The 72,089-nt window shown below is 44.8% G+C and overlaps 2 protein-coding genes and 1 long non-coding RNA gene across 4 annotated transcripts; 2 read left to right on the forward strand and 1 right to left on the reverse strand.

Moving 5' to 3' along the window:
• The first annotated feature begins 11,360 nt into the window (after positions 1-11,360).
• On the forward strand, positions 11,361-49,832 carry LOC147309277 (solute carrier family 53 member 1). 2 transcript variants are annotated; one of them, XM_086273241.1, is made up of 16 exons: positions 11,361-11,779; positions 23,080-23,131; positions 35,278-35,379; positions 35,474-35,697; positions 37,501-37,650; positions 37,761-37,844; positions 40,386-40,467; positions 43,018-43,107; positions 43,223-43,320; positions 43,440-43,619; positions 43,714-43,876; positions 43,951-44,145; positions 44,275-44,438; positions 44,640-44,779; positions 44,918-45,139; positions 45,937-49,832. In XM_086273241.1, exons 1-16 carry the CDS (start codon positions 11,711-11,713, stop codon positions 45,989-45,991), a joined length of 2,070 nt encoding a protein of 689 aa, XP_086129367.1. In that variant the 5' UTR covers positions 11,361-11,710; the 3' UTR covers positions 45,992-49,832. The 2 variants fall into 2 exon arrangements, with proteins under 2 accessions (XP_086129367.1, XP_086129368.1); XM_086273242.1 differs by having other exon boundaries at positions 43,021-43,107.
• Positions 49,833-61,831: 11,999 nt separating this feature from the next.
• Positions 61,832-67,537, forward strand: ttpa (tocopherol (alpha) transfer protein). The gene is made up of 5 exons (XM_086271310.1): positions 61,832-62,047; positions 63,495-63,648; positions 64,532-64,725; positions 66,218-66,328; positions 66,422-67,537. Exons 1-5 carry the CDS (start codon positions 61,868-61,870, stop codon positions 66,653-66,655), a joined length of 873 nt encoding a protein of 290 aa, XP_086127436.1. The 5' UTR covers positions 61,832-61,867; the 3' UTR covers positions 66,656-67,537.
• Positions 67,538-69,444: 1,907 nt separating this feature from the next.
• LOC147309279 (uncharacterized) lies at positions 69,445-71,063 on the reverse strand. The gene is made up of 5 exons (XR_015125984.1): positions 70,907-71,063; positions 70,563-70,634; positions 70,393-70,471; positions 69,978-70,123; positions 69,445-69,544 (listed from the first exon to the last, which is right to left on the reverse strand). It is a non-coding gene; the product is annotated as an uncharacterized LOC147309279 (long non-coding RNA).
• Positions 71,064-72,089: the final 1,026 nt, after the last annotated feature.

The raw sequence follows: 72,089 nt of genomic DNA on the forward strand, positions 1-72,089 counted from the left end.
AGGCTGCTACAAAATGCACCGTTTGCTTATTTGTATTTGACGATCAGCGTGAACGTTACAAAAGTAACACCACAAAGTCATTTATGCTGATGGCATTTCCCTCCCGTGTCTGAGTGGCCTCCCTCTTGCACACGTTGCGTGTTTGTGCTATGATGAGCTGGGTTGGGTCTGCATGGAGGACTGCACTGTGGTGTGTTCCCATCACCCAAAGGTGGAAAGTCCTGAGTGCCAAATGTCTGAGCTGCCTGACTGAACTGTGACTTCCACAGGCCGCTAGCTAAGTCTGCACTTGCATCACTTAGTTTTCTAATCAAGTGTTTGCTTGGTTATTAAACAGAAATGTTTAGAATGGCTACAGATACAAGGGTCGCCCTACAGTTTACATGCATTGATTTCTAAAGGGGCTCCGTACCCCACACGGTGCTGTCACAGCTGTTAGTGGGCCTGTCACCACTGACTGGAAGACCTCCACACCATTAGACTGCATTACTGTTGGATTAGCCTCACACAGACTCATTTTAACGAGATGTCACTTTTCCCACGTGTCTCTGTTTCTGTGCTGGGACAAGAACGGGACAGCAAAGCTTCGAAGAATCTCACATATAAAACATGTTTTCAGACTTTTTGGTTTAATTCCACATTGTGATGTCTGCTACAGTGTAAATACTTATGAAAATAAAGAAAAACGATCAAATGAGAAGCTGCATCCAAACTTTCTGTTCTTTTTTTAAAATATATTTTTGTCTTTATTAGACAGATGCAGTGAAAACTGACAGGAAAGTGAGAGAGGGACACCGGGACTCCTGCTCACCCAGCTGCGCCGCAGGTGTGTCCAAACTGGTATGAACAAGGTCTTCAAGTCCGTCCAAAAGAAACAAGTATGGGTGTCAATAAGCAAACGTGTCCTAATGAAGACGCTGAGGACTCGTTTCTTTGTTGGACGCGCTTGTTTGGAACAGATTTGTTTCTCCACGTGACTCATTTCATTCCCACAGAAATATTTCCACCACAGTGTTACTTTTTCCAAGAACTTGTAACATTGGAGTTTAGCTATGAGCCGGCTGAGGCGCCCCTGAACAGAATTAATAACGTGAGGAAGATGAGAGGAGAGCGTTTCCTTCTTATGGCTTTATGTTTGTAATGCTACACTGACCTTACTGTCTAACGGAAAGCCACATGCAGACGTGTGTGTGTGTGTGTGTGTGTGTGTGTGTGTGTGTACGCGCAGTCCTATTCCTGGTCTTAGCTTAATCTGCTCCAGTTAGCCAATTAGACATCAGATTACCTGGAGGAAGGTTGGAGGGACAGGTGAGCAGCTTCGTAGCCGAGGACGCCTCCATCAAGGTGAAGCACTGACGATACTGATGTGGAGACAATACGCTACGTATGTGATTATTATCACGTGAAAAGACAGATTTTTATCAGCCCTTGGTGATCATAGGTTGGTCTCCAGTGAAAGACTGCCACCTGCTGTCTGCTCGGTCATGTTGGCCCTGCGTGAGAAGCGACAGCCTCTGCTGTAGTTACTGATGCACCAACATGGACACGAGCAAACTAACAGTTTCATGCAGATTTGTTGGCTGAACGCGGCATTACCAACCAGCCAGGCAACAATGAAGATAATTGAACTGAGAAGGGGCTATATGTCAGTATTTTAGATAAATGATAAAAAAGATCACATCTCTGAGTTTGATGCAACGTGTTATACAACAGAATTATTTTATACAAATATGCAATAATGTCCAAACCGAGAAAAGAAGAAGAAACAGAAATTTTGTCAAACTTTGGGTAATGACTGAGATATTTAGGAGGGGAAGGTTTGTTTTTGTGACACTGCTCACATTTCTGAAGCCTGACACGGATCCAAGCACATCGTGTTAGCATTGCTTTTTTCTAATTAACCAAAGACAAAAAGAAGGCTCTGTCTGTGATGTGACAAACGTCTGTGTAAAGTAAATGCATCAGTGTGAAACGCTGCTAATTCTATTTCTCAGGTACATCAGGGAAACGTGAAAAAGCCTGTGAAGGGTCCATACTTTATTCTTTGGCTCTACTAGATTAACTTTGCATGATTCTCAGTTCTAAATAATCGTGTCGAAGCCTCGGTGCAGTCTGTGTAAAACAAGCTGTTTCAGCACCATCTAAGTTTAAGAGTAGGGCTTCTGTACCAACACACACGTGCCGGAGATGACTGTTATATGATCCAAGGGTTGGAAAAGCCTCTGATCAGTCAGAGACTGTCCTGACTGTGTGGCTATGTTTAACATCCACTGATGGGAGAGCCAGCATGATCCATTCATTTGACCTGTTAAAAAAACACCAGTGATCCAGACGTCAAACTACACGATCCCACCACCTGACACGACGCTCTTACCCGTACAACACGTGTTCATTTGAAGAGGAAACCAGCTTCCTCACGTAGTCTTTGGTTAAATATATGAACCAAGGCTGCTGCATCAGGTTTAGGACATGTGCTTGAGATGAACACACTACCGTGCAACATTAAACATGTTCATTTCTCCCAGCAGAAAGCCATGACACCAGTCTGTGTTTCATGCATGCATTCATGCAGCCACTACACCTGCTTACACTTGTAATGATGAAACATGAAGAAGGACTGAGGGAGACAGAGAACTGCATACAGCCAACATCAGCGCTCCAGCTGATGAATGTGTTCTGATGTATCACATCAGAGAGCGATGCACATTGAACTTTCCAGGAAGCTGCTGCCAACACTCAAAGCTGTCATCGATGCCGTTTTGGGATTGTGACGTAAAACAAGCTTCAGTTTGACCAGAACGTTGACACCATCCACCTGATTCTGAGCGCCCCACATCACTTCTAAATGATCACTGTGGTACTCCATCACTGCATCACATCGGTGCTGGACCGACTCCCAGTGCTGCAGCAGTTCACTCAGTTCATGAAGCATCACAGCTCTCAAAGATTGCTTCCAACTTGCGAGGTCTGAATAGCTCCGTTCCCAAAGCAATTTCTGCCACAATGTCCTCCTACAGGAAATCATTTTCATTCACAAGATCTGGCAAATCTCCTTTGAGAATGAAAGGAAATCATTACACAGTGTCAGTGACGAGTCACAGTTTGTCAGGTCAAAAAGTGTCACGGTCTGGCTGGCAGACCGTGGGGATGTGAGAAATGAGGACCCAAAATGCAGGACTTGGCGCTGAAGGCAGTGCGTTTATTTACAGTGGTGACAATCCAAACAACAATAAATCCCCCGTGCGATCCCAACTCCCGTTCCGTGTCTTCTCCTTTATCCCGTGCTCCGTGCTCTGTCTCCGTTCCCTGTGTACTGTCCGTGTGCTGCCTCCTGGTCGCCACAATTCCTCCTGAGAAACACGCATACAAAAGGCAGTCATGAGTACAAAACCTAACGGCAGACTTGCACTAACCTTGCACGATAAACTAAGACTGACGGGAAGTCACTCAACGATCCAGCGTCGAGGAGCTCTCAGCCACACTGTTTTGAAGCTCCTCTGACGAGGCTTGATCGGCGCCAGGTGTGTGTGGATTCCTGGGTGGGCCCGGTCAGCTGGCAGGGCCACACCCACCAGGCCTAGAAGTGCCTGCCACGACCGCACCCTCACACACATGCACACACCCATAAACACCTGACAGTACACCAACACGGAAAACAGGACAGCAGACACAACCATAATAACAACAACCACAATAATAATGATAATAACTACAATAGTAGTCCAGGCTGCTCACGGACCCCGAATCCCTGGAACTGGGTCCGTGACAAAAAGAGTCCAACATCCTTCTGTTCTTGACAAAAATATTATTCAGCTTTCTTTCTGTTCTGTCCTTCAAAGCTTAGAAGATAAAACACAGAAAAGATTCAGGATTGATTGTTGAACACCTCTGGAAGATCGATATGTTACTTCTTTTAAACAAACCACCAAATGAGCAACACAACACCTGGAGCACACCTGGAGCATCTGCTGAAGCTGTTCTGGAGGAACATGGTGTCCCAAAAGGTTACTGACTCTTCAGTGCCATATGTTTATATTAAACTTGTTATATTAAATGTAGATTGTTTTGCTAAAGCAGATAGTTAGTGCTGGACCAGGTGACCCTGCATCCTCCCTTAGTGATGCTGCAGTAGGCTGCTGGGGATTCCCATGATGCACTGGGTGTTTCTTCTTCACTCACTATGTGTTAACAGACCTCTCTGCATTGAATCATATCTGTTATTAACCTCTGTCTCTCTTCCACAGCATGTCTTTATCCTGTCTTCCTTCTCTCACCCCAACCAATCACAGCAGATGGCCCCGCCCCTCCCTGAGCCTGGTTCTGCTGGAGGTTTCTTCCTGTTAAAAGGGAGTTTTTCCTTCCCACTGTCGCCAAAGTGCTGTTCATAGGGGGTCATATGATTGTTGGGTTTTCTCTGTACCTATCATTGTAGGGTCGACCTGACAACATGACGTGCCTTGAGGTGAACTGAACTGTAAAAGGTGTGATGACAGAGCATCAGTGTAAGGAGCCAATGTTTGATTGATGTGATTGAGATTCAGTTGAAATATAAGTACTGCACATGGAAGTGTCCAACCAACAGAACAGGCCTCAGAGCACATCACAGCGGTACAGTTGGAATCAAAGTACTACTATAACACAGAATATGATGCAAAACTAAAGCAGTATTTTTAATGCACTCCGACATGAGTGCAGCACAGGCAGAGATACTGTGACGTGCAGCCTGTATACTTTTAGGCCTCGTGGTGTTTTTACTGGACCCACCTCTCTGAAACTCACTGGATCAACCAGCCAGCCAAATGACCCTGGTTACATCATCAGTTTGATTTTTAATTAAAAAAACTCCTTCAGCGATTCATCAGACATCAGTGCGCATGTACACACACTGTTACAAATCAACACAAATACAATTAAGTCAGTGTGTTAAGAGGTGATTGTTGTGCCTCAGCTGGTGTTCCCACATACTGACACAGAGACCGACCCACCATCATGTAAAGTTGTCCAGCATTAGCAGCTTTGAGTGACGGGTGGACGCTGCCTGGCTTTGTGTTCTTTGTGTAATTAGCTGAGAGAGAATTTGGTTGACTTGTGGTTGATAACAGCCTGTGAGAAAAGCCTTCCTGCAGCGAAACTGTCATATTTGATTTGTTTGATTGTTTTTGCTTCTTCCAATAAGTTCAAACATAGAAAACGCAGACTGGGTTTAGGTCTCTGACATCACAACATGTTCCTTGTGTACTGTGTAACAGTGTTTATGTCTTTCATGTAGAATCCAGGCTGTGGCTGAGAGCTGCAGGAGTCCTAAGTGTCCCAAATTCATTCATATTTGTGAAGCCAGTCACATAAAGATTTGAACCAACACATTTATTCTTATCGTTTAAATCAGAGTTTAAACCAAATAATGAGGCAGCATCAGCTGTGCGTGTGCGCGCGTGTGTGCGCGCGTGTGTGAGAGAGGAGTGCATCTGTCTGTGTGGTGACGTCACCCCGCCCTGCCTTGTCCTTTGCGTAATCCGCCGCCCGCCCGTCCAGGAGGATGAGTCCAAACACTTTGATTTCCTTTAACTAATCCGTGTCGTCTGTTCAGACCAATTAACCGAGATCGTTCTCACTTCTCTCGGGGAGGAGAGGACAGGCTGGCTGCAGGGAGCAGGTTTTACTGCTTTCACCTCTGATTTATTCTTTGTGCTGCTCTCTTTGGAGAGGAGCGCAGCAGAGGGAGGATGTGAGGCTCCAGGATGGATTCTGAAGAAGATAATGCGACAAGGAGACGCGCGGCTCCGCGTTTCACTGCAGATATCGAGGCTCTGCATATTTAGCCAGCTCCGTCCTGGTATTATAAGCGATGTGGCTTCTGATGTGTTTGTGTTGTGAATGGAAGCGCAGATGATGCCTATTGATCACTGAGATGTGTGTTGGTGTATCTAAGGCTGCTTTCTCTGTCCGCGCACATTTCGAGCTCTTATTGTCTGGCAGATTGCGGTGCTGTGGGCCTTGTTGGAGCATACAGGCGGTCGCTGCACCGTCCGGCCTGCACGCTGCGATAATCTGCTCCACTGAACGTCGGCGGGTGTAATCCTGATCAAAACGCGCTCTTATGTAACATTCCGAGAGGGACATTTTGTGTGCCTGTCACTGTGTGCGCTTCATGACGCTGTGTGTAGCGCTGTGTTTGTATGGCATACGTGCGCCATTCAGTGCACTACTGTGTAATCACATTTGTGTAACATCACTGTGAACAGAATATAGCGTTACTTATGCAGATTTAATAAGGACTAATGACAGTTTAGCATAAAAGACAAACAGCAACAGATTTCTGTTAACAGCATCTCCATCTTCACTCCGAGTGATCCTCCTCCATCTGTTTACATTCTGATGAGGCTCCATCGGATCTCCAGCCTGGCAGCCGGGCTCTGCTGTGTAATGGCTGCCTGCTTGATGTGTCCTTGACAGGAAAAAGCTCTTTTTTGCTGTTCACTGCGTTTGTTGGGCAGGCAGGTGTTACCAGCTCACAGCTGCTGTGAAGGACACAGAAAGGAACAAGGTGAGCAGGGAAATAAGCACTACAGGTAAAAAAGTGAGTCTCACAGGAACCACGGCAGCTGTGTGAGTACTACAGACCTGTACATGTTACCTGCATGTGTGAGAGAGAAATGGACCTGAACAGAAAGTTTAACCTAAAGGTCATCACCAGCATCTGTCTGTGACGCCTGGCTTCCTCCCTCAGTGTTCACAGTGGACCTTGATTTAAAATCAGTCAATTAAGGCACGCGGTGAATGCCAAGAGAGGAGCCTCTGCTGCTCCACCGCAGCCGGATTACAGTAAAAGCTGCTGTGGTCTTATTTATGTATGCATGTGTGCACAGAGCAGGACAATGACTCTGACCAGGAGTCTCACTGCAGAAACACCCTCGCTGTACGTGTAATAACAGTAAATGCTGACTTCTGTGTGATTTCTATAATAAAATATTTGGATCCAAATACAAAGTGGGAATTCTTTCCTCTGCCTGAAATGGACTTGCACACCATGAAGAACCAAAGTGTCCATAAATCTGCGCTTCAGCAGCTGAAAAAGCTTTTTACAGTGAAAACCTAAAGTAAGCCCGAGTGAGGCTCTGCTGGGGAACAGAGTAATGTTTCATATGGTAATAATGTTCTACTTTCTATTCTGTATTAGTGGACTCAGATTTTTAATCTAATAAATCATTCTCACCCATAAGTAGATCCAAACACATTTGATCCACTAACCAATGAACGTGATGTTTGAAAATAACACATAAAAACCAGGTGAGCAGTGAGCAGCCACCTGGACAGCGAGGCTAAAATCAGCAGGTCAGAGAGCGTGCACGCTTCCACCAGAAACACTTTTGGGACATTTACTGTATAACAAGGAAGCCACAGAGCAGCGTGGCCTCACTGCCGCTCCCAGCGATATAACAACAGATGTATTCGTGTGTTCGGTCTCAGACGACATTTGGCTACGTTAAACGCTGCAGTCACTTAATTTCATGTGAAGGAAACTGGTGGGAGCAGAAGCCTGACGGGAGCAGGTTCCTGTGGCCCACTCTTTCTAATATTCTGTTTAGCTTGTTTACATCTAAACGTCCTCGTTATACAAGCCAGTCTAATCTGAGCCGGGCTGCCTGTTAATCCTCAGCAAGGACTGAGCTGCATTTAGTCTCCCTGCGTCTCTGGATGTTTCCACGGGGGTCTGTCAGCTGTCTCCAGGATTTCAGAAACGCTCGTTGTGTGTTTCACCCACTCTGCTCCATCCACGCTGACACAAACGCACACAGATTATGTAGTCTCTCTGTGTCTTTACACAGACAAGGCATGTCATATTAATCCTTCACAATCAAATCAAATCACTTTTATTGTCACATCACATGTGCAGGTACATTGGTACAGCACATGTGAGTGAAATTCTTGTGTGCGAGCTTCACAAGCAATCAGCTGGATATACACATGACCACTGCAGCCAGTGCACAATATTTAATATTTAAAATGCAATCGCAGATCCCACTTACATGAGACGTGGGCTCACCTGAGACCGTGGCTGATTGTGACCCACACCTGTTTTCACACCCTGGCTCGATTAGGCAGAGGATCAATAGGGGGTCCACGCCCCTCTTGGGGACACTCCCATAGGGCTTCAAATGTGGGACTCTGTTGCTCTTAGAGCTGAAGAAGCTTCTTCAACAAGCTGTCCAGGCGTGTTTCTTTCCGAGCTCCTTCCACAAACAGAACATGTTGTGCGTGTGTTGTGTTTTCCTTCACACTGCGCTGTTTCTGTGATTTTGTCACAGGTCAGTCATTTAACCAATAACCATGAAGTTAAACCGTTTAAACGCTTCAACCCTATAACATGCGAAACGTTGTTCAAACACCAGATGGCGCTGATGTCTTTCACTCCACGTGGGTTGCACGATAACGCTGCTCAGCGTGGAGAATCACTTTGTTGAATCACTACCCAGAGCCTGATTAGCCACACTGCTTTCCAGAGAGCGGGGCTCCACACACTGTCGAGTCCAAAGACTCCAGGCATCCGCGTGGTTACTGACACGGCTCCACGCTCGCGACCACTTCCCGTTGCGCTCCTAACCCAGCTGAGTGTTTTAGGTAACAGCAGCGCACCGATTCATAGAGTCTGACTGCAGACAAACACTCGAACATGAACCGTGGATCTCCTGCCTGAGTGAGGCTGTGGAATAACCAGTATCACAGTATTACTGGCTGATGCGGTGTCATCATTAAACATATGCAATCATCTCATTTTACTACACGCCAGCAGGTCCCCGTGTTGTGTTTTCATATTTGTTTCAAAATAAATCCGCATCTGATCGAGTCAGGCGCTAACACGGAGAGCGCATGCGCAAACGTTCCGCTGGTCAAAAATAAATAATTAATAAATAAATAATAATACGGAAAACAAAAAAACGTCACTCGGTTCCAAAGGTGGCAACGTCATATATGTGGCATTCAAGTGTCATTGGAATCTACAGCTCACTGAAATCAATGACTGTAAAAACCAGTTTCGCTGAATTTCCAGGCACACAGCATTATGTTGGAAATATTTACTTTCTGGAGAAAACTGGGAAAAGATGAATGAAGTTCTAATGTCAACATGGCATTTAAATCAAGCAAGGGGCCCCCGCCTGATTTCATAGTAGTGGCTGTAGTTTTACATATTAGACCAATCTTCTTCAGATAGCTCTATTTCAGCCTCTTTCTCCATTTCTACATTTAATATAGGTGGGAGACAATTTCCTTTCAGTTTGTAGTGTTGAGTATATCATAGACATTTGGTTTTTTTAGCACTTTCCCTTTAGATATGTTTATAAAGATCTGAACTAGAGATTTTCTCTCCTTAGACATAATATTGTTATTAAAATAAGATCTTAATTGGAGATATCTAAAAAAAATCACCTCTCTCCAAGTTGTAATTAACTGACATTTGTTGAAAGGTATCTAAACCTTTTTCAGATGATATTTTCCAGCATGCAGTGACACCCAGGTTGCACCAGTTTTTAAACCCACTGTCAATATTTGCAGGGCTGTATCATATGCTGGTCACCGTAGTATTCTCACATCTCTTTCAAACGTTTTATCTTTAAATTCCCTGAACCAGATACTTACTGGTACATTTATGCAGTAGGATACCTTATTTAAAAATGACTGTATCAATGATTTATCTCCAAGAATAGTCGAAAGGGGAACACGAACTTCCGCCTGGTCCATTTCTTTCCATTTGGCGTCACATGTTGAGTCGCATCATGCAGTCAGGACTCTGACTGTGCAGCCTGACAATCATTTTCTAGACATGGAAGACCATGCCTTCTTTATTTCTAGATAATTACAATGTCTTATACTTTATTCTAGGTCTGTGTTTTCCCCAAATAAAATTTGAGAACATTCTTTTCCATTCGATAAATTGCCTAGAGGACACCTCGACAGGCAATGCCAGGAATAAATAAGGCAGTTTAGGTAATACCGTCATTTTTATTCATTCATTGAACCCCTAAATATTTAATTAAGTTTTTACTCCAATTATTCTTTGAGGAGTTTTAGAATATATTTATCTGGATTATATTTAAAGGTAAGAATTTGAGTTTTATGAAGATTTAACTTGTAACCAGAGTATGAGCCATACGTATTGAGCAAAGATAGTAATATTGGTAGGCTAAAGTCAGGTTTAGTAGGAGTCACCAGGACATCATCTGCATATAGACAAACCTTACACTCTTTGCCGTTAATGGTAACTCCTGTAACTTCCTCGCATTGTCGAATAGCCTGTGCCAATGGTTCAATAAACAGTGCAAATAGAGCAGGGCTAAGAGGACAGCCCTGTCTACACCCTCTTTTAAGAAGAACTAAACCTGAGACGTCCCCATTAACCTTTATCCTGGCAGAAGGACAATTATATAAGCACCTCAAACAACTGATAATCTGGTTATTAAAACCAAAACGTTTTAGAACCCGATATAAAAACTCCCATCTAACAGAATCAAAAGCTTTTTCAGCGTCAAATGGCAGGAATTTAAACTGTTATAAATCATTTGTTGTCTGTCTGTCAGTAATAGGTCGAACAAATCTCTCATGCATGATGTCAGGTCCTTTTAAGCCTGAAAGAACATTCCCATCACAAAGTAGAAGCTGCAATCAGCTTTTGCCAAAGTGACTATCCTTTATTTATGCTGGTAGAAAGTCTCACTGACAGTAAAATAACCTGTGCTTTTAGCTTTAAGATACACAGATGAGGGCTTGTAGGACATTTTAATCAAAACAAAACGTGGATTATATATGAAACATAGACAAGATGATGATGTCACCTATTGGTGATGATGATGTCACCATCACCATTGCCATTACGAATCCTCGAGTTGTGAAAGTAGTGTGATCATGCTGTGAAACAGGATGCTACAGGCACACTGGCTACCTACGTGTCTATTACAGATGCATAAGCAAGCACACCCGGGTGTCTCCTCTTTAACTCTAATGGGCACCTTCGTTTCCAGAGTAAACATAACGCTGTTTTCAGTAAGAATAAAACTAGTGACTGAGACTATAAGAAAATCATTACTGTATCAAAGAGCAGGGAAGACTTCAGCTGGAAGCCTGCCATTAAAAATGTGACATTTATGGCATTTCTGCGTTGGCCTCATTCGATAAATTTAAATGTGATGACATTATGACGCTGAGTCCTCTCTAAGCCAGCTCATTACCTCACCATTAAGCTTAAAAACGACCAGTTTACTCCCCACATCTGGTGACATCTCACGAAGAAAGCCACACCTCGTTACACCCACCACTACTTTACCTTCGCCGATCTTCGGCCCGTTCTTATATTTCCCACTGCACGCGAACGCAGCGGGAGACAGGAGGTGGAGAGAGGTAGAGGATGAACGACAGCGAGCGAGGAAGACCCAGCTAACGCCAACACTGTTGGCCTGTCCTCCAGAAACACAGCGATAAAAACAGAATTACGGTTTTTATCTTCAGCTGAGATGCAGCTCCGCGAACACTTCGTCGAGTGTGTTTGAGACAGCGGAGATGCTGTGCCGGTAGTTAGCTAGGTTACCCGTAAAGACAAAAGGGCACCTCTCTGAGCATAATCTTTGGATGAGAGTCGCTGTGTAAGCAGCGAAAGCCTCCCGCTGCCGCCTCCCGGCTACAGTAACGGTAGGAGAGGAAGACTGACGCCGCGGCCGACATGAAATTCACAGAGCATCTGTCAGCTCACATCACCCCGGAGTGGAGGAAGCAGTACATCCAGTATGAGGTGAGTTAGCTTCACGTTAAACCTCTACTAGCAGCTAGTTAGCACACTGGCTAACTACACAACCGGTTACTTCATTTTAGAAATCTTATTTAAACATGGCCGTCGTGCTTTAACAGGAAAAACACACAGGGGTCCTTCAGCGGATGTGCTTCAATACAAGCAACAGCAGGTCGTTAGCGTTAGCCAGGCAAACTAGGCTAGCTAGATTTGTGTTGTTGCTCTGCAGGTTTGAGCCGCGGAGTCCCGTGTGTTGGCGTGCACGCGCGTGTCCTCCCAGATGTGTTTAGGAGACAAACCCGTTTCAGCTGAGTCATCGTTTATCGAGCCCGTTAATCTTTGGACCGTTAACCCCGGTGTCTGTGGTTAACCAGCTGAGCTGAGTGTGGGCGGTCAGGGAGCGGTGCTCAGGTCGACCTGTGAGCCATCAATGCCATCGATCTCTGCTGGAGCCTGATTGGCACCAGGGTCTGTCAGTGTAAACAACAACATACATGAACAACACTGCAGCCTCACGCCCTGCAACTGACCGCATGCTGCGCTCGTCAAGGTTGCTGTGAGCACTCCGATGGGAATCGGACAAAGCTCTTCAGCACCATCATCCAAATACCAACTGAGGAAACATCAGTGAGACCCAGCAGAGCATCGGGGACTCGTGTAGGCCCTGTGTGGATTTTGCACGCTGAATTGGCTGTATTACAGATTTCGGCTCATAGTCACTGCCAGTGTTTGTTTTCTGCTTTCTTTTTACTTTGTGAACTAACTGAAATAAGATCGTTGTTGTCCTCAGAGTTCCCGTGTTCCCACTTGCCCCAACAACAGTTCCTGTTTAGAGCAATAAGTTTATGGGCTTCAAATCCCAGCAGTGGATTAATAACACCAGGTAGAGTGATGTTTGTGCAGAGCCTCAGACTCTAAGGTGTTTACGTATTCATTTTTGGCAAAGTTCTGATAATTTGTTATCTTCAGATATGAGCAGAAGGAAACCTTTTGTCAACTTACAACCAAATCCTTACTTGCACCTTGAAGCCCCAAAGTTAGTGTAGAGTCTTGAAGCGCCAGGCATAGACCACGATAATCCTGGACCTCTGCGTTCACATGCAATCAGTGTGTAGAATAAAGTGGTTGATTCCAGTTGCAACAGGCCAATAAAAAGACATGCATCAAATATCATCTGCTGTTACAGCCTCTGTCAATATGTATGTGTAGACATAAGCTATAAAGTTGCATCAAGAAGTGTTGTACACCGCCTCGTTGTGGCTGGACTCCAGTGTCATGTTCCTGTCTTCAGGTTTCCTCTCGTAGCTGTGAGCAGCGGTGTCGGCCTTTTTGGTGACAGTATTTGCTCACAAGTCACAGACTGGTACAGCTGCACTGAATTTGCTAGCATAGCAAAACTGGAGCCATCAGGATGAGTAGGAGCTTGTTTACATACTTGTTTGTTTAGCTGAAGCATTGATTGGGTCAAATCTGCATCTCTGTATTTGTCAGTCTGTGTGAGCTGGAGCTGAGATTCTGGCTTGAAGTCAGAAGCCATCAGTCGTCTCCTCGGCTTGTTTTAATCTGGTGTTCCTTTTGTGTGACATTCACATTTAGCTTGGAGCCAAATACCTTTTCCAGAAGTTAGAAATGGTATTAGCAGCCTTGTTCGGTGTTTTATCAGCCTTGTAGCTTTTTAAAATTCACATTAGGTTAGCACAGCTCGGCAGCTCCAGGCACTAATGTAATCACCTGTAATCACAAAACAAACAGCCTCAGCTGAAACAGAGAGTTGCTGACTTGGAGACAAGCCGGTAAGGTTAGTCTGATGGAAGTGTCCATCAGCAAAGAGTGTTGATGGTGGCAAGCTGCACAGACACACAAACATGTGCACACAGAACAGGGAATTTTGTCTACATTTACTTTCTGTTCAAATAAAGACTCCTGCAGCTGTTGTAAATGACATGCATCCAATCGTTAACTTTAGCCCAAACCAAGGTGACGAAAGAGCAGTCTGCTTAAAAGACCGTCTAGAGGAAGTGCGTTGTTTGGCCTGCTGTTTGCTCTGTTTTTACCTGTAAGTCCATAGATAGAAGCGCAGACATGGACAGATGCGCAGACATCTAGGACCACCCTTAGTTGTAGTATGTATGTGTGCTAATGTAGGGTGGCTGTAGCTCAGGTGGCAGAGCAGGTCAGCCACTAATCAGAAGGTCGGTGGTTCGATCCCAGGCTGCCTCCTGGCTGCATGCCAACTATCCTTGGGCAAGATACTAACCCCGTGTTTGCCTACTGGTGGTGGTCAGAGGGGCCGGTGGCGCCAGTGTCCGGCAGCCTCGCCTCTGTCAGTGCGCCCCAGGGTGGCTGTGGCTACAATGTAGCTGCCATCACCAGTGTGTGAATGGGTGAATGTAGTGTTTGGGGTCCTTAGGGACTAGAAAAAAGCGCCATACAAATGCAGGCCATTTACCATTTAATGAGCGCGTCCAGAGACAAATTTAGCCGGCGTGGACGTATCAGGAGGCAGGATGGAGATGACGACATGTTGGGCCACAGCTTTAACAGTAGAACGTGTCTGTTTGGCTGGGACTGTAAGTACATCTGTGTCTTTGACACACTCAGAGGCAGTTTTCACTCACAGATAGGAGTTTAGGACTTTATAACTATAAACGGTATTACAGCAGCACTATTTTATCTTCTGTTCACACAGTTGCATACGTGTGGGATTAATCAGTCTGCGGGTGCATGCATGTAATGCACGGTTACAGTGGATTACCTGCTGGCACTCAGTTCAGAGCAGTATTATTCAGATGACCTTGAATTTCTTGGTCTCTCTGACATAAAATCTGCATGGTTGGATAAAAGCTGTTGTGGAATTCCTCCATAGATTTCAGCTCTGGCTTCTCTCCCATCTTGTTCATATAACCTTTGTTTGAAAACGCCAAATCTGATATATCTTTGCTACGGCGAGGGAATGACGAGTATTTCAAACAATGGCCGTGTATTTGTTACTTATTTCCTCTGAAGTTTCAGAGGCTTTCTTCCTGCCCCTGCAGTTTTTGGACACAGACCAGATGGAGCTTGTTGTTCCACCCAGCTGTAAATCTGGCCCCGGGCCGTGTTAGTTTTAGTCCTGTGAAGATGTGGGACCCGGGCCTGTGACGTTTGCAGAGCCGTGGGGTTCAGGGCCGTTACATGTGTGCGGTGTTTTCTGTCAGCTTGTTTGGGTGAAACGCCGAGCAGCAGAGGCCCATAAACTGAGCTGACATGATAGGATGTCTGCTAAAACAAACCTTCTGTGTCGGCGGTTTTCAGCATGCTCCCACTGACTGCAGTTTTCCCAGCACTGCTGACATTCCAACACTGTGCAACTTGTGTTTTTTACTGAAGTTTTATCATCAAAGCGTGAGAAATGTAGTAGTAATGATAATAATACTAATCCAGGGTCAAACTCTGTTGACATGCTGGCTCCATGTAAACCTGTGGAGGGAAGCAGCTTCATGCAAAGTGCCAGGCTCGTAGTGCGTCTACCAGACAGGCGCTGTAAGAATAAAAACGCCTGCTGGTCATCCGTATGACTCAACGGGCTCATTGACTACAAACCCTGCTGCATGACTACATGGCTGGAGCTCTGTGAGTCTGGGTTATATTTTTCTGTATCAACAGTTGAGATGTTTGTGTGTGTTGGAGGACGAAGGTCAGGATAATGAACCAGACAGAAATGGGAGAAGCGAGTGGAAAAGAGAAAGATGGGACTGGTCGGCTCATTTAGTTACCAGCTGATCGGGTGTAATAACAATGAAACCATTTGGAGTTGTTTCTTCTCATTGTTTGTTTGTATGGTTCAAAAGCACAAATAGATTTCTTTCAAATCTTTTCTAACGTTCATAAACAGCAAATAACCTGATGCTGTGTCAGGAGCTGGTGCAGACGTGGTGTTTCACACACAGGACTGCAGCTGCAGCCAGACTAACTTCTTAACTCGATCATAGAAACATGTATAAAGTTGAGTGAAAGTGTATGAAACATCAAACTTGTACTACAGCCGTAGGCGAGGCCGCGTACAGAGTGGGTGTGATGTCACACCGCTTTTATAATGGCGACGCTGGCCTGGTCTCAGACATCCAAGTTGTCAAACGCACCTCTGCCAGCTGATGTCCCACATGTGTTTGAATATTTGCACATTCCTGGTAAACTGGTGTTTCTGGTTTTTCTCTAAATGAAGAACCAGTATCGATCCTGCAGAGTAAACTGTTCTGCAGCACCCTGCTTGATACTGAGCTAAGGAGCATCAATGCAGGAACCATGCATGTCTTTAGGCTTGAAGACTGAAGTTTATGCAGATGAAGCCCTTTCATTAGCTTCCACATTACAGCACTCGTTAAATGGGGATTCTTTTGGGCTTCGTCCTGCTGTGGTGCAAGCGCCTGTTTGCTGCACAAGTATCTGGGTCTGCTATTGATGAACTGATCAACATTTGTGATGCGTGCACCCTGCAGTGTGTGTGTGAATGTGCTTGTGATCCACAAAGACCTGCGTGTGCATTGTGCAGAAATGTGTGGGTACTGCTGCAGGACAAGTCATCCTGGTAACAGTCTGATCAGAGATGGAAGGATCTAACCCAGCATGCTCATAGACCAGGGGTGGGCAACTCCAGGCCTCGAGGGCCGGTGTCCTGCAGGTTTAGATCTCACCTTGAGTCAACGCACCTGAATCACATGATTAGTTCGTTACCAGGCCTCTGCAGAACTTCAAGACATGTCGAGGAGCTAATTTATCCATTTAAACCAGCTGTGTTGGTTCAAGGACACGTCTAAAACCTGCAGGACACCGGCCCTCGAGGCCTGGAGCTGGACACCCCTGTCATAGACCCAGTGTTGGTAAGGTGCTGACCATGGTGTGCATGTGGCTCTGTGAATGAATCACCAATCCTGTCATGGACTCAAAACCAACTGAAAAATACTTACAGAAGATATTTGGAGACACGCATGATGTGAACTAAGACGCACCTCACATGATACAACGTGGTTTGTCAGTAGTGTGGATGACCTGCCGTAGCTTATGTGCCTGCTTTGTCATTGACTGCATTTTTCCAGCACACCACTGCAGCTCAGGCTGTGCAGCAGAAGTGGAAACTGAGCTGCAGCACTTCATGGGAAGTTAGTTTGCTGATGATAGCTGGTTTCAGGTGGGTGAGGAATAGAGAAGCTGACAGTGAAATGAGGGTTTTACTTCAGGCGCTGTCTCAGTCAGAGGACATTCAGAGGAGGCTTTCTGAATGTGACAGACCTCATTAAAGCACAAGAGTTGTTTTTTCCACACTCTGGGATAAGACTTGGATAGATGGCGCATGTAACATTGTAGCATGTTTCCACTCATGTTGCTACAATTAAAAGTTGATTGTTTTTACTCTACTTACACTCAACCACAACGTGTCTGAACAAAACTGGGCGGTGTACAGTAAACTAACTGAAGACCACAGGTTCTTATTAAGCTGAGTCATCTTAAGTACGTAGGCTTACATGTACCTGTAGAGCGAAGGGCCTGTGTTCGTCTGGTGGGCGAGCTGCTGGGAATCCAAACGTGCACCAGTGTGAAGCAGAGCTTGTTTTAATGAAAGTTTCTAAGCGTCCAGCTCCAGGATGGAGTTTGTGATGGTTGGTGCAGCAGGACTGGAAAATCATTCATAAATTCATAGATGCCCACCCCTCTGTGAAAATGGCCCTTTGGTGTTTTCTGTTATGCTTATACTACATTATCTCCTGCTGATCAAACATGGGCAATTTAAGCTTTTAAAAAACACCACACACACTTAACATCCTAACATCACCTATGGACGGTGTTGTGTCAGACTACCTGCCCGCATTCTGATTTTGTAGATTTTGATATATTCCAATAAAGAAGGATAACTGGGTCTGTGTTGTTGCTCGTCTTCAAACACCAAAACGAACACAATCACACGTCACTCCTTGTGAAGAGCTTCAGAAGTCCAGACTGAACCTTAATGACTGGCCTGCACAAAGCAATTACTTGAATCCTATTGGAAAGTCTGTGAGGTGAACCGAAGACCAAGGTCCGTGCCAGCACAGCATCAAATCTGGAGGAGCTTTACACAAATTCACCATCACTACAGTTTAAAATAGAATAGCAACGATGTGGCCAGCTGATGTACTGAGCTGTAAACATGTTATTTGTCCTGCTGACGCTGACAGTCTGACTTAATTTTGGACCAAGTGGCTTTCAGAGTTTGCAGTTTTTACACTTCCATGTTGGTATTTTTCACTCAGCCTTGGTGTTTCGTTGGGCTCTGTTTGTTAACCTCTCAGGTCACTAATGAACCGGCTCCCGTCAGCTAGTGTCTGATGCCTTCTATTTTAGCCTAATTCAGCAAATATGAAATATGGTTTATAAGTTGGTAAGCAATTTTCTTATTCTACTTTTTTCATTAAAGACTTATTTTTTATGGCTTTACCACAAATGAGGAGAACATACATGTTGCTACAGGGGTGGCTGTAGCTCAGGCGGTAGAGCAGGTCATCTACTGATCGGAAGGTTGGTGGTTCGAGTCTGCATGCCAAATATCCTTGGGCAAGATACTAACCCCAAATTGATCTCTGATGCATCCATCGGAGTATGAATGTGTGTGAATTAGATCAATGTGCTTGTGTGAATGTGTGAATGCACAGGTTGTGTAAAGCGCTTTGAGCGCTCAGAAGAGTAGAAAAGCGCTGTATAACAACCAGTCCATTTACCATTTGAAGCCTGAACCAAAGTTTGCTCTCCCCCCTGTAGCTCAAGGGGGAGAGCATCTACTGATCAGGAGGTTAGTGATGCCTGCACCCCCCAGTGTGGGTGGAGGTTAGCTAGGAAGCACTAAAAGGTGCTTGTGTGAGTGAGTGTGGCATGTTGTATGAAGAGCTGTGAGCTCTGGGACAGTAGAATAGTGCTTTATAAGAACGAGTAGCTCGAAGTCATCTCTCCCAGCTCGTCATCAAACTAAACTCTGCTCAGAGCTGATCCAGGGTCAGGGGGACAGGTGACGGCTCCTAGACTTCATTGTTGTTGTTGTCGACCCTGCTCTGATGAATATTTGTGTTCTCTTCACTCAGCTGTACAGTCTCCTCTATCACTGAAAACTAACACAGCTGCTTCTCCTTTTCCTTTGGCTCATTTCTTCATTTTCTCATATTTGCTTGCATTTAAATCTGAACCCCTGTCTCTCTGTGTACTCGGCCTGTACCACTACACTCGCTGTCTTTGGATCATCTACCCCCATCTACCCACTTTCACATAATGGTATGATCCCAATCTGTCTCTCCGTGTGATTGGCCACATTGGATGCTGAGCAGCTGAATCTTCAGCTCTTCCTGACTGAGGTCAGCTCGTTCATGAACAGCTCATCACTATAATCTACGTGCACTGACTTGTAGTGACTTTCAAGAACATTTCAAGAACCCACAGAAGAACACTGGGAACACTGGGAACATGGCAATTGTGGAGATTAAAGGGAACAGAAATAAAGGCTTCAGTGTCATAACCCTCATGTCTTTCTGCAGCCAGAGGCACACATGCAGAAACACCAGTGTTGGAAAGACTGAGTAAATATGTGGGTGTAAAATGATTTACTGCTGATAATGCTGGGAGCACTGGGAGCACTGGCTGATGCCTTCAGATGAAACTTCCCCGCGTGCGTCCTGTCACATTCAACTTTGACGTCTGTGTAAAATTTCCCACCTGTCAGTGTGTCTCTGTGTCCCACAATGCTTTGCAGCCTCTGATGGAAGCCCGCCCTGACAGAGCCTCGTACGATCTGCTGGCCCCTGCTCCTGATGTCTGTACAGTAATGCATGTTGTTGTTTGTTATTTGTATGCTGAGTTAAATTAAAGCTGCAGACATCGGCCTGCTCTTTTCATATGAAGCATACGGATCTGTGGAAAAGTTCGACAGCATCTTCTATACAGGTAAAGTCAACGTGAAGCCGGTCAGACAAATGTGGCCATGTGCTGTTAAAGTTGTGTTTGTTTCATCGTTGTAAACGCACACAGAGGGCACAGGGTCAGAAATGTTAGCTTCATTGAATCAACACAGCTTTTTCCTTTTTAAAAGCACAAACTGTTGACCAGCTAGTGTATGTTACTAACCATCTCTGCACCTGCAGCAGTGCAAAGTCCAGATGTTTTGCCATCAACAGGCATCTGGAGTAATTCAGGCTGGATAGCTGGTCGCTGTTCTTGGCAGATGTGGTGTAGTTAGTTTAAATAGTTTGGTTTGCTGGTGTGGAGCTAACGTTTAAGCGTAGTCAGAACATTTTCACTCGAGCTAAAGTCAGGCCTTTTGATAGGCTGTTTCAGATGCTAGCATGCTCTAACCATTCCAAACCCAGATGTGTGTTTGGGTTCATTCTTCTCTTTGTGTCCTGGTTGCAACTGTCTAGCTGTTGATTCTAGCTGAAGAATTGAAAGGTAGTCCTTCATTATTCTCTCCATTTTCTGGAAACAGCCCAGTTCTTACAGTAGTCGTAGGTTTGAACGCCTTCCAACCATGCTTCTAGTCATTGTGGCCACGTGGCTCAATCTGTGTCTCCTCTGACCATAAAAAGCCTCTGAGTCCACGGTGATGTCAAACTGGCTTCAGTAACTCTGATTACTGAACACTGGTGTTCCAGCAGTTTGTAGTTCATGGCAGGCTTCACCCTCAGGATGTTAGGAACAGGTCAGGAAGCACTGACTCGTCTCTTCTCCTCTCAGGGAGACAGTTTCCTGCAGACCTTAGTAAAGTGGTGACACCTGAGATTAACTTGTGTATAGATGATATCAGACTCTCGACCGATTTAAATACCCTCTGCCAGGAGAGTGGCCGATTCTCCAGACGCTTGTTGCTGGTCTGGTCGAGGTGCAACTTGTGAACATTAGTGATTGCGGATGTATTTGTGGCCCTATGTGGAATAAAGAAAAACCGATGCAATAAAAAAGGTGCACATTAGTTCATGGTGTGCAAAGAAATCAGTAAACTTGCTGTGACATCTGTGACAGCTCCTCTTTGTTTCCACGTTCATCAAATAGGATGATGTAATCAGATACGAAGGTTGTTTCGATGTACTTGCAATTAAGACAAACCATAAAAGAAATGAAATCATTATTGAAGGCTCTCTAATGAAGCTAATTACATTAGAGGTCACCGAGACATACCAACACATGGAGGCATTGTCTGCCATCACAGTCAGCAAAGCTGTTTTCTGACGGCTGAAAACAAAGAACTGCTCAGTCAGACGTTAATGCTGCTTTAGCTTTTAGCTCGCATCACTCGTGCGTCACCGGTGATGTCACGGCCCTGCAACAACTCTCCCAAACGCCTCACCTGTCAGCAGCCCTGGGAGCTCTTTAAATTCTGCCACAGCACCTTTCAGGCTCACATCTAAAGAGCAGAGCTCCTTCATATCTCGTCTGCACTGTGGACACAAGCTGGGGGACAGAAAAATGAGGAACAACCGAGAGATCTGGGTTTTTACATGACACACATGTGAGCAATAATCCAGTTATGACTCATATAATCCTTCTGACAGTTTGGTGTCAACAAAGTGTTTGTGTGCTGGTGGGCAGGGTTGGAGAAAAGAGCGAGGGAAAGGAATGCATGAAGGAGATTAGGGAAAGATTTCCAACAGCCAGTGAGGAAAAGATGACAGCAGAGTGTAAATGCACAAAAAGGAGCACTGCAGAGAAACCTCACAGTTGGAGAGAGAGATTTGTGGTCAGCTGGTGTGGGTCAAAGGTACGCCTGTGGTGATCGCCACAAGCTGCGAGAGAGAGAGCGAGGCGGCGCTGAAGGAGAAAGAACAGAAGTAGGGTAATCTGCGGGGATAAGCACAGCCGCCCTTGTTCCTGTTGAGCTGTGTGTTGTGTTTTGGAAACTCGCTCCTGACCACATGCTGAGCCAGCCTCCTGTGACCACCAGCATCTTACTGTATGTCACACATGCTGTGGGCCTCAGGACCAGTGTGGGAAAGCGCTTTGGAGCTATGGCGCAGAGAGCGCTTTGTGCTGGTCGTAGGCCTTGTGTCAGGGTGATGTTCGATAACAGCAGCAGCCACTTTCATTAGTTACAGAGCAGCAAAACAGGCTAAAGGTCACCGAGGCAGGTAACTCCTGCAGATGACACATGAGTCATCATGTGTCATCAACATCTGTCAACCAGTAGGACCAGTATGTACTGCACTGGCCCTTCTTTCTGCAGTATTGATAGCGATAGCACGGCCATTCTTCACCACCACTCAGATGTTGGTATCAATTGTGTCTGTGAGGAAGACTAGGGGGCGTGAGCTATTTCAGCTCTTTATCGAACGTTTTCAACATTTAGCCTGGACACGGTTAAAGACGTCAGGGAGGTGTGAAGAGCTGAGCCCAACATCAGTCAGGCTGAACGTGGATGCAAATGTGTCATGAAGCTAAAGGAGGTGCCTGAGCCTGTGTTGGAGCGCTGATGGTTTTCCAGGATAGAGGGGTCTGAGCTGTTTTTGAGCTCCGCTTGCTTCTGTCAGGTTTGTATTGACCCAGTTCTTTCCCTGGTTATAGCTCACCTGTTCAGTAACAGTGGGATTGTTTCATACATCATGCAGTGTAGTGTGTGTCCTCTTCTGTCTGTCCTTCAAAACTACAAAAATGTGTTGTTGCAGAAACATCGAGCCGGGCCTGCAGGTTTTATTGGGCATTGAAGAGCTTCTGCCTTTTTATCGATTTCCTACTCTGTGATTAGTTGCATTGTTCCAGCACTGCAGCGAAGCTTAGGCCTGACTGCGTGGGCTGTCGTTCGCCCTGCTTCACTGCTGCTCGGCTGTCCAGCAGGCCGGGCCGGCACACAGTGAGCTCATTGTGAGCCGGTGCCCTGCTGGCATTCTGACTAACTGACCACTCTACTATCTAACTCTGGAGCAAGCGCTGATGAAAGGGGGCGACTGTCCTGCTGTCCTACTGCAGCTCACTGAGACTGGGTGACTCCTCGTCCTCTCCACAGTGGGGACAAAGCACAGCGTACACTGCCCCACAGTATGAAGCAGGCTGCTTTATTAAAGGATGGGTGAAGAGCTAAATAACAGATCAATAAAAGAAATAACAGACTACGCTCTGTGACTGCAGGAGAATGTAAGGAGAGTATTTCTGCAGGTTGTTTACAGCAGGTCTGAACACCTGATGAAGAAAACTCATCACAGATGGGTCACACAGCACTGTGACATGCTGCTGCTGTGGAAGCCGATCACTCTCATTGACCTGATGATAGGATATATATGTTTGTACAGGAGACTGATCTGGTGTTTTTACTGTGTCTGCAGGCTTTCAAAGAGATGCTGTATGCTGCTCAGGACCAGGCCCCGTCTATCGAAGGTATTACATGCATGCACACACAGTCATGCAACTTCCTGTTTCTTTCACCTTCTCCAGTCTTACTTATCAGTGCTGTTGCTGTCTTGCTTTGTACTGGAAACTGTTGTGTTATCATGTCGGTGTAAGACCACGCGTGTTACACGTTTATATTTGTGCCACAGCTGAACATGGTCCAAACCCAACAATTCCTAAATACTGATGTTCAACAAGTATTTAAAGATATGATCATGAAAACCTGGCCTACAGCTCAGTGTGTTAGGACAGCTGGGCACAGACTGGGGGCAGTGCTCACACAGAGTACAAGCGCTGCCCAGTTACAGCCTTACTTACATTCAGTTAGGCTGATTGATTGATCCTGAAAATAACGATTAGTCAAGTCCAGTATTCTCTGTTCCAAACACAGAATATTCAGAAAATATATTTACTGCAGCTACTGATTATTTTAGTAATCTATCGATTATTCCATCGAGTAATCCGATAACTGATCCGATATACGGCATCGGTCCGATCCTGACCTAAAGTACTGGATCGGATATCGAGGAGAAATGAGGCTCGTGACCTCAGCGCGTCGGAGCAGTACGCGTCACGTGACAGAGCGGCTGTTGCGTGCGGGACCTGTCGGCGGGCTGGCGTTCACACTGAAAGCATCTGGAGCCGCGCTACGTGCTGCCAAACCGGCATCTCGGAGAAAGCTATCCCAGAGACACAAAGCAAGTTCCTCTGTGAATGTTTGTGGAGCACTCCCACGTTCAGCCTCAGAGGCGGTATATGGAGCTGGGACGTCTGTGACCGAACGATGGACAGACTCACGTTTTACTTTGGAAAAAACTGTTACAGGCTGAACAAAACCCCAAAACATGAAGAACACCTTTTTCATCCTTGTGTTAAGTTTAGAAATGACAGAAACTTGAGTCTGAGGTTAAACATGATGGTAACGGCTCCGACATCATCCTGATCCACTCTGGATGTGTATGTGCAGCTGTAAGTGCTCCACTGTGCAACCTGTTGTTTTTTAAGTTGTTGAATACGAACATTACTTTGCACTCCTTTTTCCCAGAACAGAGTTTCTGAAATCTGCATTAAATTGCATTTTAATTTACTTTTGAATATTACTTGAAGCACTTAGATTGAAAGTTGAGCTAAAGGTTTAAATACAAAGATCAGCATCACTGAACTGTGAAATCCTTTGGCTGCAGTGAGCATGAACTTGCAGGAAGCTATAAACAGTTTTATTGATTACAAAATGGACCATATCGGATTCATATCTGTATCAGCAGATATCCAAATGTACGATGTCGTATCGGGCATAGAAAAGTGGTATGGCGCCATCTCTGGTGTGAACATGGATCAGGAACGGGTCACACTTGGTTTGTTGGTGAGGGACTGATCACAGGATCGAAACAGCTCACCGTCTCAGGGACGGCTCCGCCTCTTGGTCTTCACTGTCACGGGGCCGAGTGGCCTGTAACGAACAGGACTCAGGTGCAGAGACAGCAGATGATGTAACAATTATTTATTAGGCTTAAGTGCAAGAAACGTAGCAAGGACAAAAGAACAATAGGACGTGGAGTCTGACGTGGCGTGGCCTGGGAAACGTGGCGAGGGAACGGGGCCTGAGATGCAGAGTGGAGCTGAGCAGGGAACAGTCACACTGAGGAGAGAAGACAGTGGAGTTAGGGAGGTGGTGGAGGCAGCTCTGCAGTGGCCAGTTGTAAGAGTGGCAATTCTTACTTGCAGTAGGGGACAGAGTGTTGAGAGGGGGGTGATGAGAATCCAGGGGAGGCTGAGTGGCGTGGAAAGGCTGGCCTGAGGTCCGGGGCTTCAGATGGAGTGTGATGGCAGGAGGGCAGGCAGGTGAGGCACACAGAGATTTTCAGAATGATTGCTCGGTATCCTGAGTCCGGAGGTGGAGCGTGAGCCAAGCTGAATACAGCAAATGTGTTGATGACAAACTGGCAGCGAATGAACATCAACGTGTGGCTTAAATCCCTCTGGCTTGATTGCCTGCAATAGGCTCCAGGTGCGCAGGAGCTGGAGGAGTTGGCCCCGCCCAGGGGCGGATCCAGGTAAGTTCAGGAGCCTTATGGAAATTCCAGCCACCCACCTCAGACCCTGACACTTCACGCCGTGTAAAAGGACTCGGCTCCACGTTACGGCGAGCCGGCGTCGCTGCCTGATGTCAGTGTTTGGGTTGTGTCAGGCCTTTTTCTCCACGCGCTGCTCCTGAACACGTTTCTATTGCAGGTCTGATTTTAGTCGCAAATCTGGGTGAAACTTCCTGCTAATAACTGATCTAATGTCCCTACATATCAGCAGCAATATTTAAACCAACGTCAGTGTTGATTTTACAATAAATGTGTTGTTCACTAAACAAGTTGCTGCTCATGGCTTTGTGCCTGTTTGCAGCAGCTTGCTGAGCGTTTGTGACTGAAGAAAGCAGCGCACATCATTACTGAGTGGGAGCCCAGCAGCCCCTTCAGGTGTCCACAGTGGGAAGCACGAAGAGTCTGACTGCAGTTTAATGTTAGCCCAGGTTTCATGTGTATTGCAGTGCAGGCATCTGCTGCCCAGCAAAGATGGGCGTGTGATGGAAACGCACACGTCTGTCTTTATGCAGTAGTTTGGTTTGTTTGCACACAGCTTCATCTGGATTCAGCTGAACACATGAAAGCCCAGGATACAAACAGCATCACACTCTGACTGGAAGTGCAGTTCTTTACCTCCAGTCATTTTATATGACGACACTTCAGCCTACATTATTGCTTAATTATGTGTCTTTGCAAAAATACAGCAGCAGGAGCCACAAAATGACCAAAATTTAAGGCCTCAAATCATCTTAGAAAGTCTTCAAACCAGTGATCAGAGGCCTGTGTTCCATCATGTAATGACAGGGCTGGTCGTGTCACTGCGCTGCATACTTAAACTTGACTTAAAGCAATACTAAACAACGTGACTAGCACAGTGCGCTTTCCTGATCTTTCATCTTATTTTGACAGAAGCGACTTCAACCACTTGAAGGGCCTATTTCTGTCCCAAATGTGATGTTAGAAAACCCAAACAGCAAATCGTGTCGCCGCTTCCACTGCTGCTTTGCACCAAACATGGCTACAGCTGCCAAAGGACCATTGATCCTGCGTATACGGCTGAGTGCTATTAGTTTTTAATCAGCAGCAGAAGTGAAGCGAGTGCTGCTTTGTGAATTCAAATATGATTTCAAACCCGAGGACCTGTTTTAGGCTCTAGTCCACGCACAGAGAGTCAGCGGTACAGACGGAGTGAAATGTCACATCTGTCCAGTGTTTCACGATGCGAGCATCCAGATGGAGTTCAGAGGTGGTGTGTGAAGCCGATCACGTCTGAACTTTCACACATTTTAAACTGCTTACACAGAATAAACATGTTTCTGTGTAAATGTAAAAATGACATGTTTACCTTGATCACAGTTTTAAGATAATCCAAGCTCTGGTCGGCTCACGTGTTTGGTTGTGCTGAAGCACGATCTTCAGTTTGATTAGGGACGGGCAGTTAGCTGCTTATTGTAGCTAGCACAGGTCATCATGTGTCGCTCACGGTAGGGCTGCCACGATTCGTCGACCATCAAAATCGTCGACGACTAATTTAACAGCCGACGTGTCGTTTGAAGCTTTGTAAGCTCCTGAAAGACGCAGGAATAAGTAGCAGGATTTAAGCGTGTAGTAACGGACTGAAACAGACGGTGGCAGCACTGCATGTACAAGGATGCCAGCTGCCGTTGAACACCGAAGAAGAAGAAGCAACTCCGGTATCATAGCTGTGTCCAAATTCAGGGGCTGCATCCTTCAGAGGCCGCATTTGTAGGCCGATTACGTGACAGCGACGGAGGCTGTCCAAATTCAAAGACTCTGCGCCTGACAAATGCGTCCTTCATTTCCCCAGATCTGAAGGATGGGTCGGGTGTATCCTTCGTTGCCCAACCTATCCCAGAATTCATAGCGCGGCCCAGCCAATTCCAAGAGCACCTGGCTGCAGCCACTGGGGAGCCATATTGTGACCTCCACAGCAGCCGGAAACACTTCAGTTAAATCGACTTTGACAGCGAAGACTAAATTGTGTTTTTGTTACTATCGATGCTGCTGAGAAATAAACGTGGTTCTAAGTGTTTTAACACAAAATCACCATCCCTTCAGCTTGTTCGTGGCCAAAAGTGTCCGTGTCTTATGTTTTTGTTTCTTTGCTACTTTTTCTGCATAAAGGTTTTTTCATAAATATAAAATAGTCATTACTTTTTACTTTTTTGATCCTTCAAACACTCTTTCCTGGTTCAATGCACTTGTTTGAAGACAACCTCAAAACTCACCATTTCATATATCAGCAGCGCTACTGGAAATGATTGTACAGCGGTCCCTCGCTATGACGCGGTTCACCTTTCGCAGACTCGCCGTTTCACAGATTTTTTTACAGAGCATTGTGTTCTGCGTCCTGATTGGCTGTAGACCATTGTCAGTCAGTCTCGTGTGGTGTCTCCTGTACAGCACAGAATGCGTTCAGCTTGTCAAATTCACATAAAACTTCGATGGTTAGCAGTGTGACTCTGACGTGCTGTATGTTTGTGAGTTTTCTCCCCAACAAACACAACAGCGTCGACGAAACGTCGTCACCTGCTGGTGCCTTTGGTTTCATTCTATAACACTGGACTTACTTTTCTACAAAGGTTTGAACTTTGAGAGTTTAAACAAGAGAGAGAAGTGTGAAATGTTCATGCCTGTCTGAGAAAAGTGTATAAAGTTTGTAGTGAGGGCTTTTACAGCCTTAAAACATCTGTAATCATTGTAAAAACTAAAGTTTCACCTACCGCGGGTTATTTTTAGAACGTAACTCCCGCGATAAACGAGGGACCGCTGTATTATTAATAGTAGAGTCTGGGACATCTAATTGATTAACATCAACATTGATTATTGTGCACTGTTATCTCTGTTCAAGGAGAGCAAACAATATGAAACTCTCTCTCAGCTTGTTCGTTGCCAAATATGTGTATGTTCACAAAATGCTATAAAATGTATATTTTATAGCATTTTATAACTCCGACATGGTTTCCTCAGCTGAATCACAAAACATTGTTCATGCATTTGTGTCATTGCGTTTCCATTATTGTAATGCCCTGTTTATCAGCTTGGATAAATCCTCTCTTTCCCGCCTCCAGGCCAGCGGCCAGGCTACTAACTCACGTCACTGCTGGTTTATATTCTTCACACTGGCTCCCAATAGATGATGAAATTCTTGTTTTAACATACAGAGCACTAAATGGCCCCAGCTTCTTATAAAATACTCTGCTGCTCGTTGTCTTCGCTCACAGGCTCAGAGTTTGTTGGTTTCTCCCCGAACACGACTGAAGGCGAAAGGGGGCGGAGCCTTTCAGTCGTGCCACCACAGTTACGTTTGGTTGACTCTGTGGAATCCTTTAAAAAGCAGTTAAAACTTTATTATTTAAACAGGCCTTCTGTTAATCAACACTTCTGAATTGTTTTGAATTTGCATTGTTTATATTGTCTATTTTGTTACTTAATGTTTTCTTTATTGTTACCTTTGTGTACAGCGCTTTGTAAGTAAAGTAAGTTAGTAAAACTTTCAAGATAAAAATCACAAAGTGCTTCACAGAAGCTAAAACCTAAAAATCAAAATCAACCAAAAGCAAGTTTAAAAAGATGAGTTTTTAGCTGCTTTTTAAAAGCGACCACGGAGTCCACAGATCTCAGGCTCAAAGGGAGAAAGTTCCACAGTAACAAAAGCTTTGTCGCCTTTTGTTTTCAGCCTCGTGTGTGTGACTGCCTGTCTACGAAAAGCGCTTAATAAATAAACCTCACTTACTTATTAAAACATTTTTCTACTTTTACCGACTTTAAATTAGCTCCAGTCCTTTTCATCAAAACCCAAATTTGATCTACATTCTTTTTTTACTCTTTAAATGCCAGTTAGCTCATATATGTTACCAGTGACGTTTCAGATAAAAGGTGATAAAGTCCTAATGGGTTCATGAATCTTTGTATTTTGTTTCATATACAGTATATGAAAGACTCCCAACCTTTACCATCCACTTGCAAGGTTTCCACTGTACCCAGGCAGAGGACGTGTTTCCGGCTACTGTGGAGGTCGCAATATGGCGCTCCACAGTGGCTGCAGCCAGACCCTTCTCGCCAATTCCAGTTTCCAACAGTGGCGGCCGCTACTCAGTTTTAATATTACTCTTATTACTTTTTCTGGGTCACAAAATAAACTTTTAAGATATTTTCAGGCGAGAATGTAGCTGCGTAAGCTTCAAATATCTGCTCGGTTTATCCAGACATCACATATTTGTAAAGGTGCTCCGACGTTTTCAGAGACGTCTGCCACCCACCAGCTCGACAGCTGACCGGGAGCTCGAGGCTCACTAGAGCCGGTGTTCTGACAAAACAACCTACCTATCAAGCCGTCCTACTGGTTGTTACTGACTCAAAACAGCCATGTTTTTGCTTTTAATAGTACACGCCTATTATTTGATCCTACCCCGATCTCGTGCGTGTGAAAAAGGTTAGTATTAAATGTCTTACTTCGTTATTACAGTTGATACTTGTTTTCCTTAAGCTGTCGTCAATCTGTTAACCTTTCAAGCTAACATGCGTTTTTTGTTTTTTGTGCAAAAATACTCCAGTTTGGAGTCTCAATTGAAGTCATCTTTCAAGTCTTGATTTAGTGCTTCTAAACTTCTGTAAACGACCTAACGAAGCATCCTAGCATACAAATGCAAAAACTGTGAGGAAACCATGTAACAGCTTCTAATAAAACAGCTGAGTTTCCCCTCCATGATTGTGTGTTAACATTAGATGACTGTGTGCTGGAAGCACGTTGTGATCGTGTGATTTGGCCATCAGAACGTCCTACCTCTAGATATGTATGATGGAAGCATGAACCACGTAAGGTAGTATATTCTGATAAGGTAGCACGGATTGATAGACATGATTATAAATTTATGCTACGGTAGGATGTTTTGTCAGAACACCGGGGAGAACAGCGAACTCCCATCGCTTTCAACCCCCCGTGGTCTTTCTCTACTCAGGTTTAACATGGTATATAAGTCACTGAGAGCAGCGGTCTCCAACCTTTTTTGCGCCACGGACGGTTTATGCCCGACAATATTTTCACGGACCGGCCTTTAAGGTGTCGCGGATAAATACAACAAAATAAAACTAGTACTGGTACCGAAAAAAGAAAATTTATTCATAACACACGTGAAAAGACCCAGGAAAACAGAGTAAACGATAAAAACGATAACAAAATAACGCTGAAAACCAATAAAAACCCTGAAAACCAGACATTTCACACCTGAGCCTCAACTCTCGCGTTGCCCGGCACCAAAGGACTCACGCACCGGTACCGGTCCGAGGCCCGGGGGTTGGGGACCGCTGCCTTAGAAAACTTAAAAATGTTACTGTTTGGCTTTGTGTTTTGTTTGTTCCTGAGTAAATCGGTTTGGCTGAGATTAAAGTTCTAGTTTTCACACAGCTGAATAAACGTCACACAGAAAACTGATTATCAGAAGTGTGAGATGCTGCAGAGTTTACTCCGGTGTCCTGTTATAGTTTAGATATGAAGGAGCAGCTGAGGTTATTAAACTCCACCGAAACAATCTGCAAATTTCATTAAAAGTGTAATAAACTATCATCATGTCTTTATTGTTAGTTAGCACAGACCTGAAACACTTCAAGCTGTAAGCTAATGATGGTTATATGAGAGCAGATGCTGCTGTGTTTTACGTCCAATGGATGATGATCTGATTAGTCGAGTAATTACAAAACTAATCTGTGAGCAGTCGACTGTCAAACGAAGGGCAGCTCACGGTGGTTCATATTTAGAGCTACAGGGAGATGACCTCAGCTGCTTAATTATGAATTGGGATGAAAAACATCATTGGTGAGCCTGACATGTGTCATAACCCTAATGAGTGCTATGCCTGACTTTCCTCTTGTGATGTCAGTGTTACAGATTAATACCAGTCCCAGACCCACATCTGTAGTTCACATGGCTTATTGATGCTGGGCTGAGTGACATGTGATGGAGGGTGGGTACTGTGTATGGTCCCTGATCACTCAGTCACACAACACTCACCTGCTGCCTCCCACCAAAGCTACTTTGTCAGGTAGATGTGCCGCTGCTCTGCTCTATACCAGACGACCACATTGTTATTGTAATAGCAACGTACTTATTAGGCTGTTTTCCCAGCACCGTAATAATGTTTGTTAGAAATGTAAACATGTCGATGATGTTAAATGATGCACAGACAGCAGTTTCCTGTAAATGACAATCAGCGATTGTCTAAACCTGCGTTTTGCCAAAGAAAGCTTACATCATGCTGAGCTGGCGTCCTGAAAATGCTGCACGAGGTTGGATACAGATTACAGAACGATGGAGGTTTCAAAGGAAAGTGAATAAACTCTGATCATCCTCAGTCGGGTCACACAGCTTCACCTGAAGCACACCTCGACACGCTCCTGCGTTTCGCCCATCACCCTGTTCACATTCCAGTCCGTGAATAAACTAGCTGCCATGTTTACAGCAGAGTGCTCCACCTGAGCTCACACTGTCCCACTGTTGTTTGATTGAGCTCCAGTCTGCTGACTGTGTGGCCCACTGGCCCCACAGTAAAGTTCCCTTTTCTATTACACCTGTATGTGATGTGCACTAGCTAAGGTACACATAGCTGTATGTTAACGAGGTGGAAGTGGGGAACGCACTCTGGCGCCCCTCTCCCCCCCTGCAGTGGGCGTAGCTGCACACAGGCAGCAAACGCTGTTGCACACGATGCTGAAAAAGCTCCACGAGTGGGTTAAAACCAGCGAATACAAAAGAGCTCAAATGTTCTGGGATCCTAACAGCACCTCTGAAGATGAATGCTTTGTAGTATACTGTACACTATAGATGGTTCTGGTGCGGTCTGCACCGCCCCGCTGTGTGGTGCCGTGTTATATAGTCACACGTTGCTCCCCACGAGAGGCTGTGATTCACGGGCTGGTCGTCCTCATATTTGTGTCCACGTCAGCTGACATGCACTTCCTCTACTTTGGTTTCCTCTAGTTTTTCCCGTCTGACTCGTCTCTCTGTCACGTGTTTGCTCTTCTGTGATAATTACATTATGTAGGCGTTGGTATCGTGTTGGTTTATTAGTGAAAATATGTTTTATTGGAATAATTTGTAAAATGAATCAAATCTCTTAACTTAATGTGGAATAATGATTTTGTTAAATCAAACGTACAGTTGAAAGTTAACACTTCTTCTTCTTTGCTGTTACTGCTCTTGTTGAGGTCAAAGTTTCCCTGTTCCCTCAAAAATGGTATCCAGTGTTTGAAACGACATTATCATGAGGGCCCTACTGCCTGTACACTCTGGCCACGAGAGGCTGCACTGTTGTGCACCAGGACACGCCCAGGACCCGCTGCAGCTGACGGTGTTGGATGGAGCGAAACGATGAGGCGTTCTGCTGGATTTAGGCCAAGGTGGTCTCAGTTCATCGTCCAGGGATGAACCTGCTCCTGTCTGTTAAAGCACAGGGTGCTAAGGCTGGACCTGCCAGCTCTGCTATTCTGAGGAAATGTTAGTCGGCTCAGCACAGGGCCCACCTGTGGATGCTGGGCCTTCAGCCCACTCCATAAAGTCTGCTTCTGATTGTTTGGACATTCACACCAGTGGGCTGTGGGCATGCTGTTTGTCCTTGCAAAAGGAGCAGATGCCGGTCCTGCTGATGGGTTAAGGCTCTTCTACGGCCCTGTCCTCTGGGATCTCCTCCATGCTCGTCAGACTCTGCTGGGAGATGCAACAAAGCCTCTTGCATGACATGCACTGATGGAGGAGCTGGACTAACCTGTAGCGTTGAGATATTGCTCCATGCTACCAGTGATGCTACCGACTCTTGCCAAATGCAAAACAAGACTGCTACTCTTGGACCAGAACGCTTCATCAGTCCAGATTAGTGACGAACACTGGATGAAATCACAATTTATGCAAAGTGTGCAGCTTTACATGGACTCAAAGAGCAAATGCATTGATGCTGTCCCAGAGGCCGGGGTCCACGCTGCAGGGATAAGTGGAGCGCTCTTTGTCCGAGTCAGAGACTTTGTCAGCCTGTATCAGACGGAGTGTTGTAACCAGCTGTGCAGGATCACACTGCACACAATCACTGAGGATAGTGTGTTCACAAGAAATGTTTCTGTGCAGCTGCACTAACACCTCACTGTAGGTAGTGGGAGGAGTTTAATGCTGCGTATCCACGAACGGTAAAGGAAAATCTGTGTGGAAGAGAACGCGGTGGCGTTCCTGTCGCACGTCTGTGTTTGTGAGCCCGACGTGGCGCCTGGGTACTCGCTGTAGTTGCTACGTTCCACAAAAGAACACACAAAATGGTGCAAAGCAGGGTGTTGCTAAAAAACATACTTGTCAAATGGAAAGTATAGGCTTTAGCTGAGACACAGACATGGCATAATGGTAATAATGATGATAATCATTATGACTTGACTGAGACACGGAGAGAAAAGAGCCGAATAAGGCCAAAACGGGATAAGGAGATTACGGTAGTCTGACAGCGGTGGCTGTTTGTGTGTTTGTGCACTGCTGAGAGAGGGCGAGGGAGTGGTTTGGACACGCCAATTTAGTTAATTTGGTGTCTTGTCTAAAAGCAGCCACTCTGAAACACAGTGAATCACTGAGTGTGCACACTGTGAACCACCTGACCCCGCTGTTGTTTGCCTGTTGTTGACGTGACAGCAGGCTCAGCTCGGACACACAAGTCTGCTCAGGTCAAGTTTACCAGAATCGGTGACATGTGACGTTGTTGAGATGAAAATGGTCCAAATTACAGGACGGGTAACGGTCTAAAAAAGCACATGAGTCAGTGTCCAGGTAAGTATAGCACTCCTGCCATGACATGCTTGAACAGAACCTCATTTTCATGATACTGAGGGAGACATTCCCACTGCCACTCGTGGCTTTGATTAAAGTGGACACGCCCACTTTCCACTGTCCGTGGTTATTTTGCTTGTGTCAGGTGATTTCAGCAACGCTCCATCACCGCACGTTTGTGCACATTTCAACAGCGTTTTAACCCCAGCGTAGTCACATGTTTGTTGTCTGTCTTACTCTCAACGGGACCATGAGTCAGAACATAAACTCTGCATTAAGATCATGAAACAATCAGCAGACTGAGGACGAGCAGAAAGGTCCGTTTGGTCCTGGGCTACCTTCACCAAGCACATGTTGCTTTCCTGCACTCCTGCTTTGAAACTGCTCCATCATAAGGTGCCTTTGTCTTTCTGTCACTACAACTGACCAACATTTACAAACTGCACTTGAAGTTTGACCTGAAACTGGCGACTGAGCCTATAAACCATCAGAGGAGAGCTTCCAGAGTCAGCAGGGATGTCTTCCTAACACTTACACATGTTTGTTTTAAATGAATAAGAACCAAAGGTGCACAATACTGACAGTGAACACACTTACATGATTACAGTGTAACAGTTTCTCATTTGGATGGAAAGTAGTTGAATAATAATGTGACATAACAAACATACAGATGCATCATTCAGAACAGGGGGTCCAACTCCAGGCCTGGAGGCCCGGTGTCCTGCAGGTTTTAGATCTCACCCTGGGTCGGCACAGCTGAGTCACATGATTAGTTCTTTCCCGGGCCTCTGGAGAACTTCAGATACATGTTGAGGATTTAAATCAGCTGTGTTGGATCAAGGACACCGGCCCTCCAGGCCTGGAGTTGGACACCTGTGATTCAGAAGGACGGCTGCTGTGTCACCGCTGATCTGTTCACACAGTCTTTAAGTCTCAGTTAAAAGTTTCTCTTCCTGTCCTCTCAGTGTTTCTGAAAGCTGCAGCAGAGTTTCCATGTTTAGGCTTAAAGTCTGAAGTGACTGAGTGGAGTTCATATTCCATCCTGAATCTCCACACAGCACAGGGGCTGGACGGCTCACTGCTCCCCCTGCTGGTCGCAGCACAGCAGCACAGGCCTTTGCACACACACAGTCACACACTTGCCCATTTTTATTCATGCACTTTGTTTCTTTTCCTTAACTCTGTGCGCACAGGTTTGTTTCCTGCTGTGAGATGCTCTTCTAACAGCTTCTCTCTTGTTGCAGTCACAGATGAAGATACTGTCAAGCGGTACTATGCCAAATTTGAGGAGAAGTTCTTCCAGATGTGTGAAAAGGAGTTGGCCAAAATCAACACCTTCTATTCTGGTAATACAGCTGGTAGCACTGGTTTCAAGGCTCACCAAGACTTCTTATTATCCTGTCTCTTCTGTCCTTACCGTGTCTCGCTCTCTCCTTCCAGAGAAGCTGGCAGAGGCTCAGCGGCGATTCGCCACGCTGCAGAACGAGCTGCAGTCCTCGCTGGATGCACAGAGGGAGAGCTCAGCCAGTGGGCGGGGCCTGAGGAGGAGGAAGACGGTGTTTGCCTTGTCACAGCAGGAACGATGCAAGCACAGGAACATAAAGGACCTGCAGCTGGCCTTCTCAGAGTTCTACCTCAGCCTTATACTGCTGCAGAACTATCAGGTGCACACTCGTACAGCAGGGCAAAAACAGAGGAAACCTTTGATTATTGATTATTGATTATATCGTCCCATTTCCCCGAGGGGTCAGTCTAGCTACTTATTATGGTATTTGATTGGGAGATCAAATCACGCTGTGACTGATGATAAATAATAAATGCTGATGCGGGTGAATGTGCTCAGCCACTGTTAGGTAGAGAAACACGACACAGTTTTAAAATCATTTCAAAAAGCCATGTTTGAATTTTAAAGCCACAACAGCAGCTGCTGCTCGCAGGCCGACACGAGGCTGATGGATGTACGCATGTAATGAAACAACTCTGAAAAGGCAGCGTGGAACGTCACAGCTGCAGCTGACTGCTTCTCATTGGTTGGTGCTTTTTCACTAACAAAGCGTCTTTGGGATTTGGAGTCCCAGACCCAAATCCATCGTGGTCCGTGACCTCTAACCTTTAAGTTGCGAGTACGTGTCGCCTCTGAGCTCAGTGCACCGAGGACAAGCTGCAGTCCTGGAGGATCAGCTGATCCCAGCCCGCATCAGCTCATTGTTTACTGTTTTCCACACGTTACCTGCTGTGGAGATAAAAATGTGCTTTGTTATGGATTCTAATGAGCTCAGTGCACAGCTGACATTTCAAACAGCTGATTGGCTCCTGCAGAGGCGCCTGACTCCTTTATAGGACGAGTGTGAACAACCCAGAGACACACACACACACACACACACAGACACACACAGACACAGACAGACACACACACAGACACACAGACACAGACACACACACACACACAGACACACAGACACAGACACACACACACAGACACAGACACACAGACACACAGACACACACACACAGACACACACAGACACACACACACACACACACACACACACACACAGACACACACACACACACACAGACACACACTCTCACACACACACACACACAGACACACACACAGACACACAGACACACACACACACACACACACACAGACACACACACACACACACACACAGACACACTCTCACACACACAGACACACACACACAGACACACAGACACACAGACACACTCTCACACACACAGACACACAGACACAGACACACAGACACACAGACACACTCTCACACACACAGACACACACACACAGACACACAGACACAGACACACACACACACACACACAGACACACACAGACACACACACACACACAGACACAGACACACACAGACACACAGACACACACACACACAGACACACACAGACACACACACAGACACAGACACACACACACACACACAGACACACACAGACACACAGACACACACACAGACACAGACACAGACACACACACACACAGACACACACACACACAGACACACACAGACACACAGACACACACACACACAGACACACACAGACACACAGACACACACACACACAGACACACAGACACACACACACACAGACACACACACACACAGACACAGACACACACACACACACACAGACACACACACACACACACAGACACACACACACACAGACACACACAGACACACACACACACAGACACACAGACACACACACACAGACACACACAGACACACACACACACACACACACAGACACACACACACACAGACACACACACACACACACACACACACACACACAGACACAGACACACAGACACACACACACACACAGACACACAGACACAGACACACACACACACACACACACACACACACACACACACACACACAGGTCTAACGGCAGCACCTTCCTCTCCCTCCTCACAGAACCTGAACTTTACGGGCTTCAGGAAGATCCTGAAGAAACACGATAAGATCTTGGAGACGTCGCGGGGAGCCGACTGGCGGGTGGCCCACGTTGAAGTAGCTCCGTTTTACACGTGCAAGAAGATCACCCAGCTCATCTCGGAGACCGAGGTACCTTCCACACATCCAAATTGAGACACGTCCCCTCGGCCACAGCTGCGGAGCTGCAATGCCGCTCCAATGAACGACGGGATGACCGACCTTCAAACTCTGTGTTTCAGGCGCTGGTCACCACGGAGCTGGAGGGCGGAGACAGGCAGAAGGCCATGAAGAGGCTGAGGGTCCCTCCGCTCGGAGCTGCACAGGTCACACACACAGATGTAGATTGTTGGTGTTCTGATCACTGCAGCTGTGTGCCTTTGATTTTTATGGCTCACTTCAAGTTTGTGCAAACAACAAACCTTTGCAGAAAAGTGCGTAAAACTGTGGTGCAGCATGCCGATCGTGCTGCAAATATCAGTCTTTATTGTCTGTCTAAATTCTCTCTGTGGAAATGTCACAGCAACGATCCAGGGATGCTCCTCTTTGTCCATAGTTATCTCTTTATTTTAGACCAGGTGGCGTCTCTGCTGCCACACCAGCCTCGGTCTCCATCTCACATCCTTTACAGGAGCATCGAGTTTCCACTGTGGAATAATGATGATTATCTGCAGCTCAGCGCTGTGAGAGGCGTGGTCTTTGTGATTGGGGCCGCCTTCTTCATCATGTACTTGTATGGTGATGACTTCTGTTGATGACCCCTCAGCTGCTGTGAGCACTGGCTGCCTTGTTAGCTTCGTTGTTAATTTCTCCAGATCAGAGAGGGTTAGTGACGGGTGGGCGTGGTTTTTTCAACCTGCGCGGGGTTTTAAACAAACAGCCCCTGAAGCTGCCTTATGACTCGATGCTGGGAAGCATTTGACCGGGTGCATCTGTTTTATGCTCTCAATACATTTGGATTTGGCCCTAATTTCATTTCATGGGTTCAGTTTCTTTCCTCCTCACCTCTGAGGCACGTGTTACAACAAATCCGCTATTGTCTTCTTATTTCCCACTTCTCCGTGGTACGAGACCAGGATCTCCCTTATCGCGTCTTCTTTTTATCAATCAAACCGTTGGTGATTAAACTGCGAGCTGACAGTTGCATTAAGGGCATCTTCAGAGCTGACCGGGAGCACAAAATACTTCTATGCTGACGACCTCCTGATGTCAGAGCCTTCATGCTCTCTTCCTCGGGCTCTCGCCGGTTTGAATGTTTTGGCCATATTTCAGGCTACAAGTTGAACCTGCATAAAAGTGACCTTCTCTGTGTCCACTCTGTAGCCAGGAAGATTGATGAAAGCTCTTTATGAAAGACACTTTGTCGCGCAGCTCGAGAGTACCAAGATCTTCAGAGATGGACCAGTTTACCGCTGTCATTAACTGGCTGCATCAGTCCTATCAAAATGAACATACGGCCCAAGTTCCTTTATTTGCAGTGTGTCCCATGCTACTTACCCAATAAGTATTTTATAACACTGACTAAGCATATCTCTGCATTTGTTTTTACTGGCAAAAGTCCACGAAAGATTTCATGCAGAGAACTAGGCCAAACTTTCAGTCTTGTTATTGGGCAGCAAATATTTGCTGTACTGGATGAGTAGTTCTACTGCAGAGACTCCAGCTTGGCTCCAAAGTGAGTCTGAGCTTTGTTGAGTCCTCTCCCATGTAACCTGTGTAACCCTGCATGACGCTCAGAATCTGCCTGCAATGTAGGAAAAGGTTGGGGTTACACTTAATGCCAATTAAAGCACCTATCAGCTCAAATCACATGTTCCCACCCTCCATGATGGACTTTAAAATACGGGAAAGTAAAGGCCTTAGAAATGGCAAAGAGCTTTTTGTAGCTGGGGTTGTTGCCTCGTTCACGCAGCTCCTGAAGCTGTTTAATGATCCTCAGCAACATATTTTCCACTATTTACAAATTCTCCACTTTGTAAAGAGCCGATTTCCTTCATTTCAGGAACTACCCGAGGAAACGTCTTTGGATAAAATGATTAATATGAACATTCATAAGAGATTAAAGGAATCTGCGCGATATTATTAGAGATCCTTCTCTCTCCATCCTTAAAGCACAGGGGCAGAGACCCTGGGATGACTCTGGCGATCTTCTCTCCAGAGGCTTCACTCTTCTTCTGTGTGCCAGGCATGAGCTGCAGTTCAAGGTCCTACACTGATTACATATCTCCAAGGAAAGGTTAGCCAAGTTCTCTGCAGGAGCTGAGCCCGGTGTGACAGATGTAAAGCAGCACCAGGTTCACGCCTTCATACTTTGTGGATGTGCCCCGATCCTTATGACTATTGGCTGTCTGTGTTTAGCACCCTTTCACAGATATAAACGTTAAATGTGATCCTCGTGCTCTAACGGCTGTCGTTGGGATGATGCCTGAAAACATCACTCTGCCAAAATACTCTTCACTTCTGTTGCCTTTGCTTCACTCATTGCAAGGCGCCCTATGCTTTGAAGATGAAGCAGGAAGCTCCTCCCACACGTGAACAGTGGCGTGCAGAGCTCGTCAGGTGTTTGCATTTGGCAAAGATGAGATGTACACTGGCAGGTTCCTTCTCAGGACCAGATAATATCTCTATATCACCATCATAGTTAACTGTACACTGAATGTCCCTTATGCATTTAAATATTTGTGTTTGTTGTTTGTTTGTTTTCCTTCTTTCTGTTGTCTTTTGGGGGTGTTGTAAATACTGAACAGCAAAGTACTGCATGTTCGAAGTGTTGCTGTTAGCTGCTGTGACTGAAAATAAAAGAAGAAGCAGAGCTGGTCGCGCTGCACAGCTGTGCAGGTGCTGTAACCGTGTCCGTGTGTCCACAGCCTGCTCCTGCCTGGACCACCTTCAGAGTCGGCCTTTACTGCGGAGTCTTCCTCGTCTTATTGGTCGTTGTGGTCATCACAGGTAAAACACAGTGACCTTTGTAACACTGAAGTGTCTCGTTTATACTTCCTGGAATCTGACTGTGTTTGTGGACAGGCCAGAAATATGTAAGTGTTATTCTGGTCGTCATGGGACGCGCGTGTCACAGGTGCTGTTTTAACCCAGACACTGGGCAAGTTTCAGACGGCTTTACAGTTTTTTCTGATTGCTTAAGCACATTTTTTGTAACTATTGGCTAATTTTGCAAAACTCTTCACACAAATAAGAAAACCTGTCACCCAATCATCAAAACATTGTAGTTCTCTTGCAAAAGCAAACACAGCTAGATTAACTCTCCACACCTTCGTAAAAATGGTGTTTCCGTATCAAACAGTACACACAAGCCATCATCTACTAAGCACACAATGCGCCAACTGCACACTGATGGTATGAATACAAAACACATCTGGCTTTTGCTTTCTCTGTGCACAAGGTAGGCTATGTCAGTTTGAGCTCATACTTCTGTCATAGATCCATAAGCATAGAGGGATCCAAACTTCAAGTACTGGTGTTTATTCAAACACATCAAAACAAACACAAGTGTTTATTTCCAAGTATAGGATTATTTGCAATCGCCATAATGACTATATGGGTTACTTGGTCTGCAGTGAACATGCTTCCTCTGCCCCAGCATCTGGTCATCTAGCAACTCTGTAAAGTAACAACTTCAGTATTTTTACATCAATGGTATTGGTGTGTTTCTCATTGGCATATGGCAGTGCTACAAATCTTAGTGCGAAGTGACTGTACTAACCGATTCTCATTTCAAGATGTCCTTATGGTGCTTGCTACAGTGTAGCGGCTCGAGTTAGGCTGGACCCGTTGGCCAGCTACCCTCAGGGTCATTCCACGGTTGATGACATGGTCCACTATTGTAGCTCTGATGTCATCAGCAATTCTATTTCTTACTCTTCTTACCCTTCCTCTCCCCCCTCCTCATCTTCCTCTCCCTCCTCCTCGTCTTCCTCTTGCTCCTCCTTGTCCTTGTCGTCCTCTTCATCCTACTTCTTCACCTCCACGTCCTCGGCCTCCTCTTCTTCTCACTCTTTCTGCTCCCTCCATTGTACTCCGCACACACAGCTTACCTGTATTATAGTGCTTAGCCTGATTGCAAAGTGAACTAATTATCTAAAGAAGTTTTCACATGTGAAAGTGTGCCAGACAGTTGGCAGATTAGTGTTAATGATAGCCATACATGTGTATACTTTTGCTAGGAGTGTGTTGGAAATTTGGTAATTGAGTGTTGTGCAGTGAATTGTGCCTACAGTTTTGCAAAGTGTGTGTTACAAAATTGCAAACTGAGTGCAAAGCAGTTTTTGTGCTTTTAGTTTTGCAAACTCAGTGAGTGGTTTTGCTATAAGTCTGAATAGTTTTAGAGATTGTGCTACAGGAATCACAGTTAGGGTTTAAGCATTCAGAAAAAACTGTAATGCTTTGGCTCAGGGCTGTCACACTGTGGGCCACAAACAGCCCACGGACCAGTGACGCGCCCCCTACTGTCAGTGTGAAGACGTCACATATTGAACTGTTTTTCTACACGATAAAGAAAGAAACCTGTCAGCACGACTCTTTGGATTTAACTGACATACCCGTCCAGTTTTTGTCTCCTATAGTAGAAAGTCCAGAGTCCATTATTATTATTATTATTATTATTTCTATAACAATAATAATAATAATACTTTATTACGCCACAGGAAAAAGGAGACTTTTGTGAGAGAAGGGAGAAATAAATGATTCTGGAATATCAGCATCCTGGTGGGAGGTGAGAAAGATGGAGCAAGCGTGACAGCACTACAGCGGTCTGTAAAGTTAGTGTTACTACAGTCGTATTATTAAGGCATCAGGTGAGAATGAAGAGAGAGACTAAAGTATACACCACAGTAACTCACCAGTAATACATTTCTGTGAGTGTGAGGAACAGTAGTGTGTAAAGTTGTGGAGGGAAAGACCAGTGTTGTTTATGCAGCACCCTAACAGGCGCCTCAGGGTGCTGCACATTGTAAGGTAGACCCCACAATGACACATGCAGAGAAAACCCAACAGTCATGTGACGAGTGACAGTGGAAGGAAACCTGCAGTAGGACCAGGCTCAGGCTCCTTCCTGCTGACATCAGAAACAAAGATTTCATGATTTCCACAGGAACAGGCAGGAGGTCGTAATTATGAGTGAGCAGCACACTTCCACCTCTGATAAGCATCTTAAATCTGCACAACAACGGGAGCAGAAGAAGGACGAGCAGAGAGATGATTGGCCTTTCTTTGTATTCACTTGTGTTGTTGTGATTGTTTAGTTGTGTTTTGGGGGTTTTAGGGTGACTTGTAACAGTATCCACAGGAAACAAATGACTGACGTGCCGTCCCATCCTCCAGTAGAACCATCATGAATGTTGGTTTCCACTTGTTGTTGTGCAGATACACAAAAGTCTGTTTGCAGACATGCTGCAGACTCCTCACATCAGGCACTTTGTTTTTGCTCTGTGCAGTTTTGCTCGGTATTGATGGTGCTGTCTCCTGATTGGTCTTTGTCATTAGTAGCTGTGGGGACAGATCGTTCTGATGTTTGGCCTATGGTCCGAATCTACAGAGGAGGCTTCCTGTTAATAGAATTCCTCTTCCTGTTAGGTATGGACACACAGACACTCTCACACTGTAGCTTATGTGCCAAGTTTGGAGTCGAGTTAGTCATCAACTCATATCAGAGACAGGAAGTTAAAAAAACAACTCTTTTGTCTTGTAGGCATCAACACTTACGGCTGGAGGCAAGCAGGCGTCAACCATGTGCTCATATTTGAACTGAACCCCAGAAACAACCTGTCCCATCAGCATCTGTTTGAGGTCAGAGGTCAGATTGAACCAAAGAAAGAAGTCGTGTTCTCATAGAGATGATTTAACGATCTGTGGGCCGTGGCCCCCTCCACGGGGAGAGGATGCTGACTGAGTCATTGTGTGTGCAGATTGCAGGTCTGCTGGGGGTGCTGTGGTGCGTAAGCCTGCTGTCCTGTCTCTTCAGCGACAAGATCCTGGTGCCGATGCAGGCCAACCCTCTGGCTCTCTATGGGCTCTTCTTCCTTTTCCTCATCAACCCCTTCAAGACCTGCTACTACAAGTCACGCTTCTGGCTGCTCAAACTTCTGGTAATGGCCCTGACCAGAGTCTTTACATCATACCTTTTGTGTGGTTAAGCTTTTATTCTGAAGAGGGCTCTTCCTGTGACGTCTTCCTCCGCAGTTTCGAGTGGTGACGGCTCCGTTTCACCGCGTTGGCTTTGCAGACTTCTGGCTGGCTGACCAGCTCAACTCTCTGGTGGTGGTGCTGATGGACCTGGAGTACATGATCTGTTTCTACAGCTTTGAGCTGGACTGGACCAAACACAACGGGCTCATCAGCAGAGGTGAGGCTCCGAGATGCTCGCTGCTCACGCGCACGTGTCGGAGCAAACCGGTGGCTAAATGTCGTCCTCTTCAGGTAACGATGTGTGCAACTCGTACTCGTATGGCGTTCGGGCAGTGATCAAGTGTCTTCCTGCGTGGTTCCGATTCGTCCAGTGTCTGCGCCGTTACCGTGACACCAAGCGGGCCTTCCCTCATCTGGTTAATGCTGGCAAATATTCCACCACCTTCTTCGCTGTTACCTTCTCCGCCCTCTACAGCACACACAAAGGTAGGCTGACAGATGCCGTGTTATAAGGCAATGCCATCCTGAGCTCATTCTCTCCTCTGTGTTGTTATTATGGGATGGAGCTCTAATGGCAGGCTGTAACTGGAGAACACTCTGATGTCCCGCCCACAGACGCAGGCTCGGAGGCCCAGATCTTCTTCTATCTGTATATTGGCTGTTTGGCGCTGAGCTCGTGTTACACTCTGGTCTGGGATCTGAAGATGGACTGGGGACTGTTTGACCGCAACGCGGGAGAGAACACCTTCCTGAGAGAGGAGATAGTCTATCCACACAAGGTATTACACCACACAAAGAAGCTGCAGCTCCTCCTGTGGCCACTTTACAAAAGTCGGTGTCCAAATGTCAGGACTTCAGGCTGAACTAAGCAGGCTTGCTGCTGCTAACCCTGTCATCCACAAATCAACAGCAGCACGTGTTGTTATGTAGTCACACAGCATGAATGTGAAGCGCGTGCTCTGTTGTGCGTCCTCCTGCAGGCCTATTACTACAGCGCCATAGTAGAGGACGTGCTGTTACGCTTCGGATGGATCTTAACGGTCACCGTCACCACGCTCGTCACGTTTGACGGCATCTCTGACATCTTTGCTACAGTCCTGGCCCCGCTGGAGGTCTTTCGGTACACAGTCTTTTTTCTTTATTCATCCCTTTGGTTTTTCTCATAGTTCATTCCTAACTTTGTGTATCTGCAGGGCCTAGATCAGGAAGTGATAAAGTAACAGAAACTCAGTAACGGGTTAATGTGTGATCCTTGTAGGCGCTTTGTGTGGAACTTCTTCCGCTTGGAGAACGAACATCTGAACAACTGTGGTGAATTCAGAGCCGTCAGAGACATCAGCGTGGCTCCGCTCAACGCCGACGACCAGACCCTCCTGGAGCAGATGATGGACCAGGAGGATGGCGTGAGAAACCGACAGGGCAAGAAGAGCTGGAAGAGGAGCTACAGTATGAGCCTGCGCAGGCCACGCCTGGCCTCGCAGTAAGTCTTTTCCCCGTCTGTCTGTCCTGCTGAGTGCAGGCGTGGGACCCTCAGTCACGGCAGAGGAGACGCATGTTTCATCAGCGTGCACAGAAGGCCGTCGACCCCACGTAGAACAATGTAGCTTCATGCAAAACAGAGAAACTGCAACGTCATTTATTATAGATACAGTCAGCGCAGTGATCTGTGGGGGGGTTAGCTCGTGGTCCTGCAAAGGTTAGCTATCTCAGGTAGTTGTTTACTTGCATAGCAATCTGTTTCATGGTAAAACCACAGCCTGATAACCTGTGAAGACCTATTATGTTCACACGTAAACCGCTGACTCAGAAAACAGATGATTGGATGTTTAGAGGTAAAATCTTGTGTTTGTCTCAGGTTTAAAGCATTCAGTCATTCTGTGATTGCAGAGGAACATCACAGACACATGTGGCGGCGCCTCAGTGTGCAGAGGCACCGCCACATGTGTCTGTGGCAGCTAAAGTGAGAACTGAGTGACGCTGGTGATCCACGGGCCTCCTGCAGCCTGATTGTATAGACAGTATGTTTGATGCCACCTAATTTACACAGTGTAGATCCCAGTGCATACATATCCAGTATAAACATATTACACAAGGAAGATGTGAAAGCAGTGTTGAAGCCACACGACACACGGCTGCGTGTTCAAAGGGCCGTGGCTCCGACACGCGTGTCGCAGCCACGGCTGTGCGAACACGCCTGAGACAGACGACATTAGCTCAGTGATCAGTCGTGGACTTGAGTTCCCACTTTAAGAGCTTCCTTCCTGTTTCTCCTTTTAGGTCCAAGACTCGTGACACCAAGGTTCTGATAGAGGACACGGATGATGACTCCTGACATCAGGCCACGCCCCTCGCCTGGGTCCAGAATTTATTCAAAGGAGGAAACTCCACCTCCTAACTGAGGATTTACCCAGAGAGTGGGCGTTGAGCTCCCAACCAGGGATGAGTTTGAAGCTCGTACCTACGTCATCTTGTTTTTCTCTGCTTGGGTTCAGGACTGCTCGGACGGATGAACTCTGACCTCTTAAACAAACAACCCAGCTACGTGTCCAACCTGCTGTCAACACTCCCCGATGGTGGGCTTATCACTTAAACTCTACTTTACCCAGGCAGCCTCCCAGAGGTGGATTCTTAAACTACACCCACTCCTCCACCGCTGCTCGGGCTCTTCTCGAAGCCTCAGCATAGCACGAGTGAAACACCAGTGACATTTTCCATTTCCCAGTGCCGTCTCAGTGCCACACCACTCCCATACAGGGAGAGGCCAACAGTTTAAGCCTGTTGCTGTCCTTTGGCCATCAGCATCCCCCGCTCCCAGCATCCTGGAAACGACTGGGCAGAGGCCTGTAGTAGGTTATGTAGTAGCTGCAGAAATTAGGAACCACCCTGTACTTTGCCCCTCGGAAGGAAAGCAAAAACACCACAGGGGTTAAAACGAGTCCTCCTCAGCAGACGGTGCTGATGGACATCTGGTAACTGTGGCGTCCCCGTGCTGTTCAGCTTGATCACTCAGTCATCACAGAGCTGCCTACCTGCACCTTACATGCTTTAGAAACATGCACTTTGTAGGAGCGTGAGATGGAGGCCCATCATGTCTCGACACACGGACGGTGATTTTAGTGTTTCATCGTTGGTGGACGTGCAACGCTCAGCCATTATTCACTATAAGGAGACAGAAACGTGGCTTTTTCTTTGTACCTGTTGTTGTAAATGTACCACGGACCAAAGTTCAGTGTGTGTGGAAATATTTAGTGAGTGCCACACAGGAAACACACTGTGTAGTGCTGCCGGCTGTTCAGCTGTGGAGAACGACCATCATCCTGTCGTAGTTCCCACTCACCCGCCCCGGGAAATGGTTTGAATGTACATCACATTATCCGTATAGGTGTAGATCTGCCACCTCGTCGGGTTTGAACAAACTTGTGTTGTCCCCTGAAATCGTGATTTGAAAACCTGAAGACTGTTTGAGTAGAAACAGTTGGTTTGTGCAACATGTCGTCTTTGGGCTGGTTCACTGAAATATGAGGGTGGAGACGAAGGCAGAGGTCACCTGTCTGTCATCAGTGTCTGTCTGTCAGCAGGTGGTGTACTGAAACCTGCTTGGCTACGTGTATGCTAACTTGGGCGTGACTGGGCTGAAGCTTGACAGCAAGAAATGCTGCTCTGAAACAAAGTGTGTGCAGCACGAAGCTGTGAGTCTTAAGAAGGAACAGTCTTAGTTGTTGCCTTTTTGACCTTCCTGCAGCAGGGGAGCGATTCCTGGTTTGTGCGCCATCATCAACAGGTCGCACACATCGGTCTGTTTTCACTGCTCGTTTCTGCCTGATGATGTTTCTTAGAGACGGGACAACACTGGAGGAAAGGCTTTCCTAAACGTTGCTCTTCACGTTCCAAAAGTCGTCAGCTCCCTTTTGCTTCGTGCTTGGATGAGATCGCGTCTGACGACAGCTTCGACAAAGTGTTGCTGTCTGTGCTTTCATGAGGCGGCGGTTCGTTTTATGTACTTAGTTTTAATGTTGTGTGCATGCATTTGGAAGTCCTGGCGTGTGATGGCCTAAGACTTGTGTGCACTTTTTTACTTTTCTCTGCGGAGGCTCGTTGTGATGTTTCTGTTCTGCTGTATTTGCCTCCGTACAGACTGAGGCTCTTTCAATCCTCACAATGCATCCAAATACATGTTTGCGTCTTAATGTTTTACATTTGGGAAGTTCTGATTTGGATCCTCAGTTTATTTCTCAGCTGAAATAAGAAGCACGTTAGCGTTAGGCTATCGTCGGATAACAACATTCCCATAGTTTCTGTTTTTTCCTTATTATTGAGCTAAAATAAAGACAAATAGATTCCATAGTATATAAAAGTTTGTACGTCTGATGCTAATTATCATTTATGATCACCATCACACGCTGTCTGAGATTTGTCCACCACATTAAACATGATTCCACTTCCAGTCACCAGATTAAAAAACAGAGCGTGCTCCCTGATTGGTCGGTGAGTGCTTCCTGTTAGCTGTCATGTTGCTACGTGACTTCCCTGTGATTGCCAGGGTTGCTCGCAGTTTGCCTGGAATATGCTGACTTAGCAGTTTTCTAATTACCTCCGAGCTGTGGGAAGTGTGTCCCGTCTGGAATTGGAGAACTTTTTCCTTCAAAGTAAAAGCTGCGCCTCAACACATTTAAGGTGCAGCTATTACTCTGAAGGTGAACGTTGTGTTTCCAGTCGCACTTTTCACATTATCAGTTCTGCAGGGGGCGTGGCCAACAGGTGTGTGCAGACACGTCAGCATCTTCCATGCAAACTGCAGACTAACAAGCACTACATACCTGTGACCAGGTTCACCAACCAGCTGCTGGTGACCTGATGGTCACCTGACCCGACCGTGCCGTGAGGCTGACGGGCTGTCACCACATGGTCACTTTTTATGAAATGAAACAGTAAAAATGATCTGCAGAGACCATGGCTGTGCTAGCTGTTAGCTTGTGACAGGAGGTGTAATGCTTCAGCCCGACTGACTGATTTTACTGCATCACTTTTAAAATGCCTCCGTGTAGCTGACAGTCCAGGATTGGACCAGGATATGATGCTTCTGTTTCCCAACTACAACATGGAGCTCTGGCAGGTTTGAGTATGTAACAGTGTTCATACTGGCTCTATAAATGTGGAGTCAAACCGACCTGACGGTGCGTTTCCCTACATCCTGTGTCTGCTTTCAGTTTCAGCGAGCGCTCCGGGAGCTCGTCTGCTCATTCCTCACGCACACATTCGTGCACTCTAACATTCCCACAGCGACCCTTTGAAAACCTCGTTTCCTGATACGTTTCCAAGCATTTGCCGACTGTAGCTCGAGCTCAGGGTTCATGTCCGTCACAGACGCACTGAGCGTGACAGGGTCGTCCTCGGGTAACCATCAGAGAGCAGCACATGTTCGTCCGACACAGTCGCTCCACCCAAAGACGAGTCAGTCCCGTGTTCGTACTGTTACTTTGTAGCTCCTCAGGTTTCACATTGACACACAGATTAAAATACAGTGAAGCCATCGATGCATTGTGAACAGTGTGTTTCACATTGGCAGGAGAGTGGGAGACGCAATGTGATGAAGATTTTGTACTCAGGATATTGTGAGCACACTTGCACCTTAACATGCTAACTCACGAGCAGCTGCGGAGCCCCGACTGCGCGCAGCCCCCCATCACCCCGCGTGCCCTTTCCGTCTGTTTGCCTCCTGTTGTGCATCCGAGTCCAGGACCAAATAACATGTTGTGATGCAGAAAGTCTAAGTTGGGCTTCTTTTCATGTATTTACATTGAATGCATCAGTTGCTTCATGATTTCAGCTGCAGGCTGACTTGGCTGTAGCTTTATTTTACACTCCGTTTTTATAAGCCTGTGAGACTTTAAAAATGTTTGATGTTATGACAGACAGGTGACGCCCTCCACCCTGATGAAGCTGCCCGGCAGTAGAGTGTAGGCCTGGGCCACACTTCACTATGATGTTGGGATTGTCAGAAGCGTGCCACCAAAAGCCAAATCGAATGTTTGATCTAGTTTGTGATTTTTTTCCCTTTTTTTGTTCACATATTTTAATCCATGTTGAAATTTAAATGTTAATTTTGGTCAAAATGTTTTGGATGACATTATACATTTGATATGTTTCACGGTTCAAATAAAACGTTGTATAGAGACCTGTGTTAATATTTCATACCTCACCAAGTGGGAGAGTCGATAGCCTAGAACGGTGGAATCTGCTGTTTTGGAGAATGTCTGAACCCTCGGTGATTTCCCAACATTTCACACTGGACAGCTGACTCTGAACAACATGTCAGTAAAAGGAGATCAAAGGTCAAAGACTTGAGATTCTGTTGGTTTTCTCCTGGGCAGGAAAATGAGGTTGTCTACACAATATTAGCTGGTCACTCTGTCAGGTATTTTCCATCATCTTGGCCAAGAGCTATGTTGTGTTAGGTGTGTTCTTTGACCATATACTGTACATAACAGAAGCATGTAACCTCTACAGTTAGTGAAGCATCACTTCCCCATTCACCCATTTCCTTATCCTCTTGTCCCACCTGGGGGAGGTCCATAACTGGGCTAAAGGTCATTAGCTTAGCAGCCAGATGTCACATGGACCGAGGGGTGATGCACACTCAGACAGTAGTGACTTATAAGTCACACAGTAAGACATGCCTGGATTTATCTTCCTCCTGGATTCTAATGGAGACCGTGATGAAAAAATGAATCTCGTTTTGTATTCGTCAGTGTGTGAAACTAGCCACTGGGACCATGAACTCATCAGGAAAATGTTTACTGTGGATGTAGCTACAGTGATGTCACCCTTTGAGCCAGGAGTTTCTCACTTTTCCTGGGCCATTGGTTTGCAAAAAACCTGAGGCGGGGCTGGGGGGTTCTGATTGTCATCAGCCAATGATAACACACTTTGAAACGTAGTATGACCAAGATTTGCAAACTAAATTTTTTTTTTTATTACATTTGACCCAAAAGCAGTGAATGAGATCATAAACTGGGTATGAAGGTGTGTGCAGAGGTGGAGGCCGCCACTTTCCCAGCTCTGGGAGGCTTTTTGCAACCACAGCTATTGCCATCTGGTGGCCTAAAATAGAATGCAAGTTTTTAAGCACTTCTGCTTTAGCTTAATTTTTCTGACACAGATGCCATGCCCAGGTTTTATCTGTCTAATCCCCCTGTGCTGCCAGCGAAGGATCGAGGTTTGTGTGTTTCAGGTCACACTGTATGTCATCTGGACCCAGCATTAGACCAGCACAGAGGATTCTGTCAAGAGCAACACTTTCAACAGAATTGATTGTGATTGGATGCTAAGTTGTAATACTCCTTGAATGAAACGCATGAAGATTTCTGTAGAGGAAGCAGCACGGCTCGTCACTCCCAGGTGTCTTTTTAGCTGCAGTAACAGGTAAACAGGGTTTTTATGAATGAACTTTTGCAAACTCATTTTCCTGCAGCAGCTGAGTTTTCTCCGAGGCATTTATTCTTCAAGCAGCGGGATCTTATTTTTCTCAAAACCTTTCAACAGTTTGGTAACACTCCAGTCTGCGTGGAACCCTTACTGGCCGGTTCTGTTAGATCCATTATCATCCTCCAAGAATCTCCACACCAATGGGTCCGCAGCATGGAACATTGCACAGGACAAAGATCGAGGGACATGATTTGTTTTACACATTTGAATGTATTTTTACACCAAAAACGTGCATTTTTTGGTGTGATTGGTTAAAATGTGGAGTGATCTGAGACACTAACCTTCTAAATGTGGCACATGAAGAAGGTTGGCTCGAACTATCTTGGAGACCATATGGATGAAATAAGATTTACACAGGAATAAAGCCCTAATCGGGCTCATCCCCAACTACCAAAACAAGTGTGGGTTTTTGTTTGTTTTTTTACAACTGTAAACACTTTTAATTTGCATTGTGACCCAGAACCATTTGGTTTTACATTATATATGGATGAACATACTCATTAGAAGCATTGTATAATCAAAGACTGATCTGTGAGTGTTGTCTTGTATGTACAGTAGTAGCGTAATGCTACAGGGGCACCTGGTTCACCAACTCCTGTTACACGTTTTTCAGTAAAATGAGCTAAAGCTGTAACTTGTTTCTGACTGCAGATCTTTTTCTTCCTTACATTTCAGTCTCCTTCACCCCTGAGCCTTCCTGGCTGAAACAGAACCACCACACGGCCACAGACCAAATCTAAGTTTAGATTGTGTCGGCAGGTTAAGATACAGCGAGTTACAGTAATCCAGCTGAGATGTAACCAGGCATTGATGTTAGTTTAAGTTATTTTTAGAAATGAGCTACAATGGTTGCAAAGATTTCTGATTTGATTTCTAAAGGCACTATCAACATGAAATTATCACCACATGTCAGTAACAATCCATCCAATCCACACATGCAAAGAAATCAAACCATAGATATCCATAAATTATGTGCAATAACGAGAAATGACACAGGGAACAAGTATTGAACATCCATCCATCTTCTTCCGCTTATCTGGGACCGGGTCACGGGGCCAGCAGCCTAAGCAGAGAAGCCCAGACCTCCCTCTCCCCAGATCAAATGTCCCGTCGCAATGGGCCAGACAGCCCATACTCCCGCAGCACCTCCCACAGGACACCCCGAGGGACACGGTCGAATGCCTTCTCCAAGTCCACAAACACATGTAGACTGGTTGGGCAAACTCCCATGCACCCTCAAGCATCCTCGAGAGGATAAAGAGCTGGTCCAGTGTTCCACGACCAGGACGAAAACCGCATTGTTCCTTCTGTATCTGAGGTTCGACTAGCGGACAAACTCTCCTTTCCAGCACTCTGGCACAAACTTTCCCAGGGAGGCTGAGGTGTGTGATCCCCCTGTAGTTGGAACACCCACTCGGTCACCTTTCTTAAAGATGGCAGACCGGGGTGGTGGTTCCCAATCCAGAGGTACTGCCCCTGAGCTGCACACAACATTGTAGAGGCGTGCCAACAAGCCTGATAAGACTCCTTCTTCAGCCTGGTGACTCCCTCACCTCTGGTGTCCACCATTTGGTTCAGGGATTACCACCATGACAGGCACCAACCACCTTGCAGCCGCAGCTCAGTGCAGCGGCTTCAGCAATGGAGATGCTGAATATGGTCCATTCGGACTCAATGTCCGTCTCCCTGTTGTTGAATCTCTGCCGGAGGTGTGCGTTGAAGATCTCATGGACTGGGGCCTCTGCCAGGCGTTTCCAGTGCACCCTCATTACACGTTTAGGCGCCAGGTCTTTCCAGCGTCCTCCCCCGCCACCTGATCCAACTCACCACCAGGTGGTGATCAGTTGACAGCTCAGCCCCTCTCTTTACCCGAGTGTCCAGAACATATGGCCGCAGGTCCGGTGATACGATTACAAAATCGATCATCGACCTACGGCCTAGAGCGTCCTGGTTTCATGTGCACTTATGGACGCTCTTATGTTCGAACAAGGTGTTTGTTATGGCCAAACTGTTGTTTGCACAGAAGTCCAATAACAAAACACAGCTTGGGGTCAGATCTGAGAGGCCTTTCCTCCCAATCACGCCCCTCCAGTTCTCACTGTCATTGCCCACATGAGCACTGAAGTCTCACAGTTGGACAACAGAGTCCCCAGGTGGAGCACCTTCCAGCACCTTGCCCAGGGACTCCAAGAAGTCTGGGTACTCTGAGGTGCCACTCGGCGCATAAGCGCAAATGACAGTAAGAACCCGTTCCCCAACCCGAGCACTGAGGTGAGCCCGACGTTTTCTAGCCGGTACCTCTCAACCTCAAGCACTAACTCAGGCTCCTTCCCCAAAAGTGAGGTGAAATTTCATGTCCCAGTTGCTAGTCTTGGTAGCCGGGGTTTGGTCTGCCAGGGTCTCTGTTCCTGGCTGCTGCTCGGCACACAATGCACCCAACCACTATAGCGCCTCCTGGGGGTGGTGGGCCTGCAGGAGACCCATGTCCCCTTTTTCGGGCTATTCCTCCATGGACTAAGGTCCGGCCCCCAGACGCTTGCCCTCGGGGACTCTCCCCAGGCCTGGCTCATGGGCGGGGCCCCGGTAACCCTACCCTGGGCAGGGTGAACTGTTCCCTTGGTGTCCTACTCATAGGGGTCTTCTGAATCGCTCTTTGTCTGGTCCCTCACTAGGACCAATTTGCCATGGGAGACCCTGACGGGGCAGAAGCCCCCAGACGACATAGCCCTGGGATCCCTGGAACACACAAACCCCTCCACCACAATAAGGTAGCGATTCATGGAGGGAATGAACATGTTTACTGAAATGGATTCAATACGTCGTACAAAAGCGTTTGTTGGCTTCAATACGCCTGCTGTATGCAGAAACTAGTCACAGTGACAGGTGTGATTTTACCCGTGCTGCCACACAGTCCAGAAGGTTCCGGGTCATTCTAGCAGCTTTGGTTTGTCTCTCTGAAACTAACAGAGTTTGTTGGCTGTGTTTGGCATCACTGTCCCCTCGTTTCATCTTCATCATCCTGGTAGGTGGCAGCAGGTTTTTATCAAGACTCTCAGGACATTTTTCCACTCATCCTTTAATTATCTGAATCACAGTGCTGTATGCTGAAAAACAGCCCCACGTCACGATGTTCCCACCTGTTGGTTTGGTGTTTTTGGGGTGATGTGCACTGCTTTTCACCTCCAAACATGGGGTGTATTCTGGCATCCAAAGAGTTCAGTTTTGGTCTCATGTGACCAGACTCTACTCTCCCAGTGTTTCACAGGCTTGTCTAAATGTTGTTAAGCAAACTTTAAATGTACTTGCCTGTGATTTGGGATTTTCATGTGTGGATTGGATGGGTTGTTACTGACACGTGGTGAAAATTTCACATCAATAGCACCTTTGGAAATAGATTTGCTTCGAAAGTTGGTGACTTGTTCAAAACTCATTTTACCTGCTGTATTGATAGTTCATATTACAGGATTTATAAAGAACAATAAAGAACTGAGCACTGAGAAACTCCATGTCAACTGGACAGTGGATGAAGTGCAAATGCCCCCGACAGTTTCAGGCTGTAATGATATGTCCACCCGATACTTAGACACCCAGGGTAAAAACACATGGGCAGCCATAGCAAAGCTAAAGGAGATGATCAAAATAGCTCCATCACTCAATATCATGAGTGTGTTCTTTTCTAATGTGGGGGAAAGATAATGACAGAATGAGAAATACTTTTGATATAGCAGTCAAAATTATTATGAAATACTACTACCAATGATTACAGTAATAGTAGTAATAATAACTACAAGCTGTTCCCCTGTATTTAGTTTAATCAGTGACCCTGCCAGAGCTAGCTAGCACGTCTAAACAAATAAAGATAGTGGTCAAAGACAAACCTCCAAACTACTGAATATGAATTCAATAAGGTGTATATACAGATATATAGGTTTAAATAAGTTCCAGAGCTTTGTTAGAAATGCCATGTTTGTTATTAGGAAAGTAAAGACACTTTGCTTTATGCGTCATTTTCTGTAAATACATTTATATATGAACAACATCTGAGTAAATGAGTGAAAAAATAAATCTTCAGTAACATTAAAATGATCTTTTGTTCTTTCAGTTCACTCTGTTCCATGTTTCATGTGTTTATGTTCATTTTAATCTTTTATTTTGATCACATTCTCTCTACTTTTATTTACTGGTTGTTTCACAGAGTACTACTATTGTAGTTCTGCCCATCTAGGATACACAGAGGCTTTAGGGTGGTTCAAATTACAAATGCGCTCCTGCCCCCTGCAGTAAATGCTTTTAACCAGCAGGGGGAGGTGTTGTCATTTTCTCCCAAAACAAGAACGCTCAGAGAAACGTCACTATTGGTGTTTTACTGATGTGGTTACAGATTTACAGATTTCGGATAAAGCGGATGAAGATGGATGGATGGATGGTTACAGATTTCAATGGTTTGACCCATATGAACCCACACCCTGTTAAAGTTTCAACATTAACTCTACCATAGTTTTCCTGACAGTCTGGGCTCTCATGGGTCAAAGGTGTTTTTCAGCCCTGAAAGGGTCATATGGCCGGCTGAAGATTGATAAATGCTGGCAAGACCGCATAAAGTGAAAAGAGCCAAATTTGGGCCCAGCCCTAGAGTTTAAAGGTAAAATGATGCACAGCTTCATCAACATATTAGCTGAGGTTACTAAGAATCAGCTGATTGTCAGGGTTGCCACAGGCTGACGGTCTGTACAGGCTGGATCCCGACATTCACCTGGAATAAGGCCTGAATCGGTAGAATGAGTTGAAGTAACTGCATGGTTGGATGGCAGACACTTACTTTTCATGGAGTGGGCTTTTTGAGTGTCCTGAAGACAGCTCAGTGACACCTGGACTTAACCCATAATGGCAGCTTTCTCTGTTTTCGTCACAGCCACTGGATAAATGACAGGCTCTAAAAAAGCGTATTGATATTTGAATATTCATAATATGAATCAAAATGTGGGATGAGTGGACAAAGGATTAAACAACTGTGCAGTCTCCAATACAAACCCAGGTCAGCAGTCACAGGGAGTTGCAACTGTTGAGAGATTTAAATGATATCCACAGTATTGATACTAGCGCTGGCATTGGTATTGGATCTATACTATGATCGATCCTTTGTTTGTAGCCTCTAAGTTGAGTATGTAGCGCACCGATTAATGTTAAATTCATTGGTGTTTATGCACTGTGAGAAATGGCTGAACCTGTGCTGTCGCATCTATGTTATCTATAAGCCTCAAACACATTTAAACACACGTCAGAGACGAGCACAGCTCCAAAAACCCAAAACATGAATGAAAAGTGTGTTTTCTTATTGCTGTACCAATCCCAGCGTTTAGTTTGCAGATTCTTCCCAACCTCTCTCCGCTGCACGTGAAAGGTCAAAGTATCGGTGTCACAGCCAGTGTTGCCAACGTAGCGACTTTGTCGCTATATTTAGCGAATTTTCAGACCCCTTAGCGACTTTTTTTTTTTAAACTCGTGAAAGCTCGGATCGCTTTTACTCTCAACAAGCAGCGGGTGCTGTAACGCAGTCAGTCTTTTACTCTTATGCTGTTTTGTGGATCACAAGGTTTAAAACTACTTATAAACACACACACTCAAAGTAACTCCACCAGAGCGCCTATTTCGGGTCACTTGCCGGTCCAAGCCCGGGTAAAGGAGCAGGGTTGGAATTGTGACATTAAAAAAAACAATAATTGCTAAAATAAATTTAATTTGTAGTTCTAAATAAACTCTAACTGCATTTAGGACGTTTTTACTCACTTTATGTCTCTTCCACGATGTTATTTCTCTCTCCAACAACGTAGGTCACAATTACATTAGCATGACCGATTATGCAAATTAGGCGATGACGTCATTTAGCGACTCTTAGGACAGCCAATAGCGAGTTTCCTGAGAATCTCAGGTTGGCTGAAGATCTCACCTACATGGAGAGACAGTGCAGAAATAAACTGTGGCCCGTGACGAGGGAAAGAAGACCAAATGGATTGGTCCTGTGTAAGACACAGCGCATAAATAAGAGGTTATTAAAAGATCAGCAAGATGACTGAAATACTTTAAGTTCACTCTGTAAGTTACGTAACATTAACAGGTATTTCAACTACCTCAGGCTCCCAATGTTACTGTTCAATATTGAATCATTTGAGGCACTTGTATATTGTATCTTTTGTTTGTTTTGTTTTGCTTGAAATACCTCAGGTTCATTAGGTAATATGTTTACAACCAATAATATCCTCTTTAAATCTTCTATAAAACTTTCATACCTCCAAGTTAGTTGTACCAATACTTGGCAAACATTATTATGGTTATGTTTGGACTTGCTTATGTTTTACAGTGTGAGTAGTTAAACATCCTACTTTCTTGGTGTATAAATGTTAATTTGCTTAAAGTATTTGGGTCACTTCAATGGGGAAAAACGAAATCGAGTCTGAAGACTTTTACTTAGGTACTCAACATTTAGTTTTCCTGTTTGAGAGTATCTTCTTTAGGTGTTTATACCTTAGCACCTTATAAATTTCTAGTTAATTTTACAGACATCCAGTTCACTTTATTCATTCCCTTCTTCTCTTATGACAGACTTACATTTCAGTTCCTTAAAAATACTATCCCTTAATGTTAGAGGTATTCGCGACAGTACCAAAAGAAAGTCAATTTTCATTTTCTGTAGACGGAAAAATGCTGATTTGATTTTTCTACAAGAAACTCATTCGAGTGATAATGATGTAAAATTCTGGAAAGCACAGTGGGGTGATCAGTGTTATTTTTGCCACGCCTCTCAACATTCGGCAGGCGTAGCCATTCTCCTTAACAACTTTAAAGGTAATATTATTGAATCATTGTCTTCAGATGAAGGCAGATGGATTATTCTGGTTTTCAAATTGGACAACACCTTCTTTATAGTCTGTAATTTATACAGTCATAATAACACAACTCAGGCCAAATCTATGTGCATACAATTATCTGAGAAACTTGATTTTTTAAAATCAAAATATAAGGGAGCCCACATGATTCTTGGAGGAGATTATAATGATGCTCCAGACGATCTTATAGATAGAGTACCAATAAGAACATCTCAACACTCAAAATTTAAAAGCACTGCATTTTTCTGTGAACAACTTGCAGTTATAGATGTATGGAGATTCTTCAACTCTGATACAAAAGAGTTTACCTGGAGCAATGCAAATAGATCTCTACAATCCAGAATTGATTTGTGGTTAATATCTTCTTCGTGTTTACATTTTGTTTCAGAATCTTCTCATGATTTTGCTCCATTAACTGATCACAAATTCATCACAATTCTCTTAGTTGGCAATAAACAAAGTCAAAGTAAACTACGTGGTTTTTGGAAGCTAAATAATAATTTATTGAATGATGATACATTTTGTAGTATAGTGGAAAAAACGGCAGAACAGATATTCGGGGATACCAATATGAATCACACACTAAAATGGGAATTTTTCAAATTCAAGGTAAGGAAAGCGGCAATAAGGCGAAGCAAAGAAATTAAAAAAAGAAATGACACTAAAGAAATCAGTATTATGAAGGAATTAAACATATTAATGAAGAAAGATGCTCTATCAGATGATGAAGAAATTAAATTGAAAAGCCTAAAGGAAGAAATAGATAATGCATATATTAATATGGCTAAAGGGGCTTTTATAAGGTCCAAAGCAAAATGGCTAGAACTAGGTGAAAGAAATTCTAGTTACTTTTTTGCTCTTGAGAAACGAAACCAAAGAAGAAACAATATATCTGCTCTTAAGATTGATAATAACATAACCACTAATTATTTAGATATCTCAAAACATGTTGGTTCATTCTACAAAGATATATTCAAATCAAATTGTAATATCAATGATTGTGATAGATTTATCGAGTCAGTTAAAAACTTTGCACCAACTATCTCAGAAAACTTTAAAACTAATTGTGAACGTCCCATAACAAAATCAGAAATTTCAGAGGCAATTCGATCAATGAAAAAGGGCAAATCTCCAGGTAATGATGGTTTGTCAGTGGAATTTTATTTACAGTTCTGGGGTATCGTTGTTGATCCTTTATTAGAATTGTTTAAGGAATGCCTTTATGGAAAAGAAATGTCCACAAGCATGAAACAGGGTATTATAACTTTAATTCCTAAACCTGATAAAGATCTTTTATAGAAAATTGGAGACCTATCACGCTTTTGAACATAGATTATAAGATCATCTCATTGGTCTATGCCAAAAGATTAAAGAAAAATCTGGATGAGATCATAGCTGAAACGCAAACCGGATTTATGACCAACCGCCATATCAGTTGAAACATAAGGCTTATTTTTGACCTATTAGACTACTCTGACAATATAGATGATGATTCCCTTATTGTGTTTCTTGATTTTTATAAAGCTTTCGATACAGTAGAACATTATTTCTTATTTAAAGCACTCAAAACCTTTGGTTTTGGTCCAAACTTTGTGTCAACTATCGAAATGTTTTATACAAATATTGACAGTTGTGTTATACTATATCCAAATACTACTAAAAGATTTCCAGTCATGAGATCTGTTCGCCAGGGTTGCCCAATTTCACCCTTTTTATTTTTGATTGTGGCTGAACTACTTTCATTACACATTTTAAATAGCCCAGTCATTAAAGGTTTATCTATTTTTGGTAAAGAAATCAGAGTGACTCAACTAGCAGATGACACCGTTTTATCCTTTAAAAACAAAGATCAGATTGAAAATGCTGTTTCATTAATAAATGATTTCTCAATTGCCTCTGGATTAAAACTAAATAAATCTAAATGTGAAATTTTATGTTTGTACCAATCAAATGTCAAATCCTTACACAATATTCCTGTCAAAGACTGTGTTGGATACCTTGGTATTCATGTCTGTAAGAATGACACAGAGCGTCAACAACTCAACTTTTCTCCCAGGATGGAAAAACGAAAACTATACTGAACTGATGGCTCCAGAGAGACCTATCAATTTTTGGTAGAATCCTTTTGACTAAAGCTGAAGGTGTTTCCAGATTTGTGTATCCAGCCCTTTCCCTTAATGTGTATGATTCCACATGTAAAAATGTTAATAACTTATTTGTTAACTTTGTATGGAAGAATAAGCACCAGCATCTAAAAAAATCATTGCTTTGTGGACCTAAAGACAAAGGTGGTTTTGGCCTTCTGGACTTCATGGACCTGAACTATACATTTAAGGTGAAATGGCTAAAAGAATGCTTAAAATCTCCTGGATCATTATGGCATTTCATTCCACATAACATTTTTAGAAATGTTGGAGGTTTACACTTCCTGTTGTCTTGTAGTTACAGTATATCAAAGTTACCAGTTAAAATGTCTGCATTTTATCAACAGGCATTGTTGGCTTGGAAATTATGTTATTCACATAACTTTTCTCCACATAGATCTATTATCTGGAATAACGAATGTATTACTAAGAGGAACAAATCACTATATTTGCAGAATTGGATTGATAAAAATATAATCTATTTAAAAGACTTATTTGACTCTGAAGGCCAGCTACTTAGTTACAATGACTTTATTACAGAAAAAGCATTCCCTATCAAATTTAAAGATTTTAGCTCTGTAGTAAAGTCCGTTCCCAGCGGACTGATTGATTTAATGAAAGGCTACAAAAACAGAACACACCGCATGCATCCGTTAACACTCTTTATATAAATGGTATTGATTTCTTAAGCAAGAAATGCACCAATAAACATATTAGAGAATGTTTGTATAATGCGAAGAAAATAACTCCAAGAGGGAAGTTTTTTTGGAATGCTATTTTTGATAATATCACCTGGGATAAAGCGTGGCTTGTTCCTTTTAGATTTTGCATTACAAACAAAGTTAGAGAATTACATTTGAAGATATTACGTAACATATATCCATCCAACATGTACATTTCAAGATTCTGTGACATTGATAGAAAATGTGCCTTTTGTAAAACTGAACTTGAAAGTGTTACTCATTTGTTTTATGGCTGTTCATATAGTGCTACATTTTGGAGAGAGCTTGAAAATTATATACTGTGCAAGACAACACACGAAATCAAAATTGAAGGGAAGAACATTATCACTTATTTTGAAACTAAAGAAAAAAAATGTGCCATTGTCAATCTTTATATCTTATTAGGGAAATTCCACATACATAAATGTAAATTTCAAAACTCAACCCCATCATTTAATTGTTTTTTGATTGAAATTGAATATTACTTAAACTCTCTTAAATTAACTTCCAATAAAAAAGGTTTATCATTGATTGAAATTCATTCAGAAATGTTTAACAAATGAGCTGTCACAAGTACTAAATTATCAAGTCTGTCACCCCCCCCCCCCCCCCCCCCCCCTTTTATCCTTTATTTATTCATCCTTCTTATTTCATCGTACTGTATATTGTTACCTTTACTTGCCTTGTATGTCTACTGTTCAGGCTGAACTGGAATGACTGGCTGTTCACTTTGTAATTTCAATAAAGTTTGAAAAGAAAAGAGAAAAAAAAGAAAAAAATAGCGAGTTTCCTTACTGAGGAGTTGGCAACACTGGCCACTGCTCCTGTAGGTCTTGTGTTGGGATCGATACCAACATCAGTATCGCGATGAGCAAACACTCAAAGTCCAGCTGCTCGTCACAGCTGTCTCCTCCTCCTGTCTTTGGCTGAAGGCTGCCTCCAGCAGTCAAATGTAAGCGGACCTGAGGGCAGCATGAACGGACCTCAGCTCAGCGAACTGCCGGACGACTCGGAGCAGCTCAGGCCGTACGTCAGCCGCCTGAGGCGGGGTGCGCTGCGGGCCGGCGAGCTGTCCGCTGTCGGGAGCTTATCCAGCGGCTTTCTCCTCAGGTTTCTGCGGGCCAGAGACTTCAACACGGAGCTCTCCCTCAAGGTAAGAGCCGTCACTGAGAGTCAGGGGAAACATGCTGAAGTTTAGGAGAGTCCAGGAGAGCTCACAGAAACCACACCGTGAGGAAGACGTTTGGTCGTGCTGACCATCATCATCATTCACCCACGTTGAGCTGAGCAGTTCAGTCCTGAGCTGGGCTCGTGGGGAGGCTCACGGTTGTTTCCAAAATCACTTAATGTGGAGTGTTGGCACTGTTCTTACCAAACTGCATGTAGGTTAACACATGGATTAAAATAATATGCAGCCTTGTTCTGTGCTATCCAATGGTAAAGCTAAAGCCTCACACGTGATTGAGTTTGCTCCTGTTTTGCAGGTGTTGGTCCACACAAGCTCGGTTGCTGTGATCTTGAACAGCTCATTTTCTGCTGGGTTGGTTCAAATGATCATTTTGTTCCTGCTTTGACAACATGAGCATTTTTGTTTGTCTCTCTGTCACCTGACTGTCTGCGCTGCACTCGCCTTATTATTCTCTTCGTGTCTGACCGCAGTGTGTTTGCATCACAGCAGACGTGCTCCTGCGTGGGCTCTGAGGTGTCCTCTTTGGCTTTCAACGATTGCTCCCTGAACAAATGTAAGAAGGTCTGCTGGTTTCAAAGTTGCTGCAGAGCTGTGGTCACGTTGTTCTTCATGAGCACGTTAAATGAATCAGTGCAGTTTAAAAACAGCGTTTCCTTTGCTCCACAGGATAGTTGAGTAATTTCAGGCATGTGGGTCAAAGCTCTGCCGTTCAGTCGATCTGACTTTTATCACATAAACACTTCTTTGAATTTGCCTTTGTTTCAGATAAACAGCCGGGTCATAAATGTCTTATTTACTGTTTGTACATTGGTGCAAGGCTATCAGTGCTGACTCACAGCAAGGAGGTCATGGTCGTCTGAGCCTAACGATCGGCTCTGGCTTCTCTGTGCAAAGTTTGCACGTCCCTGTGCGGTCTTCCTCCCAGTTCCATGCACTTCAGGTTTATTAGCGATCCTAAAATGACTGTGGGTGTTGATAGCTGTCAGTCTGTGACAGACTGCCAACCTAGTTCCACCTTTACTTATGGTAACTGCAAAAGACTCCATCACACTGGTAATCTGGCTGTTGGCTGTGCTCTGCCCTGCAAGCTCACAGCCAACACTGAATGCAGCAGTCTTCATTTTGTTGTGTTGTGTGGTTGTTTTTGTTGCATGCAGTGATGAAGTATTAACCTTTTAACTACGTGTTTGAACCATGTTCATAGAGTCCTAGGAACTCCCTAATGTCCCCGGGGTGGAGTGGTGGTTCGATCCCTGGACAAGATATTAACCCAGAGTTGCTCTCCATGCATCCATCAGACTATGAATGTGTGTGGATAGAGAGCACTTACATGGGAAAGTGCTTGTGTGAAAAGGTGTGACTGTGTGAGGGAAGTATAAGAATGAGTCCCTCTGTAATGTGTCCTGTACAGCTCTTGCTCAACTACCAGCGGTGGCGAAGGGAAAGTCCTGAGATCAGCAGCTGTCTGTCTCCTTCCTCGGTGCTCGGCCTCCTCAACACGTCGTACCACGCTGTGCTCCCGCAGCGAGACTGCACAGGCAGCAGGGTGCTCATCTACAGGATTGGTCAGTATGCTTGGGTGTGGATGGATTATTGAAAGGGCCTGCTAGGAGCAGCCCCAACGACATCAACACGAGCTACGATAAGCAGGCAAAGCCTCCCTGGTCTGTTTCCTCAGTGATTTAACAGCTTTTAAAAGAAGCTGATCTTAAATTGTTATCTAGTTTTATAGGGTTACACAAATAAAACTAAGATGCTGTTTAATGCTGGTCATTCTCTTTGAGTCGACATTAAACTCATTCAGTCCTGTCACCATAGGACAGGAGCTCTGCTCCATCAGTACGGCCACAGATGAAATCCCCCTCATGTCTGTCACCACTGACCTACTCTCAAACTTGTTTCTCAACATTTTAAACATACTGACAGTAAAGGCAGCCTGCTGGGATGGTACGGAGATGAACTCTTCCTCTTTCAAACATGCAAAAGCTTCAAATAATCAAATGTCCTTCACACACAATTCTAAAGAGGAACAATACAAAAAGGAAACGTGACTGAATGTGCAGAGTAGAAGTTGACGAGCGTTTCAACGGTGCTACGATAACGAGCAGAGACATACGCTGAAACTTCTACTGTGCACGTGTCAGTCCAAAAACGGTTTATTGGCTCTCATTTATTAGCGAGGACTGTCTCGTTTTATTGTATCGTCTCTGACCGCGATGGCTGCACAGTTCCAGGACTGCACAGCACAATTTCAGGGTTTTAGTTGATTTTAAGCTAGATTTTAATGGCAAACATTGGTGTGTTTTGAAAAGTGGCTTTGCTAGTTCATGATGTATAAATGACACCGATTCAGAGATTAGCATATTAACTGTGCTCCACAGGATGATGCTGTGGTCCTTCTTCTGAAATATGTTTTATTCGTGTAGAGTAATGTCTGCTTGTTTGCAGGGCAGTGGAACCCGAAAGACTGGTCAGCCTTCCAGGTATTCAGAGTCAGCCTGATGACATCCGAGATCATCTCAAGGGAGAACGAGACACAAAGGCAGGGTGTGAAGGCCATATTTGACCTCGCGGGGTGGAGTTTGAGTCATGCCCTGCAGATTAACCCTTCGCTTGCCAGAAAGATTTCATCTGTGCTTTCGGTAGGACTGAGATCGAGCTGTGCAGATGACGACCTATCGTTTGTTCTTTAACAACAGAACATGTGTGTTATTATGAATATGTTTACCAGTGTAACAAAACTCTGCACCACACTGAACCGGATGCGTTTTCCTTTCCTTCTATGACCAGAAGTCTTGCAGGCTGTCATGTTAATAATAATTCAGTGTTCTGGCCTGTTGGGACTGAATGAGCTATTAAATATTAATAGTTTTGTTAACACAAGATTTTGTATTCTTTCAAAATTGTTACAAAAGCCTTTAAATGGCCTGGTACATGCCACGCCCCCTTTAGTTTCAGCCCAGCTTGTGCAGGTATCGTTGCCATGGAGAGTGGGCCAGCTGCCTCAGCCAGCTGCTACATTGTATCGAGTTTACAGCTCATCAGCACATGTTGCTGTCATATCTGTAGCTTTACTGGACATGTGGATGCCTAAAAAACCTTCCTCAGCAATATCTGAGAGACAGAACAATCCATTAAAGACCTGACACGGTGCCTGAGAGATGGATCTGGACCATCTACTGTTTGCTGAAGCCTCAGCACAACTGGTCCCAGTGAAAGTGTGGCGGTCAACAAGCCATCCTCGAGGAAGAGAAAACGCTGACATGCCAAATTACACAAGAACTGATATGAAAATCAGGAGCAACAGTCCTTATGGAGATGAATCCACATGTGAAGTGTTTGGACCAAACAGAGGAGATACTGAGTAAAACACGGTGGAGGGTCTGTCAGGGTTTGGGATGGTGTTGGGCATCCTGTCAAAACTGATGGAATTGTGAATCTGGACAGCTACTGTCAGATGTTGGAGTTCCACCTGGAAAGCGTCTGATTTGCAACCTTTTCAGCATGATGATGATACCAAGCAAGCATTCCTGGGTAGAAACACACAATGGAACATGACCGTCCTGGACTGGCCTCCCCAGAACCCAGACCACAATGACTGAGGTAGAGTGGGAGAGAGTGGAGATTTAGAATTCAAGGAGCCTGTAGAGTTATTCCTGAAGACTGCTAATTACAAGAAAGCTGCCCGAGAGTTCGTGTTGAAAATTCAAGGTGGTCATGCCAACTTTGACTTTCCAGCTTGTTAGAATTGAGCAAACTCTGTTTTTGCCTGATATGTGCGTGTGTGCAGATCTTTGAGGAAACGACTGCACCTATTTCTCCTTTTCCTTTCAAAATGGAAAAAAGGTGACTCAAGACAGTTTTTTTGTTTGTTTTTACAGCGACCCTTTTCTATAGAAATGTCCTTAAAAAGCTTAAACTGAAGGCCAAATGCTTGTTAGAGACTTCCTGTGAAAGGTAGCATCTTATAGCTCCTAAAACTGCTTATTTGTAACTCAGTCGTAACCTTGCCCCTAAGGGACCGGCTGGAAGTTCAGAGGTAGAACTTTGATGTGCAGAGTTTTCTGTATTTTTATATTTTTAAGTTTTCAACTTGTTAAATATGCTTTGATGCTTGTTTATGTGTATGTTCAGGACTCTTTCCCACTGAAGGTCAGAGGAATCCACCTGGTCAATGAACCGATGTTCTTCCGTCCGGTCTTTGCTATGCTTCGTCCCTTCTTGCCTGATAAAATCAAGCAGAGGGTCAGTACCCGCGCTACCTCACGTACTGGTTATACTGAAGATGACAGATAACAACTGTGGATTTGAAACATCCTTTCACCCTCTTTGTTGTAGATCCATATGCACGGTTCTGATTTCCAAGATTCTTTAAGTGGCTTCTTCTCATCACACGTTCTGCCTCCAGAATATGGAGGGCATGGGCCTGGAATAACACAAGTGTGTCAAGGCTGGACCAATCACCTGCTTCAATCAGAGAACCTCCTGCAGCAGATTGCTGCCCACCCAACGGGTGACATCACAATGACCCCTGATGACTGTTTGATCACAGAGGAAGGCGGGACTCTGTGAAAGATGATGATTGGGCGTTTGGGTGGCTGACTCGCGTATACGTGGCGGGTTTGTGCACATGTCTACGGTCTCTGCAGTGCTTGTTGTGGAAGTTGGCTGAAGTGAGAGAGCTGAAAACGAGATCCTTAATGGCCGTGCTGTTTCATGTTTACGCCACAGCCGACCAATCTGGAATTTTTAAGAAGAATAACAATGCTGATATTATTATGTCATGATTTTAAAATCATATTTTGATCGATCTGCTGCTTTTGTTTCTGTTATCATTTTTTATTTGTTACATTACTCACATCATGTTATAAGTAGTTATTTATTTATTTAGCCTCTGCCCAACTCAGCTATAATCAGCTGATTGTTGTTTCCCAGACAGTTTTAAACCTTCCCTCTGGCACCAGGAACAAATCACCACCGAGCTGACATGGGCCCAATCACTGAGGCTTTATAGTGAATGCTTATGGTTTTTTAGGAGCTTGATGTAAGTATCTGGGAATAGTGCTGTGTTGTAATTTCATCGTCATATTAATGCTGCTCCGGGACCATCACTGTAAACGATGAGTCACGCTGATGTTTAGTCAAAGGATCCTGCAATAAAAAGCTCTACTCTTAGTGTTGTGGAAGGTGTAAAAGTAGGGCAACAAAATCTGTGTCAGTCACACTGCATACATGGGATCAACCGGTCCGAGGCCCAACCCCCGGGCCTCGTACCGGTACCGGTCCGTGAGTCGTTTGGTACCGGGCCGCGAGAGTTGAGGCTCGGGTGTGAAATGTGTGGTTTTCAGGGTCTTTATCGGTTTTCAGCGTTATTTTGTTATCGTTTTGATCGTTTACTCAGTTTTCCTGGGTCTTTTCACCTGTGTTATGAATAAATCTTATTTTTTGTCGGTACCGGTACTGGTTTTATTTTGTTGTATTTATCCGCGACACCTTAAAGGCCGGTCCGTGAAAATATTGTCGGGCATAAACCGTCCGTGGCACAACAAAGGTTGGAGACCGCTGATGTAGACGGCTTTGGTCTCGGTGCTTTATAACAAAGGCACATTAACTCGCTCATCTAGATTCTAGTAAGATTTAAAGAAAGCTGCCAGCTCGGCCTTGCTGAACATCCCCAACATGTTCATGTCATTTGTTACCTTTTGGATAACTTCATATGTCAGGTATTAATGGCTCTCAGCTATACGAGTGTGCAAAGGTTTCAGGCAGCTGTAAACAAAGAACTTTACTGGCCCCAAATGTATTCTGCAGAAGGACAACGAGCCAAAGTCATCAAGAACTGTCTTCAGTGTAAAGAAGAACCTGAAGTACTGAAGTGAGGGTGTGGCCCCCACAGAGCCCTGATCCCAACATCACGGAGTGTCTGGGATTACATGAAGGATGTGAGGAAGCTGCATCCACAGAAGAGCTGTGCTGAGTTCTCTGAGATGTTTGGATCAACCTACCAGCCGAGTTCCTTCAAACTGTGCACATGGACCTAGAAGAAGGCAAAGGGCGGTCCCACCAACATGGATGTGATTCTCTGTTGTTCATTCACTGCATTTTGTTGATGGTAACACTTTTATTTTTGAAAGCGTTCTTTGTCACAGCAGCGTTTTCTTTATCACGGGTCCGTGAGCTGCATGCTGACAGCCCTGTGTTAGAGCACATTTAATCTCTGATAAATGATATATTATGTACCTTTGGTTTGTGCCTCAGTGTCAAGGTTTCACTGTTCGCAGGAACGACTCTGTGGTCATCAGACACGATGGTGTTCAAAGTGCTGATGCTGGAAACCAGTGGAGGCATGATGCTGATGACATCCACTATTTATATACAGTATATGACACACACACACACACACACACACACACACACACACACACACACACACACAGAGGCTGTCAGACTGTGGACACTGGGCCAAACCTCAGAGGGGACAAGCCTCCCTCTCTTGGCCTTGTAGGCAAAATATATATAAAATCCACAGTTTGTAATATGCTTGGCTCAAAACTTGTAATATTTTTAGCACTGATGGCATTTTTAGTATTGTATGCCACATGTTCTGACAAGTAAACGATGCAGATTTGTGAAAATATAAAGGGCTCCAAATATCATTGAAAGTGTTCTTTAGACTCATTAAAGTCTGAGGTTTTCTGTGTCAGGCTCAAATCCATCTAACACAGTGGTTCTTAAGCTTGTTGGAGGAGCGAGCCCCACCAGCTTCATATGCGCATTCACCCCTCTTTAGTGAAAATTAAAATGTGATTTTTTTACTGGTGCGCAAAATGAGCCGTGCACGTCACGGCGGAGGCTCTGCCGAACCCGAGACCGACTCACCGAACCCCTAGGGTTCGATCGAACCCAGGTTAAGAACCACTGATCTAACAGTTGATAAAACGATGAACTCACATCAGGGGAAATGGATGTTTGAACACTAATAAAATGAAGCCCATCCAGGCCACAGAGTGATGCTGCAGTCAGATTATCCCAATGTGAGGTTTAAATATATGATAAAGGGCTTTTACTCTGTTCTCTCAGTGAACACGAGCTCTGTAGGCACATATCAGCTGAGTCCAGACCTGATTTGACTTTAGCACCAATAACTTGAAGTTCCTGTTTTCTGTGTGAGTTATGAGTGTCGCATCGTTGTGGGGGGATGTTGGTCGAGTCTTCTTTGGCTTCAGTTCATTGATATTTGTGAACGTTTTCTTCCACGTGGCTCTGAAAGATCCTGCCACAGCATTTCAGTTAGACTGAGGCTTAAATCCCATCAACAGTTGGTCATGTGTGGTGACAGTCAGACAGGAGCTACCATGAAAGCAGTTGTCTGTTACTTTCTGTTGTTCTATCTCTCTCTCCAAGTTATCCCTCTGCTCCAACAAACTTTGAATATTCTGTTGACAGAGTTTTAGCTTTTCTCTGGAGAACAAAAAACACAGGATAAAGAAGACACAGTGCTAAAGGAAGATGACAGACATTTTCCATGGAACTGCATCACAGTTCATCAGGTGCTCAATGGCTCATGGTCCAGACAAATAAAAAGACGGAAGGAAAGTGGGGAGAAAGGACATTATAAGAAATGTTCTGTCCTCGGCTGAAATCATTTTCTACAAATTGCCGAATCAGTTGGAACAGATATGATTGGCCTTGTGTGAAAAGGGCAGGAGCAGAAAAAAATGGAATAAAACGGGAACATTTTTGAAAAGACTGGGCAAAAGCCTGTGTATTTTTTTTAAATTCTCATAAAAAAGCTTTTCTACTGGTACTGGTTTGTGTGGAGTCTAGAAAGGTTCACAAAATGTAGGTAAGGAGCTTCTGTAGCTCTAGAGGTCTGTCAGTGCCAGGTTCAGACCTGGCTTTCAGCACGTCATGCTCCTTCTGTCGGTGAAAGCAGTCCAGCTGGTCGAGGTTTCGTCTCAGCTTGAACATCCGTGCTGTCTCGGCAGAACTTCTCTTCTTACAACCGCAAGGTCACCATCGTCAACACCATCATCCTCTCTTGGGGCAGATGCAGAATTACATTTAGAAAAGGCTCCTTATGTGATGCAAACTCTTAGATACACTCACTATTATTCACAGACTGTCTTTCATGTATAGAAGTATATGATGCAACAGACTTTCAACAGATGCTGAAATAAAAAACAGAAATTGAACTTTATTGCTTTGCATAACAAGATCTGACCGAAGCAAGCACCGTGGTTTTGAATACAAGACACACTGCCATTTGGATTTAACTGCCCAAAAAATAAAAACTAGCAAACACCCACTCAGACAATTCTTCTAACCAGTCCAAATCAGCAGGCACATCTGACTCTTCGGCTTTAAAGGTTTCATCACTTGGATCATCTGAAATAAATCAGCATAATAAAAAAAAAAGAAAGCAGTTCTTTGTTTTGTCGATATAAAAATATGAGATTTGTGTGCTCGTACCACAGACCTTTGATCAGCATTCAGTCAGCATGCATATCAGCGTCGGCAGAGTTCAGGGAACATTGTGTTCTCTCCAACACTACAAACCCAAATGTTAGCAGCCAATCAATAGTGAAAATCAGGAGGTGATCTACAGCAAGCTCTTTATCACATCTTTGATCAAAAGCTTGTTGTTGGGATGAATCCCAGGCCCTGACCTCCCTATCTGTCCTTATCTGTTGGCTAAAGTTAAAGTAATATTTCCAGCTTAACTACATGAAGTCCAACGACTAACTTTGTTTTGAGGTGGTCTTGCAATAATGTGTAGTTATTACACCACCCACAGTAAATACAGAACTTGATGAAACATACCTGTGCACACCCAAAGAGCTAATCATTGAACGCGTCACAGAGCGAGCGACATGCTGGCAGGATTTCATCTGAAGCTGCTCAGCAGCTGGAGTAAATCTTCATTGATGAATTTCAGATGCATTTTTGTGTGTTTCACGTGTGCTGCTGTCACGTCCCATTCCACAGCAGCGTGGGAAACAGCTGTTTTTTATGTGCAAACATACGTGGAAATACAGCACATAAGGCAAATCAGTGTTTGCACAATGATGACAAGCCTGAAAGTCAATATTTGGTATTTTTCTTCAACATGTGAACTCTGAACTCTATTAGGCAAGTTTTCTCTAAGCAGCTTTCTGGAATAGTAACAAGGAAACATTCAGGCAGAACACCTGGACAGCTGCTGCTAACCTGCTTTTTAAGAGCATTCAAGAAGGTCGAGGGTTCCTGTGTGTCCTTCTGTGTGCTGGTGTGTCTCTGGTCATGGCCACATGCTGCTGTGCTCCCACTGAACTCTTCTCCACATATTTAACTTTCCAATGTGGTACAAAGGCTATCGTGCTCCTCTGTGTGCAAGTCGCCTCACCTACAGCTCCACTCAGACTCGCAGGCTGCTAATAATACAATAGTGTTATCAAAAACACATAATAAACTTTAAGGAACTTTGTTTTTGAGGGTAGATGCATTCTTTTAAAAAGAGCCTAAGATCCATTGCAGTTTTATTTTGAAAGTCAGTATATTTCTGCTTGTAGCATCCAGGAAACATTTTTATGGCTTTCATACTTTTATGCATACTACTAACTTTCTGCAACAACTTGGGGCTTTTATTTTGAAAACCACACGTATCTCATTTTAGCCTCTAAAAGAAAACTTTGGAAATTCAACAAGAGGCTGCAAGAACGTTTTTATCTGGCTCAGCCCACTGTGGAGAAATCCCATAACTTCAGATGAATGCATGGACTGTAGTTACGACATACTCAGAGCAAGTTCATCGTTTTAATTAATGCAGTGTGATGTGCTTTTATTACGTTTAGAGTCTAAAAACTACAGGATCCTGTGACGACACCGAGCTCTGTGTTTTCAGTGTTCGTTTCTTTTAGCTTTTATTCCAGTCTTGTGGACTCTAAACATGGTCAGCTCATCTGTACACAAAGCATATAGTGAAGCTAACAGCACGACTGTCGTTGGCACTGGTTGTTTCAATCCA

Source organism: Aulonocara sp. 'chitande type north' Nkhata Bay, linkage group LG18, assembly GCF_057382095.1.
Source record: "Aulonocara sp. 'chitande type north' Nkhata Bay isolate Kocher_YH1m ecotype deep benthic linkage group LG18, A_spYH_male_GT1.1, whole genome shotgun sequence".
NCBI lineage: Eukaryota > Metazoa > Chordata > Actinopteri > Cichliformes > Cichlidae > Aulonocara > Aulonocara sp. 'chitande type north' Nkhata Bay.

Excerpts from the sequence above, each read along its gene's own strand:
- LOC147309277 (XM_086273241.1), top strand. The coding sequence starts at position 11,711 with ATGAAATTCACAGAGCATCTGTCAGCTCACATCACCCCGGAGTGGAGG. Across the intron at positions 43,620-43,713 it reads TCTGGCTGCTCAAACTTCTG|TTTCGAGTGGTGACGGCTCC; the intron begins GTAATGGCCCTG and ends CTTCCTCCGCAG. Across the intron at positions 45,140-45,936 it reads AGGCCACGCCTGGCCTCGCA|GTCCAAGACTCGTGACACCA; the intron begins GTAAGTCTTTTC and ends TTCTCCTTTTAG.
- ttpa (XM_086271310.1), top strand. The coding sequence starts at position 61,868 with ATGAACGGACCTCAGCTCAGCGAACTGCCGGACGACTCGGAGCAGCTC. Across the intron at positions 62,048-63,494 it reads ACACGGAGCTCTCCCTCAAG|CTCTTGCTCAACTACCAGCG; the intron begins GTAAGAGCCGTC and ends TGTCCTGTACAG. Across the intron at positions 66,329-66,421 it reads CTGATAAAATCAAGCAGAGG|ATCCATATGCACGGTTCTGA; the intron begins GTCAGTACCCGC and ends TCTTTGTTGTAG.